Source organism: Galleria mellonella, unplaced genomic scaffold, assembly GCF_026898425.1.
Source record: "Galleria mellonella isolate WM207_F2 unplaced genomic scaffold, CSIRO_AGI_GalMel_v1 utg24764, whole genome shotgun sequence".
Classification (NCBI taxonomy): domain Eukaryota; kingdom Metazoa; phylum Arthropoda; class Insecta; order Lepidoptera; family Pyralidae; genus Galleria; species Galleria mellonella.
In genome coordinates, this window is record NW_026442051.1 from 1 (window position 1) to 67,616 (window position 67,616).

The window sequence follows — 67,616 nt, forward strand, 5'->3', positions numbered from 1 at the left end:
TTCCAAAATATCAAATAGTGATAAGTAAATCCTGCTGATATAAATTGACGATTTCAAAGTTTATATATTATTATCTGCAAATTATACACAATTTAAGAGCGCATCTTATCCTAACTAGACTAGTTATAATGTTACTCTGACTTATAGACCGCAAAGAACGTGAATTCGAATCTGGTCGATCGAGAACCTCTTTGTCAATTTTAAATTCCAATTAACTGATGATAGAAATAAAATAATATTATAATATATATATGATAGATTCTATTATATTCGGCGAAATATGGGCATGTCAACTTTCCCATCATTAGGGATTATTTACAGACATGAGCATATTTTTGGCATAATTTTTGTTCTACATAAAACGGTTTATATAAGGAACTATGAGTAAATTCAATTTCAATAAAAAATATAACACAAAAGATATAGAAGAACTAAAAATATTCTCTCTATAAGTCTCACAAAAACATCGTAAACATTTTAAAGTTAGGTATATATGTATAAGTATGTACTAAAACCTTTTTAAGTTGTTGGCAGATTAAGTGCACCACAAATATTTAATGCTGCATTCATGTAGATTTCTATTGAATATTATGTATATTATGAATATTAACACAAAGACCACTTACCATCAGGTGGGTCGTATGCTTGATTGCCACCTCAATGATATAAAAAATAGGAATCTGACAACAATCGATACTCCTCTAAACGCCCTAAAGCCCTTTTAATCAACTACCACCAATATATCAATACATAAAATAATGTATTTATCTTATTATAATCATCTAATCTTGACATTTTTTCTACATATAGTCTCAAATTCGATATTACTTAAATATATGTTGCACATCTACTATATATTCAGAATGTATACGTATAAATCAATTTATGTGTACCATTTTGTAATACAATGGAGTTCAATGTGTATGTACGGACTCGTACTTATGTAGCGAAATATCTGACTGTAACAGTCTATACCTGCTTTTATCAACAGGGCATTGTATCTGGCACCTCTGTCCAAAATTTTTACTGATGCCGAAAAAGGGTACATTATACTGCACAGTACACTAATGTACTGACTTTGTTATTTTTCACAATCAAAAGAAACAAGCATTATATACAAGGAAAATGGGTAAATGTTTGAAACATTATAGTCAGATATTACATAAAAATGATATAGACACGTAACCAGCGAAAGCAGTGCAGATCCGCCTCATCTATCATTAATATCCAAATGTTAAGCCCTGATCATTAATAAATACTCATTAGATTCGAGATTTCAAATATTTTTAAGCGACTTTCAAAAGGAAGAGATTATCAATTCGTCTTTATTTATTTGTGTGTGTGGATATAAATATTACGCAAAATCTAACGCAAATTCTGAATTGACTTTATTAATTATTTTTGCAATCAGTATTACTCCTACATCCCGTATTTTTTTTTTTCAATGAATCCACCATTTTTCTTTGCAGAGCAACTATTTTCCGTCTTCAAACTTGTATTATAATAATTAAGCTCTATCAACTAGTAATACTTATCAATGTAAGTAGGGCCTGCAATGAAAATGAATGTAGTACTAAATTTAGTTTAAAAGTATACAAATAAAAAGTTATTTATGGATATTTAATAAAAGTAATATTTTTTTAATATTTTATAGTAACTAACTGAATAATAGTTGTACAATATCAAATATAAGACCTGTAAATATACGGCTCGACCACCTTGCAAGGCGTTTCTGTAGACCATAATGTAATCAATCATAGAGAATTTTTGCTACATAAATCCTAACTCTCTACATATAACCCTACTGGCTGTAGGGAGAAATTGTTAGGCATAGCATTAGGTCGATTTCCACGCGATTCCCCTGAAAAATATCGTGGTTGATTTATTGTTGCGTTGTCGTTCGCGGCCAATTGGCCTGCTTCATCATCGTCATCATCCCTCATTAGTACCCCACCAGTGTATACCAAAAGCGCAGACGGGTTAGTCATTCTATTATCACCCATTAAAAAAAATCCTTACTGGCTGGCTGGTGGCTGACTTATTTGTCATAGTCGTGAACGTGTAGTATGCTGTATCTAGATTTTAGTCCGCTCATGTTCATTACATATGACTATAAATGTATCAAATTCCAAGTTCCTAGACCCATCAATTATTTCTATTATACTTTAATTATTCACTCAGGATATTCACTATCCAATCTAACTTGTCTACTATATTAATTAATTATATATATTACTATATTAAATAAACATATTTTTTTCCAAATATTATTTCTAATTAGAATCTACGATAAATTAATACCTGTAGGTATTATAGTAATTTTTCCGGTATACCTATCTATTGTCAATTCAACAATTTATGAAGCGAATCTGTTCATCGGAAAGTAAAAGTGCGTTTACCTTGTATGAGTCAATGTACCGGCTTGTAGCGCTGATCGATTCTACCATACGACAATTATTAGCGTAAACCTAATGCTAATATCGTCAATAAAATACTCACATGGTTATCGAGCGTAGCGACGTCCACAGAGTTTATTTCCCTGCCATTTGTCAATTTGAATGCAGCGACCACGTAAATTATAGTCACTATTCTCCATCTGCACATTGTCGTAGGGATCCGGGGTCGGGCGCGATGTTATTATTGCTCCGCACCACTATTTATTTGAGCGGCATTCTCGAACACGCCGCGTTCACTGGCGAATTCGGCGACGATTCAATGGCATTATTTCGCAAACGTATCGCCCAGAATCGGCGGGCGAGTGTTGCCGCGGCCGCGCGGAGTCCCGAGTGCCGAGTTGGGGTCTTCGGCCACCACCTCGCGTACTTTCTCTCCACACCAAAACTTCGCAGCAATCCAGCGCCCCACCCGTTAGGCGCTGCACCACCGACCACGACGAACTCGCTATTTGCTTCACCATCGTACTATTTTTAAACAAGAGCACGAGGTGTAGATAATTGGCGAAATAATCTAATTATTCCATTACATACACATACTTATTAAGAAGTGTCTATAATGGAATAACAACAACTATTGTAAACAATTTAATTGTAATATAACTATAGCAAATTTTTAACTTTCTTATGATAGTATAGAATAAGAGATGGTGAACGTATTCCTCCAGTTTTCTGTAGGGTAGACGGAAACTGATACTTGCACATGGCTACGGTTACCGAATGGTCCTATCAGAAGTAACAATGGGAAAAAGCAGTATACTCTAGAGCAATAAAAATATAATACGAAATAATACCGCATGGGGTGGTGCTGCAAAAACCCACATGCTCCGTCTTAAACGTGCTCAAAGATATGTTCTTAAGGTAATGCTTAGGAAAAAATTTCAATATCTCACACGTTCTTTATATTCTGAGGCCAAAATATTCACGGTTCGACAGTTATTTATTTTAAAAGCAATCACTTTATATTACATGACTCATCCATCATCCTTATTGCATTTCAGGAGGCTCAAACTAAACATTCCTACTATCATCTTCTTTTGCCCGCCATTTTGGTGCATTTGCATATCCATTAATGTATGTAAACAATGTATAAAAAAATATATATAAAATAAACAAAGTGTGTCCACTCTTAGGTCTTAGTTCACATATTATGAAACAAATAATTATCTTTTATCATTATGTTACGAGTCAACTGAAAACTGTTGTCTGGAAAATAACATAGAGTACAAATCTTTCACATACTTTACACAACACACATTCACACATACTCACGAACATACCCACATTCATTTGCACAACTTCGCTTCATTTAAGGGCATATAGGTATTATTAATGTTTTATAATTGCTTGTGTATTTATATTGTTCATTTTACTAGAGTTACAATTTTCCGTGATTGCCTGATCACCTATAATCACTATGTCAATTTCATATTGCTTTTTTTATATTAATACCCGCCCACTATGTACTTTTTACTATAACAGATTGTGATTTGTTAATCTTTGTCGGGTACCCACGATACAGCTTCGCCACACTAGTGGGGCCCATTGTATCTTGTGTTTGTAACTTTGTGTTTTTGTCAAATAATAAATTTCTATTCAATTTTTTTTTTAATAAGTGATAATGGAATGGTAACGCCACCCGCGCTATCGGTATACACCGGCGGGGCACCAGTGAAGGATGATAGGTGAGGATGAAACAGGTCAGTTAGCCCATCGTGACAAATTCAACAAGAATTATTCACGATGGTTTCCAGGGGGAGCCATGTGGAGGTCGACCTAATAGGGCATATTGCTAGCAATGGGGCTGTCAAACTCCAGTGCTAAAAATCACTTTCCCCCTTATTCTATTCTATTTCTACCCAAACCGCCTTGTTAGCGTGGTAGTATGTAACTAGCATCCTCGAATTTGGCAAAGCTTGTGCTAAGTATAATAGTAATAAGTTATTGGTAGCAAATTTAGTAGCTTTATAAATCCATATATGCTGAAAATTTCAAAACGTAAATCCATATGAAACTGCCGAATCTATTTTTTTTTAATGGATGAAAAAAATTTAATCCGCGCCAGCGCTATCGATATACACTGACAGGACACCAGTGGGACCAGTGGGAGTGGGAGAGATAGATGAGAATGAAAGCAGGTCAGGTAGTCCATCATGACAAATTCAAGAATCTACTACGATGGTTTCCAAAGCGAATTGCATAGAAGTCAATCTGACAGGGTGGGTATATTGCAATGGGGCTGCTAAACCCCACTCCTAAAAATCCCTCCCCCCCCCAAATCGAATCTTTCGCCGCATCAACAGTATCAATCTATTACAGGACAAATTTTAATAATAAATTGATTTCAAATATACGAACAATGTTGGGTAACGAAACTTGAGACTATAACAGAACAACAAACCCAAACTATTGAGTTTTTCATTATATTAAAATCAAAATTCAATGATTTTGGGTTTTTTTAATGGATGGTAATGATATGGTCACTCCGCCTGCGCAAAAGCTGGCAGGGCACTAGTAAGTAATGATAAATGAGGATGTAAAGGTAGGTCAGTTAACCCCTCGTAACGAATTCACTTAGAACTTAGCAGTAGTTTCCATGGGAAACCGTGAGATCGACCAGACAGGATATATTGCTAGCAATGGAGCTACTAATCCTCTTTACTTACAATCTCATCTCCCCCCAATGGTTTGCATTATCGTTTCCTAATTTCCTCTGTGCACTGGTTCAGTAAGATAATGACTTCAGACAACGTCATGATAAGGCTGACATCATGGCGGAAAACTTATTTTTAATATGAATTACTATTAAACCACTATTAAACAGAGACTCACTCTATTTCTCCATGATTATCACGCAAAATGGGGAATCATTCGGTCAATCATTATTGATTAAATGACTTTTCAAGTCGAGTTTTATTTATGAATCAAATAGCATCTGAGATCGATTTTTTAATTATTAACACAAATCTAATAACTGATAAACTTTTAACTTGGAATGAAAGATTAACATTGTTTTCACATTTATCTAGTAAATATACTTCCATAATTCACATAAATCCATAAATAAGTCCTGCTAAACAAGCAAAGTAAATGTATGTAGTTCTAAACACGACGTTTCATCAGTTCAATAGAAGACGTCACGATTACGTGCGAGGGCAAAGGCTGACGTCGTATCAAGCGTGCAGCATTCACGCGGAAACGGTGAGACCGTTGATTTCACTTTCATTTTATCTGCGGAAAATCCTACAACGTCCGCACTTGATGTTCCCACACTGCATGCCGTTAAATAAATATATAGACAATTTGAATATTATATAAATATTTTTAATCGAGTGTGAGTAACCTACTACCCCTCAAACAGAATTTGTTCTGTATACTTAGTACCCTTGATTATAAAGTATATAAATTGACAACGTCAAAAACAAGAAAACATAAATACATATTAGAGCAAGATAGACAAGTAACACAATCACTTATACAATATAAGCTCAAAGCTCATTTCGTCATAGTCGTAGAATAGTGACGGATCTTTATATGTAATCTTCGTCAGATCCGTCAGTATTCTACGACTATGACGATTTGGCGAGAGTATGAACAAAGCAACTACTATGGTTAGAACTGTGTTGTACTTGAATATAACATAAAAAAAAATCCCACTGCTAGCAATATACCCAACCAGGTCGACCTCCTCGTGGTCCTGGAACCTATCATGGTTAATTCTTGATGAATTTATCATGATGAGCTAACTGACCTGTGTTCATTCTCATCGATCACCCTTCACTGGTGCTCCGCCAGCGTATCCCATTAGCGCAGGCGAGGTTACCATACCATTTTCACCCGATTAAATATATATATATATATATATATATATATATATATATATATATATATATATATATATATATATATATATATATATATATCATGTAGTCTACGATGTTATGTCATAATATAAAGAAATAATAATATTTTATAATGAAATACTAAATTACAACAATGTAAATATACGTTTTAAAATCCTACCGCGACGCGCGAAATCAGCCGAGTAAGATCAATACACATTTTAGCACAAAAGATCTGTATGGATCGACGTGCATCGGCTTAGCTGACCTCATATCCGAAGATCAATACCACAAGCGAACAGAAATTACTTACGAAGAAGCGCCATTGAGTACACGGCATAGGTATCACGCGTCGTGCGGATCGCAAACCTTTATTCCATTGCTAGCAATATATAAACCCCTGTCAGGTCGTCCACGTGGTCCCCTTGAAAACCATCGTGCTGAATTCCAGGTATATCCTGATAAGCTAACTGACCTGCCAGGGGGAGAGGAATTGTTAGTAATGCGGATTACCAGTTCCATTGCTAGCAATATCCGTCAAGTCGGTCTCCACGTTATCCACCACGGAAACCACCGTGCTGAATTCTAGGTGTTTATCACGATGGACTAACTGACCAGCTCTTTCATTTTCATTTACCATTTTTGATAGATATTCCTTTTTCAATCCTGACAGCCATAAATACAGTAGCTAGTGTCAGATATTTCTATTACTTGTGTGAGGATATCACCCTCTGATGTCTTGGGTCTAATTCAAATTCGTCGAGGGGAAAGGGATTGTCAGCAATGGAGTTTGACAGCCCCATTGCTAGCAATATGCCCTATTAGGTCGACCTCCACATGGCTCCCCCTGGAAACCATCGAGTCTAATTCTTGTTGAATTCGTCACGATGGGGTGACCTGCTTCATCCTCACCTATTATCCTTCACTAGTGCCCCGCCGGTGTATACCGATAGCGCGAATGGGGTTACCATTCCATTATCATCAGGGGAAAATAAATTGTTAGTAATGAGTTCTAACAGCTCCATTGCTAGCAATATACTCTTATCAAGTCCATCTCCACGCGGTTCCCCTTGAAAACCATCGTGGTTAATTGTTGTCGAATTCTTCACAATGGACTGACCTGCTTTCAGATAGGGATCATTTTCAACCATTTAAAAAAAAAGCGATTTCGTCACACGAAGATCTGTGACGAATTACGGATATCGACTTTAGTATGTGCCCTTCGAAGCACAAAGCAAACAAAAATCAAACGTGACCTTAGAAATCTCGAGGTTTAGGCTAGATTTCAGTTTGAGGATCCCTAAACTGTATGTAGTCGAATGTTGTCCAACCAAGCTGTCATCGCTAACTTCTAGGTACTTGAAAATTACCTATATATATGTATGAGAGGTAGAATTATAAAAAAAAACGTAAATATTTAAAAATATTTATTTGTGAAATAAAATTCAAATAATACAATATACATTTCAATTTCAATCTTTGAACACAAGACTTACCTGTGGCTGAAACAACCTTGGCAGATTGAAAGGACCTCGGCGTCCCCGAAGTTCGCCATGTAAATAAAAGTTATAACATTAGAAAATAAAATTAAATTTTCTAGAATCTTCTCTGTATCGATTTACTTTGACTTGTGAATTGATTAAAAAATTTGCAATATGTAATCAAATATAAATGAAATAAAACCAACATGAGATTCACGCCTAATAAAACACAATAATTATGTATGACATAATTCTGTAGTATCTAGAAATAGTCTAAACAAATAATACAAGTCTTATTGCTTAGTTTTGTTTTCAATTATCAGGTTCTATAGGAAACCTATTTACCTGAAGTATACTGCCCATAAGTACCGCTTGAAAAGGGAGTTACTAATTATACCCTAGTAGATAATATATAAGACTAGGGACGTAAATACATACCTATGTACTATATAAGATTAAAAAGTACTGTAAATAAACTATTTTTTGCAACCAAACCAAACAAAAATTCAACTTTTTCGACGTGGAATCGTAAATTTTGTATATATAATGGTTTAAAAGTAAAGTGAATATACTTTTTAAATAGTCAGAAACTGCCTACACTACCCATTTATTGAGTTGTCCTATTTCAACATTATTTATAATTTATGCTGTAATTGTACCTTACTAATATAATGTTCGTGGGATGTTTTTAAAAAATTGAAGAGGGGTCTTAATAAGACCGAGTTGGTCAACAGAAGCAAAAACAAAATTTATAAATTTTGTCTATTCCAGCATCACGCAAAGTCTACGGCACTAAATGTAATGCGGTTTTCAAATTTGTGTATATTTCACCTTAATAAACCATCTATATAGAAGTGGACTAATTCATGTTCATACTTCTAAAATCCATGCATACGAAGTAGGGGTAAAAAACTAGTATAAAAAAAGTACTGCACCTACATAACATGAAACGATGGGTAATGAGAATATATATAATTTTGTATTAACCATATCTACCTATTTTGACGGATTTATTACTAAAAAGTTTTGTGACCCTACCTTAGGTAGAACCCAGTTAGTCATTATTTTTTATTTTACAAATTAATTTGGATTCAGACCGAAATTGACAAATTTCAAAAACGTCGTGTTTGTGTTGTTTCCATGCTATCGAGCTCAGTCGAGACATAATCATATGTTAAGTTAATCTAATAAATTTTAGTCTAGTAAAATTAAATTATACCTACTTATATCAGGAACAAATCACTACCTACCTGATACATTTCAGGAATCCGCTAGCTAGTGTTCTATTTACATGATAAAGTTTTTACCATAAATTAGGTAGCCGTCTTAAAAATACAATTTTATTAAAATATATATATTCAATAAAATAATGCATTATGTATTTACTACTCGGGTACTAAACATAGTATATTGACGAAAAAAAAACAGCTTTAATATCAAAATATTTTAGAAATGTTTGGTAGAAACTTAACCATAATCTTAAGATTCTGGTATATTCATCTCGTTTTAATAAATGAGCGACATCTATAAGCCTGATGGCGCATTTCGAAGAGAATAGAGATGGCGCTGACGGTACCGTTAACCTGTGTCCTCATTTTCTTACCAACATTATAACTGTTTACTTCCAAATACAGTTAATGCGTGTCAAGCATTTAATTAAAAATGACACGGTCGCAATTCTCCTAATTCGTGATTAGGAGAAGCCAAATAATAAAGGTCAAATAATAAAGACGTAAAATACCTATCTACTTTAATTTTAGTTTGTAATACATTATAAAAATACCACCTAATATAGAATATTTAGTACTAAATTAAGAAAAACATTTTTCACTAAATTTTAACAATAGAATGTCAGCATTCAGTTTCTTATTGAATATTACATTCAATAGACACATTTCTTATGTGCATTGCTGACAAAATGACAAAAAAGAAAATTAAACTAAAGGAATATTTACACAGATCTAAAGAAACAACCCTACTGATTTGTATTAAAATTTATTTTTACATTATATTTAATTTTAAACCTATAAGTCATAATTCTACACCTATATTCATTAACAGTTATTTGAGAACTTAATACTGAGTAATGTATAGAAATTTTTAAATGATTGAACAAGTCTATTCACACTGATCTTAAGAAACTGCTATTTAGTGGGATCTCTTACAGGGATTATCCTAAATTGTACTTAATTACTCGTAAAAACGAAACTAAATCTCATTAAAATACATAACTATTTCCTTAATAAGTATGTCACGGTAAGTACCTAAGTACTACAATAAATAGAAGATCAACTTACAAATCAGTACACATTAAAAATACTCTATTTAATTTTTTTTATAAAGTAAGAGTCAAGGACTCCAGCTATATGTCTAATGGTTTCCTGACGGCTTCTCCTAGGTGGTCTCGCGTGTGGACCATGAGGTGTGTATCTAGAGTGCTCCGGAGCGTACTGCCTACACTAGCACGGTTAACACTGCTTTACTAGTGTACTTAGCACGAAACCTAGAGATTGAAAAAACCTTTAATAAGTCATGTACAAATAAATGCACTAGCACAAGGGGGCTACCTGCATAGCATTAATCATCGAACTATCACTGGACAATATAGATCTACTATCTCTATCTCTTCCTAAGCTCAATTAATGCTATGTAGTGCTCAATACCTAAATAGTAAACATATCTCAGAAAAATAACTATATTTCCTATAGTCAGAAAAAATATACAATAGTCATGGAAATAGTATTAGTGTGAAATATGTGAAATTGTAATTGTAGTGAAGAGTTGTACTTACGTTGTTTAAAATCTGCCCCCTCGTCCCTGACCTCCTCCATAATTCCCACCGCCATAGTTGCCACTACCACCACCACCCCCACCCTGATTCATGTTGTAAGGGGCAGCCCTGTTATTGCTGTATTGCTGATTCCGAGTTGGTCCCCCACCATAACCTTGTTGGTTATAGCTTCCGAAGTCCTGATTACCCCAACCCCCACCTCCTCTAGTATTTCCACCCCCATAGCCACCACCCTGGTTGCCACCACCCCAGCCTCCCTGATTATTATCCCATGGATTGGAATTGTTCCAACCACCCTGATTGCCTCCATAGCCACCTGTAATAGTTAAGTTTGTTCAATTATATTCTTATTGGTTTGATAACATTTGTGAACAACAATGGAATAAAATATTTACCTGAATTACCCCAATTGTCATTTCGACCCTGTCTTCCGCCCCCTCCTCTTTGATCTGCGCCATCTTTAGGAAGGGCTTTCTTGACATCCAATTGTTTTCCACTGATTTTGTGTGGAGCATTCACTGGTAATAAGATTATAAATTTATAAATAAAATCCAACTAAAATTACTGGTTTGCAATTACTAAGTTATAGATACCAATTAACCAACACATAAATTTTTTTTTGTAATTTTGACATAGAATTATACATACTGCACATAATGCATATGCAGCATTTCATCATCTATAATTTTGTTTAACTTGTTTGTTACAAAACAATATTATTGTGGATATCATATTAAAATTAATTAGATACAATAAATAAAATTAAATGTACAATAACTTGCGTACCAAAACTCCCATTTTGAATAGTATGGTATAGCTAAAGTTATTAATTACTATCCACAGTCAGAGAAGCCAGATTTGGACACATACTTCCATTCTGGGGCAAAACTGTGGGAATAATTTATAAAATAAGTTATTAACAAATACTTACAGCAAACTTTGTCAACTGGATCATAATCATCAAACTCCACAAATGCAAAACCACGTTTCTTGCCAGTAGCCTTGTCGGTGACAATGCTGACATTTTGTACATTTCCATAGTTTGAGAAATATTCACGAAGTTGTTCCTCATCATGATCATCTTTGATACCACCAATAAACAGTTTCTTTACTGTTGCACCAGCCTCAGGATTTTTAATGTCTTGCCTAGCCACAGCACGTTTGGTTTCAACGACACTGTCCAAAAAAATAATATTATTAGATAAAAAACATCTCTAATAATGAGTGATAATAGACTCACATAATTATAATCATTGTTGACCCTGCAGAAAATGCCACGTTTACAGACAACGAGACATTCACCATAGCAATGTCATTTATTTTTTGCAGTATAAAACGATATGAAAATGACACAAACACTTTCATATAGCTGGACTGCAATATTTTGCGATCAATAATAACAGAGGTGAACTCACCGTCCATCGATACGATGCGGCCTATTGTTCTGCGCGTCATCCACCATATGCGCCTTAGAATATGTGATAAAACCAAAACCGCGAGATCTTTTGGTTTTTGGATCCTTCATCACTACAACATCCACAATTTCGCCCCATTTTTCAAAATGAGACTTGAGCGAGTCGTCTGTGGTACGATAATTTAATCCACCGATGAATATTTTGCGGTGAACTTCGGGTTCATCCTGTAAGTAGGACGCTACGTGAACAAAATGGCGGATGGCGTGGTCTTAAACTTATAAACACAGCAAGTACAAAAAAAGGTTTACAATTTACTTATATCGTTACTTAAAATTGAACATCTTAATATTTAAACAAGAAATTGTTAAAATAAATTATGAATTAATAATAAATAGAAAAATAACAGGTAAGGTGATTCATCTTTATACATAGTAAAACATACTTACAAATTCATCATCACCGTTCTGCTGGGGCCTCATTTTGATAGATATCACTCTTAAACAATTAAAAATAGAATAAACTAAACAACGCCCTAATTATAATTTTAATGAAAATGTATTATCCTTTTCAGCAATAAGACGACTTCGCGAAAGCACGACCGTTCCGAAGTGACGCCACGCCAAAAAGAAAGAAAATGAAGAACAACTAGGAGTGTTCCATATATATCGATATTAGTTTTCGATATATCGAATCATTACGATATTAACAAATACTAAATATCGATATATTTTATTCGCATCAAAAAAATCTATTCGAACACTGGCTCTGATTTGATTTTACTCTATGACAGATTTAAACTATGATTTAACATTATGATTTGGAGTAGTACAGCCACGTAGTTGTCTTTATGGTAGCTGCACGAATAAGGCCGGCTCCACCGAGGAAGTGCCCCCATCTTACAGAATATTGGCGAGAAATAACAGTACTTGTACTGTTGTGTTTCGTTCCGTAAACCAGAGTTCCGGAAGCCCAACCACTCCTCTCTTAAAATCCGGCAACACACCAGCGATTCCCCCGGTGTTGCAGATATCCATGGGCGGCGGTGATCACTTACCATCAGGTGACCTGCTTGCTCGTTTGCCGCCTCTAATAAAAAAAAGACCCACTCGTGACCTCATTTTTAAGAAACGTACGAAACTAGCGACTTGATGAACGTCACCTGTTTTAAATCTAAATAAATAATAATAATAATCTAAATACATTCATCAACTATACATTTACATATAAAATGAAAATAAATTAAATCACTATCTAAATGTTTATAGCTGTACAGTTAAATAAATAAACTTGCCCACATACTTTATTCAGGCTTGTATTTAAGATTAATTCATATTTACTATTAAACTATGATTTTAATTAAAAAAAAATAATTGATTGGTTATTTTATTAAAATCATAGTTTCTGATCTTATTTAAAAGTTAACTTGATTGTATATACAATGGTGTTCGATATTTATAGTTTATTTACACTTTTTTAACGTTTTTACACTTTTATTTGCAGTGTACAATTTGTATGTGAGTACTACTCACATTCATAACAATAACAATCACAGTTAAGAGGAATTATAAATTTACAATAATCACAACAGAAAAATTTATTGTAAACTAAACGGGTCAATATTTATTTATTTATTTAACTCTTTATTGCACCATAAATAAAAATATACAATGACAAGATAATAATTCAAGTGAAATACAGTAACATAAATATAGATTGAAATTTTATTCATGCAAAGGTTAAAAAATATTAGGATATTTAAATATATTTTTTGAGATGGTCGTATCTTCACTTATCTACTCTTAATTAACTTTTTATCTTTCTTTTTTTTTATTAATAATTATATTACATACTATATATATCAAAATATTGATATTTGATAATCTATACGAGAATCCAATATATCATATCGAAAAAAATATCGATATATTTTTCAGGTGATATCCCTAAGAGCAGAAAAAATAATGACATTATTGACAGCCAGCAGCAGAGTTGCCAGATACCATTTTCATTTTTAACCAAACGTTAAACAATTTTTTTCATAAATTTATCGACGAAAAAAAAATTTTTTTTTTTTCAGTTTCTATTTTCTTCTCTCCTTATCTTCTATAATGTATCTTCACTATACTATATTATATACAAACAAGCTGACAGCCCACTTGATGAAAAGTTGTAACCATCACTTGTAGACATACGCAGTACTATGGACATAACAGTGTATACTGTTTCGCCCATAATAATCCCCATACGTTGCCAATCCTGAGGACTCAGGTGTTATTCCTCTGTATCCTGTAAATTCATTGCCATATCCACCTTTCAAACCAAAACACAACCATGCAAACATAACTGCTTCACGGTAGAAACACAAATGGGACAGAGGTGCTCAAGCAAATGACTTTTATACAAAGTCTCCCCCCTCCCCCTCTTTAGAGAGACTTCTTTTAAATTTCATACTAAAAATTATTCGAGATGAACTTTTTTACAAAAATGTTGCGTTTTTTAAAGTAACAGTAGGAAAATTCTAAACAAACATTTGCACCAGAAAGCCACAGATGTGTTTTCCCCTTTACATAAAAAGAATTGTGTGGAATGCATAATTTTATTAAATATTTATAAAATATGTATAAATACAACGGATTATGCTTAGAGGAATTATTCAATATGATGCCTACGGCCACTTTCTATCATCGTACTGCTCGCCATCGACAGGGAGTTCATACTACAGCCTAAATAGTCGCGTACAACGCGGTTTCAGAGATGTTTTCTCCCACGAACACTAAGGTTATGGAATGAGCTCCCTGCCGAGGTTTTCCCAAGAGACTATAGTATGGGGTTCTTAAAAAGGGGGGTAAAGAGGTTTCTTTTAGGGTCGGCAACGCTCGCGTAATACCTCTGGTATTGCAGGCGTTTATAGGCTATGGTAACCGCTTACCATCAGGTGGGCCGTATGCTTGTTTGTCACCTCAGTGGTATAAAAAAATATGTCATTCCCGTAGATATATTTTTAGAAAAATAAAAAATTCCCACTATTCTGTAACTATTGGTTTACTTAATTTTTTGTTTTTTTTTTATATTGGGTAATCCTCCTTCCGCCCCTCCCCCCAGCCTGTCGCCAGAATCTGTTTGATCCATAACTTACGGGTATATTACAACCTGTATATTGCGACTGCATACATTTTGTATTACCCTTAGATTATAAAGTATATAGATTAGCAATGCACGAAATGAAAAATATAATAACCTGTATGTTGGAAGAAGAGGAAACATTAATTTTTTAATGTGTATATTAAACAATATTTTGCTACTTATGAGCCGATTTTGTTAAGTCTTTTATTAATCGAAAAAGGTATATTCTGGTTTTAATGATAGGGCATGACATTGAAATTTTTTTCATACAAGTTAACGACCCATCTAATGGAATGTGGTAACCATAACCTGTAGATATGAACAGTACTATGGACATAACAGAGTATACTATGTTGCTCGTGATACCCTTCATGCGTTGCCGTTCCTTAAGACTAAGCTGTTATGCTTGGAACCTGTAATTTCACTGCTGTATCCCACAAATTATTTTATATATTATACGACTGTTTTATTACAGAATTACGAATGGGCCGTAAGTTCCTAAGCAGACGACTTTTGTAAAAAATCCTCCCTCCTGGTAAAAATAAATATGAAAGTACAGTACTTCAGACTCTAATAATGGCAATGTATTCATACGTTGATCATGACTAGAGATGGGATTTTACCCGGAAAAAACCCTAATGTGGGAAAAAATAGGGAAAAAACCCGGGGAAAATTCCCGAATGGGAAAATATTCGGGTTTTTTCATATTTAGCATATGTAATATCTAGGTAATGTGTAGATACATGTATATATCAAATGATGCATACTATTTAAGTACTATTAGTACTAGTTAGAGCTAATCTAACTTTATTTACTTTCATAATTCAATAAATACTTTATATACATGTACTCCATGCTATCTAATTAAATTAAATTAAATTAAATAAAAAACCTTTCTGTTTGTGTGTAGCGACAAGTAACCCGAAACTACGTATGCGGGTAGGGGGGCGGGGTAGCAGGTAATAGCAGTGGCGTACGCGTATCTGTCTATCTCACACGTTGTTTTGGCTTCGTACTGTTCGCACTTGCTTTAATTTGTTGGTTTAATTGACGACTTGGATTTTGTTTTGTGGACTTTTGATTTCCTAGTGATTAAATACGTTTTTTACTTTGTATTGACAACTACTGCTACTCTTACGGACTTCGATACCTACTTCTTTTTATGAACGGTAATTTACCGGTAAGTTTAAGCTTTAATAATTGTTATATTAGACTATAAAAGTTTTAGGTACTATATTTGTGGATTCCTTGCAAACCTTGTACTTTTATTCATTGAAATTGATATATTTTCCAAGTTTATTTACTGTAGGAAATAAATATTTTACAAAAGTAGAAATGAGTCATGTATAGAAATGGCCAAACGCTCGGGCGTTTTAGGCAAATTGGGCAAAATATAAATTCCTTCTTTTGGCCATTTATATTTATTTCATATTAGTTCCGAATGTTCACCTACTCTGTAAATATACAATACTTTAGAACAACTCTATGCATTTCTACTGTTTTTACATTTTTTTTTCCTTAGATCACATCATGCCCAGAAAGAAAAATACTGATGTATGGGAAAACTATTTTCATTCGGCAACCAGTAAAACAGTAAAATGCAAACACTGTGATAAAGTTTACCAATTCGGCAATGTTAGCAAGATGACCAGCCATCTGTTGAAATGTTATAAATGTCCAACTGTTATCAAAAACAAACTACAGAAAATACCTGTTACTAGCACAACTGCCACAAATCTGCCCTTGCAAGAGGAATCACATCATGAATTGTCACAGGATAAAAGTTTGACGGATACAATTTCTATTATTACGACTTCATCAGAAATTTCAACAGAAAGAAAACTTTATCTAGATCAGCTCTTATCGAAGGCAATATTTGTTAGCGGTTCTCCTTTATCCATCGTTGAACATCCGCTGTGGGTACGATTTTTTGACGATTTGCAACCACTTTATAAGTTACCATCTAGAAAAGCTATCTCCACAACACATTTGGAAACTATTTATAATGAAATGGTCAATGAAATTACAGACGAACTGAAGTCTATAAATGATTTGCATTTGCAATGTGATGGCTGGAGTAATCAGCGCAATGAAGGCATCATCAACTTCATTATTGCAAAACCCGAGCCTGTTTTTATTAAAAGCCTTAATACTCTTACAAACCGACATACAAGCCAATATGTATCTCAAGAAATAATCAAAGTTATAAAAGTGTATGGAGGCCACAAATTTGTAACTCTTATCGGAGATAACGCAAATAATATTCAAAGAGCATTTCAGATAGTTAAAAATTCATATGCACATATAATACCGCTGAGATGTGTAGCGCATACATTGAATTTGCTTTGCGAAGATTGCTTAAAACTAGAGCCTATTAATGCGTTCATATCGATTGCCACAGATACGATAAAAGCAATAAAAAGAAACCAAAGTATGAGCGCTTTATTAGCTCAGATTGTAAAAGAAAAAGGTTCAGGTGAAACATTAAAATTGCCAGGGAAAACCCGCTGGGGCAGTTACTGCACTGCGTTAAAAAGTTTAAAAAAATCCAAAGTTGCATTACAGACTTTAGCTGTTCACGAAGATGCCACTATTTTAGACGAAATAAAATCAAATTTATTGGATTTAAATTTTTGGACCATGGTAGAAAATTGTATAAAGCTACTGGAACCTATAACAGACAAAATTTTCAAACTGGAAGGCAATGAAATACTTATAAATGAAGTTTACATGGCTTTCAAAGATATTAAGTCTACATTAAATTTTGCATTTCCAGATATATCTGTTCTAAATGAGCATCATAAACAACATATTACAAATGCTGTAATTAGGCGAGCAGATAACTGTTTGAAACCCATTCATTATGCTGCATATTTATTAGATCCAAGATCGCAAGGCATTGAATTAGAAGAAGAACACGAGGTGGATGCAATGGAATTTATACACGACGTGAGCCAATCGCTCAATATTGACGTTGGTGTAGATTTAGCCAATTATAGAGCTAAACAGGGTTTATGGAGCAGACCATTTATATGGAAGAATGTCGCTGAAATTGACCCGGTAGTTTGGTGGAGAGGACTCTGCAAGTCCAAATTGCTTAATAGGGTTGCAGTACGTATTCTTACTGCTCCCTGTACTTCAGCAGCCACTGAACGATCTTTTAGCACGCATGCGCATATACATAGTCATAAACGAAATATATTGACTACAGACAGGGCAGCAAAAATAGCTTTTATATCGTATAATTGGAACCTGTTACACAAACATAAAAATGATGACAATGACGATGATGACGAGACGTTATCTACGCCCAGGCAATTATCAAGTCCGTTGGGTAGCCCAATAAATGAAGAACAACCTTCAACATCTCGTGGATATACACAAGAAATAGAATTTTGTAATATTAATAATATATTTAATGACAATGACAGTAGCGACAGTGACTAAAAATTTTCAATTGTAAAAAACTTTACAAAAGTGTTGTAACTTTTATAAAGTGTAATAAATAATTGTTAGTAAGTATCTCTCTTTGTTTTATTTTTTTTTTTTTGGTCAAATATTCTTAAAAGCTTTAATAGAGATTCTTTCTGCAATTAAGTAACATTCCATCACAATGCGCAAAAAAATCTTATGATAAAACAAGAAGACGTCTTTTTGTTGTTATAAAAAACTGCTGGTTTTATTCTAGTTTCTGAATCAGGCTACACATTTTGACGTTTCGAACAACAGTCAATAGCTAGTGCCTTATATACGCTGGCACAAAATATGTACGCATCACAATCTACCTATTTTTCGCTGCATTTGTTTTAAACATAAAAAAATATATAATTTTTTTTAAGATCGTGATAATTACTGTAAATAATGAAAATACCCGTCTATTGGGTTTTTTCCCATATAAATACCCGGTTTTTTCCCAAATGGGAAAAAACCTGGGTATATTCCCGTTGGGTTTTTTCCCACTGCCCATCTCTAATCATGACAAAAGCTTATTTTGATTTTTTGTAAGAACCGAATTATGGAAGCGATTATAATAAAATTTCTATTGGACTATATGACTATACCAGATAAAAAATGATAATTCCCAATTGGTTTATTAACACTAGTCCAAGACGTTTGCCAAAGTCGACAAGGTGGTCACAAGATAATGTGTCTGCGTGTGCAAACATCCTAGTAGCCAGGTCCTCCATGTGGTCATCCAGGGTAGGGATCATGAGGTCTCTTCAAGGGTCGTGCTCCACACGTTCCTGTGTGCGTCGATAATGGTACGCAGCGTGAGATGTTGTTGCACTGGAAATTTATTTCTGTTAGTTTGACTAGTATTGGCGTATCACGCCGACGCATATATACGTGAGGCATGGCCCAATGTAAGTCTTGTGGAGTATCAGCTTAATCTTGAGAGGGAGTTTTCTTGTTAGCATGGGCCGTAGGAGGTGCCTGACTACCCTGGTCTTGCTGCACGTTTTCTTCGCGTGAGTACTAAATACGAGCTTTCGGTCGATCTCCACTCCTAAATATAATAGGTGACGTTGCTGAATCAGTCGATTGGGAAGTTGCCCAGACATAATTTTGGTGGAAGGTTTTTGTAGCCGAAGAGGGTCGCCTGCGTTTTGCGCATGTTCACCGACAGTGGCCATGTCTTTAGCCAATATCAGGTAAGATATCAAGTTGTCTTGATACCCTACCTGATATAACGAAGGCTATGTAGACTGCGTCGTCTGCATGCAGCGCTAAGATCGTCTGGGGGGACGTTGGAATGTCATCGATGATCTACACGTAAAGCGTAGGCGATGATGATATACTGATGTATCGATGTATATTCCTGCCTATTTATAACGTCTGAGAATACTGGACCAAAATTAATAAATTACATGTCGTTCCCACTCTTTGACTTAGGTCAAAATAACTTTACTTAAGTAGGTTTTGTACTAAGTTGTATAAGTTACTATAGCTTTTTAACTATCCCACGGGAACTCTTTATATTTCCTTTATTAAAAGTATCTAAAATGTAAACAAAGATAAATATCGATAAATTCACTTCATCGACACCATCAATCATAACTCTAGCCTAATACGAATTAAAATAATAATAATTATATCTGTGGTCCTTTTTTTGTTAATTATATGTACGTATGAATGAACGAGGTAACAATATGATTTACTGTTTTTACGTTGTCAATACTTGTATTTTATTTTTTGTTCTAGACTTAGGCATTTGGGGGGAAAAATTTTAGAGTTAGGAACACTGCTTTGATTTGCTCTGCTCTATCCAAAATCTGTGGCTCTGTTTGTGCTCTATTCTCTGTGCTCTGGGAGTGACTCCATATGTGTTTTCCTTTTTGATAAAGGAGCTTATTTTTGTTTGAAATTTGCAAATATATACAGAATTTACCCATTAGTCTTGTTACACCAGTTTTAACATAGTATTTGTTTAAACGTACATAAAATCTAATTAAAATAAACTAAAAGTTACTTTGCATTATTTAATTTATCAATATTTTGAAGGGATAAGTCGTCAGCTATAAAAAAATGAAACCAAGCGGTGGCGGTGACGAATATGTAAGTAAATGTATTAATTTTAACCTTTCTTTCTATTTATCTCACACACAGATGCGTTTATTAATTGTCTTATGATAATTGGTTAATCAAATTATACTTGCATATTTAGAAACTGCTGAGTAAATTGTTTTTGATATTCACTTGTGTTTTGTCTTTACGATTGAATAAAATAATCGGTATATGTGTTAATTAAAATTAATAAAGTCTTATAGTATGATGGAATTAATATGCTCAATGTTATGAACGTAACTTCCTAATACATAAAAGAGAAAAAAATATTTTATAGTCTATTTTGCAGTCATGAATTACTAACATGTTTCACAGGAGGAACCAGAGCATATGCGTAAATTGTTTATAGGAGGCCTAGATTACCGTACTAATGACGCCTCACTGAAAGAATTTTATGAACAATGGGGTGAAATTGTAGATGTGGTCGTAATGAAAGACCCACAAACTAAGAGATCGAGAGGTTTTGGTTTTATTACTTATTCTAGAGCTCATATGGTTGATGATGCTCAGAATAGCAGACCTCATAAAATCGATGGAAGGTGAGTTTATAACTTTTTTTTTTAATAATTAATCCCAGTTACAACTCAGTAATTTAAATTATCTCTATCCATCATCAGTGTTCATAGTTAATATGAGGATTTCTAGAAATCATGTTTATGTATGTGATGTTTAACATTAGTTTTAAATAATTTGATTCGAATGAGACTGCAAACATATGAGGTTGTATTATCTATATCTATATATATAAATAAAATTGGAGTGTCTGTTTGTAATATTGAAATAACCATTTTTTTTACTACATGTGTATGAATATATATATGGTACATACATCAAAATAACATTTTTTACAAATTTGGTCTGTCTGTCTGTTTGTTCCGGCTAATCTTTGAAATGCCTGGACTGATTTTGACGGGACTTTTATTGGCAGGTAGCTGATGTAATAAGGAGTAACTTAGGCTATGTTTATTTTAGAAAAATAAAGTAGTATTGCAATGTCCAAGTACTGTCCAGTACTGCACGTAGTTAGGCAGAACAAAGTTCGCCTGGTCAGCTAATTTATAATAAAACATCTATATACATATATAACAAGAAGTTCGTTAATTTCCCATTATATATGCATATATAGTTGTATTGTATACATATCTATACTATTGAAAAAGTGTAAAACTGTTGTTTATTATAAGTATATTATATGTCATTAAGTTACATTGATAAAGTATATATAATATATATATATATATATATATATATATATATATATATATATATATATATGTATATATATTAAGTACCTATTATGTAAAATTTTACTATCACTGAGTAAATATTATTAATTATTTTGGCATGAGTATATTTGTCACTAATTCATACACAAGACAACATTACTAATAGTTAACACTTTAATGTGACAAAGTTACAACATTTTGTTTTTGCAGAGTTGTTGAACCAAAGAGGGCAGTGCCAAGAGAAGAAATAAATAGACCAGATGCCAGTGCCACAGTTAAAAAATTATTTGTTGGAGGCCTTAAACAAGATATAGAGGAAGAAGACATAAGAGACTACTTTAGTTCTTATGGAAATATTCTATCCGTTACCTTGGTTACTGAAAAAGATACAGGAAAGAAAAGAGGTTTTGCATTTGTGGAGTTTGATGATTATGATCCAGTTGACAGAATATGTTGTAAGTATTAGTTATAATCACATTAAATTTTTGAAAGAAAATAATTTTAGAGATAATCTTGTTACATAATAATTAACTCATTAAAATATAATTGCTAAAAGCTCAGATGTTTGGCAAAGTTTGTAAGTATTTGTACATTTTTGGCCTGTTATATGAGGTTACATTAAGTTAGTTATATTAGTTTTAATGCTTTTTGAGTCAATGTTGTGTGATGGCTTTTTTTAATAAAGCCTTTGAAACTCCTTAGGGGATGTAAAAATACAAATTGCATTAACTTTTTACCACACATTAAAAGCACAAAAAATAGTATTAGCTTTGTTCAATTTTAGACTATGATCCAGATAATAAATTACAAGTAAAATGAATAATGTCCAAAAAATGATATCTTAAAAGAAGTTATTTTCTTATTTAGACTGTAATTGGTTATTCTCTCCTATTAACAATATTATTTATCTCCTAAAGTGCAACAAAATCACAAGGTTAAGGGCAACCGGCTTGATGTGAAGAAAGCCTTGTCTAAATCCGAGATGTCGGGAGGCGGTGGCGGCGGGGGTGGTGGTGGCGGCGGACGGCGTGGAGGTAGAGGCGGTGGTGGTGGCGGTGGCTGGGGTAACCGGCAGAACCAGGACTGGGGTGGTTCAGGTATGTCAAAGTTGAAATTAGTTACCACTATCTGCTATTTCACACATTCCCTCTTGACGATATTTGCTGAGATATGTAATAACTCATCCACCTTTCACATGAGATTTACCTGTAGGATTGAAATTTAAGGCTGGCTTTAGTCTACTTATTGCCCCTGGGCACATTTTTGATGGTAACCTTCTGGTGTTAAAAAAGGTCTTTAGTAATCCACTGTTCGTTTTCAAGAACTAGAACCTTTACTGCCATCATCATATGGTGTTCTTTTTAAACATTGGTGCCTTTGGGTGCTTGTAGACTGAGACTCCCACTTAAGTCAGTACTTTATATATGCAATACACATTATAAGAATTTATAGATTTGTATTTTTCCTATCCTATTACATAACATCTATTATATATAGATGATGGTGGATATAATTCAGGATATGGACAAGGAGGATGGGGCAACCATAATCCATGGGAGTCCAACAATTCCGGAGGCAACTGGGGTAATCAAGGCTACGGCGATCAGGGTGGCTGGGGTCAGTCCTCTAACAATTTTGGTGGTGGCTACCAACAAGGTTTTAGCGGTGGTCCAATGAGGGGTAACTACAACACTTCAAGGTCCCAGCCTTATAATACAGGTATGTAATTCAATTATTATTATGTTTTAAACATACAATTTTAGTAATTTATCTGTATCTTGAGGACTGTTATTGACTTTAAAACTAATAATAATCATCAGCCGTGTTGGCATATAATGTCTCTTTCCTCTCTCGTGGGTATCGTAAGAGGCGACTAAGGGAACTTATGGTTGAGGGATAGGCAGTAGCATCCTTAAAATATCTCCAAGATTCTAACTGCGGTTGCCAATCCGCCTGCCAAACGTGGCAATTACTGGCAAAACCCCCTAATCCTAAGCAAGGAAAAGGCCCCCGGTCCCCGGCGGCTCCAGGAATAATCATCATCATCATCTCATCCATTATTAACATACAATAATCTATAAATAACTAAATATTGGTATTATGTATTATTATTATTATATATTATAACGTACATAATTCAAATCATAATTACATAAATTATTCACGATTCTTTCCTGCTTTTAAGATACAAACCTATGTCGATTATATGTGGATATGGAACCACACACAATTTATTGGTCATACATTTTGTAGATTGTTAGCTTCACTATTTCCAATCTGATTTCTTTTTTTTTTTTTTATTCTGTGCGTATTTAGTAAAGCCAATATTGTTTATATTGGCTTTTTTTTTTCGAAATTGGCATTTTATAAAGGGGACAGATAAAAAATAATAATAGACATCTAAAAGAAAATTCTCAGTTGTACTGAGCCTTTTTTGCGACAATGTTACGCCATTACGTCAATAACTCTGAACAGATTTCCATAAATATTTTTACAATTGACAGGGTTTACTTCCGTGTTGGTCCCGTATTAATTTTGTGAGCTGAATTTTTGTATGAAAAGATTGACTGTTGCGAAGCCAAATTTAGAAGGTAAAGTATCTACAAAACATGTCATTGCATGTATGGTGCCAAGCAAACATCTCGCCGTTTACCAGTGAGTTCATAAATAAAGTCGCCTTTTTTCACTTAATTTACTTGTTATTTACCTATTTTATTTACGATTATGTTTATATATTTTGATTACAGGCACAGCAAGATTATTTACTAAATGTTAAATAAAAAAAACTGGTATACAGTTCTATTTAAATTATTTACCGCGTTGCGTAGCTAGTTAGATAATTATAATACAAATTATAAATTTAGGCGGCGGAGGTAGCGGATATACGACGGGTGGTGGTGGCGGCGGCGGCTCAGGCTACAACACTATGGGCAACTCGTCCTCTGGTGGAAATCAGCGCAGGTTCTAAAGCATCACTAAGCCTCTTGTAAGTACTCACACTTGTAAACTTAGTAGATCAACACTTTACACCAATTGTTACTTAGGTCATATAACAAAAACATCTATATTAAATTTAATATTCGGTTGAATTCATTAAAAAAAATTTCAGGACAAGTATTTGTGCTATAAATTTATAAAGATATTTTTCAATGTGTAGGTCTCAAGTTACGCTTAGTTGAAGCTAGGCAGGCAGGCAGGCGGTAGTATAGTGACGTAGCAGGCGGAAGGTAGGCCACGCAACAGCTAGCTAGTGAGGGCCAAGCGGACTTAGTGAAGCGACCACATTTAATTAGTCATTTAACATTTTATTTCTCCTTCAAGTAAGGTTTGTTCACAATAAGGTACTGTGTAGGCACCACATCAATTTTTCTTAAGTTTTTGCAAATTAGCACATCACAGTTTTTACATTTGAAACAAGTAAGTGTTGAAGCACACCTGTGTCTTTTATTAAATGTAACACAAAGGAATAATTTTTGTCTTGAATCCATTTGTACTGTAAAAACTGTGGCTTCAAAGCAATATTTTCATTTCTAGTCTATAAGAATTATATTTTATATAGATTATGTTATAAATGTTGGTCACTTTATTTTTTTTTTTTTATGACGCTCAGCTACGTTTAGTTACGACATTCCAAAATAATTTGAAAAGACCTAAACAAGATAAAATGACTTATTTTGTTGAGAATGTTTTAGCTGATATCGTTTATACGGACTTCAGTGTAATTATTTATATCAGTTAACTATACTATATGTAGAGATATATTACTTAAATAAGTGGTTTAATTATTATATTTAAAAATTACTCAAAGGTACATTACTATAACTAATTTAATTAACGTAAAGATATTATTTTTACTTGTTAATTGATTTAAAATGTGAAAGTTGTTATACTTATAGTATACTGTTCTAATGTGTTCCTGTTATATTCTTGCGAAACATTTAATTTCGTTGTATTCTAAATGTGTGGAGTAAAATATTTTAGTTATTATTATTTTGTGTGCATCAAATTAAATATATGGTGTTTTCCATGGACTCTTCTACACGGACGAGAGACTCGAGTGGAAAAGGCCATGGTAAGTGGACTTTGCCCAAATAAAAATATAAAAAAAATCACAATATACTTTTATTTCAATTTTATTCCTTACGTAGCTGTAATATTTACATGATATATCAATAGTAATAATTCAGTAAAACTATTTACAATAGTGTTTATTATGTTAGTATTCATGATTATCCTTGCAATTCTTCTCGTCAGTTGATTGGTCTGAATTAAGAGTGTACTGCTGTACGAGTTAAGGCGTTCCCCCATACGCAAGACATGTATATGACGAAAGAATAGAATGGTGGTATAGAAGGTAATTTTTTTTTCCAAAATCAATTCAAACGTCTTTGTTTGAAAATTTCTTTATCGATGGATAATTATCGCAGAACGTACGTGTTATTGTGTCCATTAGTTTATTTTTTATGATTTCTCTGGATTTTTTTTTATCAAACTTGACGTTACTAAAGTACTCCTGCTTGTAGCCTAATATTCCCATAAGCTCGTCAACAGCCTAGGAAGGGGGAAAGGGATTGTTAGTAAGTAGTTTAATGTGGATTTCACAGTCCCAATGCTAACTTACGCTGTCAGGTCAACCTTCACGGTTCCTCTGAAATCATCTTGGTTTATTCGACACTATAACACATTTTCATAAAAAAATTAACAGTAAGGTACATTACCTGAATAACTTATTACATACATTGACATGTCGTCATAGTGACATTTTGACATTTTTTGATACTAATAGTTTTATTAGTGATTTTTATTTGACAAAAGATACAATGTATCTTTCTAAATCATCTAAAAATAAAATAGCCACTTTAGTGGCTTATAATATTGACTACATGAACAGTTTACATGGTAAACTTAAACATAAAAATGCTGACATAACAGATAATTCTATTAATATTTGTGACATAAGGACTATGACTGCAGATTTAAACTGCTCACAAAGACAAAGGGAAAGCAATCAGAATTAATAATTGTTCATCAGAACATACAAAGTTTTCCCGGCAGCGAGTTAATTATACAATTATTTTTAGAAAAGTATAATATTGATATTGTCTGTTTCACAGAACATTGGCTTAAAGAAAGCAATATGATGTTCAATTTAAATAATTATAACGTTGTCAGCTGCTTCAATCGAAAGTCAGTTAACAGAGGCGGGTCTATGATAATTGCAAGAAATAATATTAATGTAAAGGAACGTGCTGACATTGTTAGACTTTCTATTGAGTGTTGTATAGAATTATCTTGTATAGAACTAGAAAATTATATCCTTATATGTGTGTACAGGCCTCCTAATAGTGATTACAATGTTTTTGAAGGGGTGATGGAGGATATTTTAAAAAAAGTATTTAATAGTATTAAAAAAATTATTGTATGTGGAGATTTTAACGTTGATATTCTTTGTAACACACCCACATGTACAAAATTTATTAGTTTATTTCAGTCGTTTGATTTATGTCATGTCTTTCATGAACCCACTCGTGTAACTGCCACGTCTGCTACTTGTCTTGACAATGTTTTTTGTAACTGCGAGTATACAGAAAAATTCATAATAAATAAACTTCCTTCAGATCACTGTGGTCAAGTTGTTAAGTTTAGCAGTCAAATCAATAAAGTCAACAATAATAAAAAATCAAAAAGACAAATAAATGTTTACAATATTAATAAATACAAAAGCGCGATTAAAAATAAATTGGATTTGCTGTTACAATCTAGTAATAATCCTGATTATCTTTACACCAAGCTAATTAATATTTTATCCGGAGAATATGAACAATTTTTCAAGAAAAAAGAAGTTCATGTTAAATCTAAATTCACGGAATGGGCAACAGTAGGAATACTTAAAAGTAGAAATATTTTGTTTGATTTATACGATCAAAAAAAATATCGATTTGATGACAAATTCACCACTTATGTAAAAAATTATTCTAAAATTTTTAAAAAAGTTTGTATTATGGCTAAGTCTAATTATTTTAATAAACAAATTAAGCAGTCTTCTGACAAAATTAAAACCATCTGGAGCATTATAAATAAAGAAACTGGAAGATCTAAAATAGCCTGTAATCAATTTACATTAAATTATGATAATAAATTAATATCAACAACAAAAGATGTAGTTAATATTTTTGAAGATTTTTTTGCTAATATTCCGATTGATATTACATCTTCTCTGGACTCATCTCAATCTCGAGCAAAAAAATTACTAGAGACTAATATCGGTTGTTGTTCTTTAAGATTTAAATTTTCACATGTTAGCCCCTTTCATATCATAAAAATATTCAAACAGCTAAATTTAAAAAATACGGAAGACCTTTGGGGCATGTCTGTAAAAGTAGTTAGTTCTTTCATAGATATTGTTGCTCCATATCTAGCCACTATTTTTAATAAATGTATTGATAATGGCGTTTTTCCACATTTAATGAAATTTAGCAAATTAATCCCACTATTTAAATCAGGAGATAAATTTGAGCCAGGGAACTATAGACCTATATCTATTTTGCCAGTTCTAAGTAAGGTGTTTGAAAAGATAATGTTAAATCAAATGTTACATCACTTCAGGGTTAACGGACTGCTTCACAGTCAGCAATATGGTTTCACCGCCGGCAAGTCTACCACTGACGCAGGTGTTGCGCTAGTGACACATATTTTCGAATCTTGGGAGAGGTCACAGGATGCACTCGGAGTTTTTTGTGACCTATCAAAGGCATTTGATTGTGTGGATCATAAAACGCTTTTGTACAAGCTCGAACATTATGGTATAAGAGATAATGATCTAAAATTAATGAGAACTTATTTAGAGGATAGGGTTCAAACTGTAGATATTGACGGTGTAAAATCTAAGGGAGCTAATATTAAGATGGGCGTTCCACAAGGGTCAATCTTAGGCCCCTTTCTCTTTTTAATCTACATAAATGACCTTCCCTTTATGGTAGAGAAAATTGCAGATATAGTGCTGTTTGCGGATGATACTTCGTTAGTGTTTAAAATTGGACGTCAAAGTAATCAATTAGACGATGTAAATTGTGCTATGTCTGCAATATTAAATTGGTTTACATGTAATAACCTATTATTAAATTCCAGCAAAACAAAGTGTATAAAATTTACACTTCCTAATGTAAGACTAATAAATACACAGTTATTGCTTAATGATGAAATAGTAAATTTTGTTAATGATACAGTTTTTTTAGGTATAACAGTGGACTCGAAATTACAATGGGGGCCCCATATTTCAAAATTGGCCAGTAGACTCAGTTCTGCTGCATATGCAATTAGAAGAATTAGACAATTAACAGACGTGGCAACGGCTAAACTTGTATATTTTAGTTATTTCCATAGCATAATGTCTTATGGCATACTGCTGTGGGGTAAAGCAGCCGATATAAATACTATATTTGTTTTACAAAAGAGAGCCATACGTTCTATTTATGGTATGGGTTCGAGAGAGTCATTACGTCAGTGCTTTAAAGACTCAAATATCCTCACAGTTACTTCACAATACATTTATGAAAATATTATGTATACACGGAAGAACTTAGAGAGTTTTAAAAAACTCAAAGACTGTACAAGTAGAAACTTACGCAATATAAATAAGCTTATTTTACCTAAATGCCGTCTGCACAAAATCAGTAATTCATTCTATGGTAATTGCATAAGATTTTATAATAAACTGCCGGAATCTGCATTAAATCTGACAGAGAGGCAATTCAAATCTTATATTAAACAATTTTTATGTAAGAAAGCCTATTACAGGATAGACGAATTCATAGATGACAACATATCAAGTAAATAATTAGTTTATTAGCATACAACGTTATAATTTTATTTTCTCATTGCTTTCTTGATTTAATTGATTAATTTTAGAAATATGAAAGCGTAGCGGTTTTTTGTATTAATTGCCGCATGCATTCTTATGTAAAATGTGAATACTATAACTATCAGATGGCAATTATGAGTAGCTTTGACGTGGTCTAGTGTTTTGAGTAGTCATGCTCACTAAAATGTCCAGACTTGTGGCGGCGTGGTGGGCCGGGTCATTGGGCTCCCTAAAATATGGTCGAGCGCAGTGATGGCTGGCTCATCCGTCATACTCGTGAACGGGTGCTGCTTGTAGGGACTGGTCTGCTCTAATCACTATGACTGATTTCCTCTTATTAATTGTTTAACCAGTTGGTTATGTATTCAATATTTTTTTTTTCTTTTTGAATATTTAATTGAATTAGTGCTAATTGGTGGTTTGTATTCACACAATTAAACTTGAAAATGTAAAGTAATAATAAAATTATTTAAAAGAGCAACACGCAAGTTTCTTGCTCGTTCTTCTTGTGATGAGACAGCTTTCCGAACGAGCGGTAGATTAAAAAAAAAATGTAATGACTTTTCAAAAGTGCTTCAATGTAAGTTTATTTGAATAAATGATTTCTATTCTATTCTATTCTATTCTAACTGACCTGTTTCATCCTCACCGATGCCTTTCACTGGTGCTCCGCTAGTATAAGCAAACATGAGATTTGTTTGCGAATTTTAAATATTCATTACACACACAGATATGATCTCAAAAGGACACGTCACAAATTTCATAGCTTAGATTTAAGTACATTATGTTTCATAGATCAGATAATATTTTATAAGTAGGTACGGACCTAATGTCTTCATAGAATCAATCTAACCCGTTTTGATATTATTAATGATAGTTTGAAATAGATCAAGACCCACCGAAACTTAAGTTTTTCAAGTGTAGATCGTATCTTACCAGGATATTTGGCGTAATGTACAATCAAAATGACTTGATGGAGTTTAATAAATTAGATGTTATGAAACTCATTGTATTTATAGTAAAAGATAGTACATTAATATAGAATAAATATGACAAATAAACTAAAATAATGAGTACAATAAAAATTCCTTTATTTTTCAATGCCTTTTTTTTAATTGGTATAATGTGATCAATTACTACAGCTTTCAATTTCAATAAATTGGCAAATAATAACAAAATCTGTTGAATATGTTAGGAAGAAATAATAAATGTGTTTGAAGGTCAAAGGCTGAACAGAGAACAACCCAGTTGTGTCTGCTTACCCCGGTTCTATAATAAACCTTATGTGTATATATAAATAGGTGCCTACATATCAGAAGGACTTGACTGTTTGTCGTGCTTTTGCTTGTTTGTTACCTTCGTGTAATGTAAATCTAATTATTTAATTAACAATTCAATAAATAGGTAATTTATCAATAGCGGTAATTATTTAACAAGTGTTATGACGTGCTAATGCAAGTATTGGTGATATTTTTAGGTAATTAATTTCACTGCAAGTATTTTGAATAAAAAAAATATCGAAAATAAATAACAGCATGTTATAATACCGGTATCGTTTTGGTTCAGAAGTTCTGCATTCATTGAATTAATAGTGTCCGGTTATAAATGATAGATATACCTATTTGAACCCGTGCTGAACATTTATAATGAAATGATAACGGTATCGACAAATTGAACAAAAGTAACATCTATTCTTAGAAACTTAGGTATTATTTTTCTTATTTAAAATTTTTATTACGATCATAAGGCGACTAGAAAACAATAGAACTATTTGAAATAATTAATACCACCTTTAATTTTCATTTCATTATTTAAGTAGGTAGAATATCAAGGGGCCGGCCTATCTACAACTAGTCTAAAAATTATCTTATTATACATTATATTATTTGTCCAACGGTGGCGGCGGCAAGCAAGGACACGGCGGTGGACAGTACGGAGCGCCTAATACTGATGGAAATAATCCTGACGCCGCAGCTAAATGTCTGTAATGTATAAATTGCTTGATCAGTATATATTAGAGAAGATTGAAAGAAAGTTAATCTTTCTAGACATTCATTGTATTTGGTACATGTAAACACGCATTCCGTCTCTATATTTAAATGTTCTGAATGATACGTACGTATAAAACATCAGTGTGTGTTAATACACCGATTAAAAAGGTGTTTCATGTTGTGTGTGTTATATTTTATAAAGCATTAAGGATAAGTTCTACCTGTATTGTTGATCAAGATGAGCCTTTTCTATTCTTTTGTCTTTCGCTCTTCGATTTTGAAACCAAATTTTAACTTGCGTTTCACTCAATGATAATGCTGATGCCAGTTCACATCTGCAACAATTATTCAACATTAATGTGAGCCCAATATTAGAGTAAATCCTGTCGAATTCAAAAATAATTAGAGAATATATCGCGGAACATATACAATAAAACAGGTGAAATGAGAATTTTGAGTCGTTTGAAAATGTGCAGACTATCTACTACTAACAACTAGTTAGTGTAGAATGTGTATTGGTTTTTGACCCAACATGTTCGTTGTTTTTTTTATGTAACAAGGTATTCCAGTTCGTACACAGCGGGCACATCGTTGTCTGATGTCTTGAAGCTATACGTTTATACGGAAAAAGATTGTAAGTAATGGTGATTAACTACCCCATTGCGAGAGCAAGTCCACTTTAACGCTGTCTTTTTATGTTTTTCTATAAACTAATGTGTTATTTACTTGGTACTTTCGTATTTATATAAACTCAGTTTTACAATAACTTTATTTTACAATGATAAGTGTAATTTCTCGTGAATTTGCGGTTTAGTTAGAAACCTCATATATGAAAATAGTTCTTTAAAAACTCTAGATCCAAAAATTCACAGTTCACCTTCTTGCTCTAGCCACGTATTCGCCTCTGGCATACTCTAGTTCCAGCCTGAGAGTTTGGTGTGCCGAGAATGTTGTTCGCTGTCGCCTCGGCCGACTTTCTTTTCGCCTCCGACGTGCCACTATAATACAAAAATGTACATTGCATTTAAATATTCAAATACATTGAATATTTTAATACTCCAGATAAAAAAAATATGTCGATTTATATAGACGAAATCGTCTTTGAACTATGGACCACTCTGGAAATTTGCGAATTTTGGCAAAGTAGTAGTTGGTAATGTTTTTTAGTAATAATGGTATGTTATCCCCTCAGCGCTATCTGTTCACGCTGGAGTGCCGGTATTTTCAATGAGGGATGATAAGTAAGGATAAAATCAGGTCATTTATCCCATTGTGATGAATTCACCAGGGTATAACCATAATTGTTTTTACAGGGGGATCACGTGGAAGTCGACCTGATAGAGTATATTGCTAGCAATGGGGACTAACCTCCCAATTGATAACAATCCCTTTCCCCCCTTATTTTTATTATTATTATCACATATTTCACGTTCCGATCGACAATAAACAATTTCCATTCGATTGCCTATATATGTAAGGTTTCATTGTGGTTCCTGTAGGCATCATTATGTGATTTGAGTCCTGAGAAAATCAGGCTTGTAAGAGCTCGGATTGCACGCCATATTGCTCCGGAAGTTGCTCCCGGGTGAAACCCTAATCGCGCCGGACGGGTTCAATACCACGATATGCTAATTACAATATCCATTTATTGTAAAAAATTCAAGTAGACTAGTCTATTTAAATGATCTGTGAGTAGTGATGGATTAAGGAAATTGTTTTGTTTATGAGATCTCAGGTTCGATTTTCGGTCGAATCAATGTAAGAAGCTATTTTTTTCTACATATATATATATATATATATATATATATATATATATATATATATATATATATATATATCGTTTGTTAGTCTGATTTGTTTTTTTTGTTTTGTTGTAATACCTACAGAGGTTAAAAAGAAAAAAATATCAAGAATTAAAGTTCAGTTAAAAATCAAAAAATTAAAAAGGGGTAATTTTATGTTGGAATCGTTACTTCGGATTACTTTGAATAGATGACGTTACAGGTGGTACGAATTTCACCTGGTCATCTAGTAAGTAAAATGTAACTGAACACTGGGAATTTTGTGAAATTCTAAATTGGTCTCCGGTCTGGTTGTTGTGGACTATACCCTCAAATATCCGTTGCCTTATTTGAGGAACAGGCAATTGTTACTATGTATATTTATTTAGATATTATTTTTATTATCTACAAGCTTTTGTCCGTGATTTCGCGTGACCGCTATATGTTTATTGATAAAAAGTACTCTATATCCTTCTCTGTCTCATATACTAGGTATATATCAAATTTCAAAGTGATTAGTGAAGCCATTAAGGCGCTAAGGAGTAACAGAAAAACTCACATTTTTTTTTAATATTTTTTTTTATACAACTTAGAATGGCAAAGGAGCTGACGGCCCACCTGATGGAAAGTGGTAACCGTCGCCTATAGACATGAGCAGTACCATGGACATAACAGAGTATACTGTTTCGCCCATGATTTCGCCAATGGCAACCCCCATGCGTTGCCATTCCTGAGAACTCAGGTGTTATTTCTCTGTACCCAGTAAATTTACGCCATATCCCACCCTTCAAACCGAAACACAGTCATGCAAACACAACTGCTTCACGGTTGAAACACGAATTTATAATATTAGTAAAGATTATAATAAGTATAACATATATAAAAGAAGGAAAACTGAAAACTCCAATAAGGCTTGGCAAGCTTTATCAACCATTATCTCACGTTGACCCGTGTCATAATAGTGACGTCTCCGTAAAGAGTGATTAGTCCCTAGCAATAGGGACGTCAATGAGGTTAGAAAAAAATTATGAGTACCTAAGTTTTTTTTTATAAACGAAGATGGAATGATGCACCCATCTACGCTAATGGTATGCAATGATGGGCCACCAGTAAAGTCTGAAACGATAAGGATGAAATCAGGTTAGTTGGCCCAACGTTGGAATTAACCACAATAGTTTCCAGGTTTAATCTTTTAAAGGGATTCTATTTATTCTGATTTATGAAAATTACATTCTGCAAACAATACAGAACGGCTTAGTTAAACATAAAATTCATATAAATGAGTATTTATTACAGGAGAATAGACCTTTTTTGGGGTAAATATATAATCATGCTCGATAAATTTAAATTATGAATATAACAGAAATGAAGCGAATCATACGTACATAGTTATATCCGTGCTAATATCAGTCACCGATGTGATTGAAGCTCTATAGTGTATAAGTAATACAAGTGACCATATGGCGTATCAATGGTGTGGTTACATTACATGACCGGTCAATTACCGATTGATTTATGATTCGACGCACACCACTATTGAGATATGGTTACTTAAGGACGCCTGCGACAGCAGGGGTGCCACATAATCTCGTGTCTCTACAATTTTAAAACGTATAGATTTATTACATGCAGGTGTTTATCACAGCCTAGTTAGGGCTGTAATAATTTAGTTTTTAAGTAATAACGATATAATAATTACAAGTAGATATCTCTGTCTAGTTCCGCCCCAGCTAAGACCTTTTTTTTTTAATGGACAACAATGGCATGGTAACTTTGCCTAAACTATCGATATACGCTGGCGGAGTGCTATTAAGAGATAATAAATGATGATGACAGCAGATCAATTGGCCTTTAATGACGAATTCATCAAGAATTTGACTATGATGATTCCAAGAAATGACCGTGCAGACAGCAACATGACAGGGTAATGGGACCACTAGTCCCCATTACTAAGAACCGCTCCCAATTTCCCTTAACAAGAGCTTGTACCACGGGTACTAAACAGCTAATATACATACTTGGTCATACTCACAAATACAAATTGTATTTTGCCGGTTTGAATCTATGATCATTGAAAGGTGAGACAGTGTGTTAAACCGCTACACTACAGGGGTAAATAAATACAATGAAAATAAAATCACCAACAAACAATTTCTTTTCCCATCAATGCTCTGAAAAGATTTTATTTTGTAAGAGAAACACTAATAGAGATGTTGTTTATTGTTCACGTGATCGTTAGTGAAGGCGGTGCGTGCGAGGTTGCTCTCATTTTGTTTGTTCTCGGCATCGGAACTATTTATATATGTTTATTGTACTAGTATGAGCAATAGTCTGCTTAATGATTCAAATAAATGATGAAATATGACGGAGATAGTATCTAAACAGCAAGATTTTAGGGTTCTTTAGGTAGATTTTTTTTTTTTTATACAACTTAGAATGGCAAACAAACTGACGGCCCACCTGATGGAAAGTGGTAACCGTCGCCCATGAGCAATACCATGGACATAACAGAGTATACTGTTTCGCCCATGATACCCCCCATGCGTTGCCATTCCTGAGGACTAAGGTGTTACCTCTGTACCCTGTAATTTTATTATTTTATCTCACCCTTCAGACAAAAACAACTGCTTTACGGCAGAAACACCTTTGGTATTCCCAAAGGTACCACCACGGTACCCAAGCAAACGAGTTTTGTACAAAGTTTCCGTCTGGTCACCTGCATGATTTATTATATATACCACACACTACTTTTTAAGTAACATTACTAAAGCCTAACTGCAGTCACCAACACGCATGCCAAGCGTGGCAACTACTGGCAAAAGTACCCTTATGGAGGGGGGAGGGACTATGTTCAGCGGTGGGCAATCAACGGCTAATATGATAATGATGATAACTCTTAGAAAGATCCCTTACATTATTTGTAATTAATTTCTATGTACAGACATCGGTCAATTACGATTTTATTATATTATTAGTGTGAATTACAATGATGCACCCATAATAATTGTGAAATCAAGTGTGGACAATCTGCTAGAGATAATGTTATTGGCTTTAACAATATAAACTTAAAAAGGGTGGCTCGCGGTGAGATTCGTCAGCTGTGGATACCCTTATATCTACATTATGGCTCCTCTATGGGGTCCGACTGCTGTCACATATCGTCACGCGCTCAATCGAGCTGAAAGTGATATTCGTACTTAATATTTAATAGGGTTTTAAATGGATTAAATTTTTCATGTTAATAAACCGTTCATTTATTGTATGATCGTATATGTTATTAATTTGACATGTTTAAATAATTATGTAATAAATTTAAAGCACCTTTAATTGCAAAACTCAATTAGTTGCAAAAGATAAGGTTATTTTATAATCTCTGTGCCGTACATTAGTAAATGGGTAGGAAACGAACTTATAATTTTGAAATATTTGTTATCAATCATCATTGCAACCATTACATTGAAAAAAACTACATGATTAAGAATTTTATTAAATATAAATCATTCAAATTAATCGGCGAAAATATCAGTTGATGTGGGTAATATTAAAAAAATATCTAATTGAAAACCTCCTCTTACTTAAAACCGTTTAAAAACTATCTTCTCCCTGTTGAAATCTAATAATCCCCACTAATATTTTTTTTCTCAAACCTACTGATTAATCTATAATCTTACAATACCATAAACGAAGCGGACATGGGGGTCGGGACCCTTTAATATTCATTAACAAAGATCCCCTAATTACTTACCTATTCGACCATGACCGACCGAGATTGGAGGGGGTGCCGCACCTGACTTGTTTACTTTTTGTTTTCAATAGGTACAATTCATAGATATTGATATTGCAAAACGCATGCTCCGATACATTTCAATTGAAGTCAATAGCTCAATGAATCTTGGGAGATGGAAATATCTTCAAGAAATTGTTCATCTTTTACATGCCAATAAATTGCTGCGATATTTATCTATAGTTTTTAAATATTTAACCGAACGTAGATAAGTACTTAACATCGAAACTAATACTTTGTTTTTAATAGTTTTAATGATATTTAAATGTAATTCTATTAGAATAAGAGTGACATTAGCATATTACCATACTGGCTCGATGACTTAGTATTTATAGTATTTAGACTATAATATTTACATTACGGCGAAACAAAAGGAGGCTATAAATTTGGTATTTTTCTTGCACTGATGTATATGTCGTTATGTCTATATGTATGTTTGTTGTGGTATTACGCAAAGACTCCTGCACCAAATTGAATGTCGTTTTCACAGTTATATTCCTGAGGGCCTGACTTCAAATCTGGTGTATGTCTTGTCTTGACACTTGGCTTTTCTACTTTTGAAATCTGAAATCAATGAAAGTAGTAGGCAAAATGCTAATCTTATACATGAAAAGAAAATACGACGCTTGTGTTCTTATTCTGTCACAATATAAAGTGCGAATACCGCACATACCATAAAGACCGAATGATAACGATTACGAAGGAGACTATGGTTGTCAAGATTTTAGTAGGTAGGGCCTAGGTATTTTATATTTAAGTACATTTTTGTGGCACTGTACAAAAGTCATTACATATCTATGATCATTATCCAATGCATGCGAATCACTTTATCAAAATGCTATGTAATTTATTTGTAGCAAAAATGTTGATTTTAGCTCTGTACAATTTGTAATTCTTTATAAAAATACACATTTATTTATAACCTACATGAAAATAACGGGAGTTAGTAACCGGCTTTTTAACCCAATTCAATCCGACACAGATGTTATCAACCAAATGTGATGTGAAACGAGGACGATACAAATTGCGGATCGCGGCTAATGTAAATCGAAATGTTATGTTTCCAGGCAAATGCGTACGATGCAATGAATCCGATGCACACAGATGTTATTTCCCACGCGTCGCTGTATAATAACTAATACCTACGCCTACAGATATAATGACTAGGGTGTTATTAACTAATATATGCAAAAGGGATTTTTTAATGGAAGAAAATGAAGTGATAAACTCACTTGCGTTATCGGTATACGCTGGCGGAACACCAGTAAAGGATGACAGGTGAGGATGAAAGCAGATCAGTTAGCCCATCATGACGAATTTACAAGATTTAACCAAGACGGTTTCAAAGGAGAACCGCGAGGAGTTCGACCAGACAGGGTATATTGCTAGCTGTTACATCCCTATTACTAACTATCCTTTCCCCAGGGAAGGGATGCTTAGATGATTAGTAACGGAAAGTAACAGTTAGCTCTCTTTGATTAACTTTCACTTGGTTTCCCCTTAGAAAATATCATAGTAAATTTCTGGTGAAATACGATGAGCTAACTGACTTAATAACTTTAATCGAGGGGAGAGATTGTTAGTAATGCGGACTACTGGTCCCATTTCTAGCAATATACCCTGTTAGGTCAATCTCTATGTGGTTCCCCCTGGAAACCATCGTTCTGAATTCCAGGTGCACTTATTACGATGGACCCCGCCAGTGTATACTGGTAGCGCAGACGGGGTCACCATTCCATTATCATCCATTATAAAAATATATTTAATCTTCAGATATGTTATTGATATCTACCATGTGCATGAGATGTCTTGTTCTTTCTCATCCGAGCGGTAACGAAAACATGTACAGACAGTTATTCTACCTCTCATTTAGAGGGACTGTAGTGTTGTTTATATGTAAAGAAACCATTTTCCACTTGTTTACAATGGCATGATGTAGATACATACAGATTAAAACTTCGATCAACTCTAAAGAAAGAACTCCTCACTCAATTTAAGTCAACCAAAATTAAGTATATCATCTTAAGCAAAACATTTTCATAATTTATTTGAATTCTATAAATAATTTTCGGCGGTGCAAATAATACCTATTCAGTTAAATGTTTCATGGATTGTTGTTTCGTAATAGTTATTTGAGTTGAACAATGGGCAGATTTTCTAGCGAAGTAGCCGAACAGTGCCGACAATTTTCACATGAGAACGAGTTTGAATGAGCTCCGGTTCGTCGCTATTGCCGACCACTGAATCGTGGCGTCATAATCGCATCATGCATAGCGGTAGGCGAGCGAACAGCCCACGTCACGCCACCGCCACCACACCGCGCCAAGCCGCCCGCCTTCCTTGTCAAACGGTTTTTCACCGACGCGACAAACCATTATGATTCTATTTTCATGGCAATAAGAATCCCCACACAGAGAAACGATTTTCACGATAATAAGCTTAAATTTAAATTGTCGAGATTTTGCCGGTTTGTGGAAATATTCCATTGTGCGTACGTACCTATCTACTAATTTTAATTTTGTATTAATATTATCTCATATTATTCAAAGGATTTGTAATTAAACGTACGATTCAAAACAATTTCGTGTGAGGATGATTTCTTTGTTACTAAGGTCTCTATTTTTTTGCATTCAATAAATATTCATCATGTTAGCCGTTAACTGCCCACTAGTCAAAGCCTCTCATTATTGGAGGCTTTGCCTGTTGTTGCCACGCTTGGCAGGCGGATTGGCAATCGCAATTGGGATTTGGTAATGTTTTAAAAGGGACGCTGCTGTCCATACCGCGACCTAAAGTTCTCTTGTCACCTCTTACGATAATGGAAAAGGAAAGGGTTCCATTCTATACTGGGACCACACGGGATAGAATTCAATAAAGATTGATGCCTATTTATAATATATTTGTATACGATATTGAACAGCAAAGAATAAACACGAACAACTGTTATCAATAAGGAACTTAACTACTCGTCATACTAGTGTTATCACTATGGACTAAGATCTTTTTGCCTCTTTATACAATAAGTTTGTTTCATCCTAAACCCTTAAAAGCCTGATTTTTTAAATCAAATTTAAAAATATATAAATATACCCTTTACTGTGTTTACTAATGGGGAAAAATAGTATAAAAATTAAAACGATATTTTTATATATTTATTTTGAAAAAAAAAATTTGGTAACATGTTAACAGCCAAATATTAAAATAAAATCGATTGTAGGCGCCCAATGCAATTTATAACCCCGGTATCAAATTGGAAACTTGGTATTTAAGGGTTAAATCAAAATAAAGATATACGAGTACAAGCCACAATTAGTTGAAACTAAAGTCAGTATACACTTTGCGTAAATACAAATATGATTATGGGAACAAAACACAATACGAAAATCAAAGAAATTTTAAACAATGGATTAAGCCCTAGAGACCAATGGCAAGTATGGAAATATATTGATAGACGTTTGTTTTATGTGAAGCGAATCATCCTGAGCAGTGTCATGACAATAGATTAATTGTTATGAAAGGAGAGTTCATTTTAACATGGTGATTGGCATATATTGATTGCTCTGTTCGGTGAGAAAAATAATATTTCTTAGTAGAGATGGGCAATCCACCTGGGTGGGTTTAAAGTCTGGTGGGTAAAAACCGGGTGTTTTGGGTTTATTGGGTTTAAACCCCATAAACACCCAAATTTTTGGGTGTTTATGATTTTGTACTTCATCATCGTCATCTCAGCCGCAAGACGTCCACTATACTGGACATAGACAATATTATTATGCAGCCTACAGAATAAAAAACTTTTAATTGGATTTTGAGTTTATTAAGAAAGAGATGAAAGTAAAATGTAAAACTACAGTCAATCACTGTCAGATTCAGAGTTATTACAAGCGATGAATTGTATAGGTTCGATAGGCTCTATTTCGTCTAAACTGTTATGTTCATTTACTTGCTCAATGAAAGCTTCTAAGGTATTTTCTTCATTAAACTGAATGTCCTCGCATTCAGCTTTATGTTTAAGATTCCAGTTATAACAAATGAATGAAATTTTTTCAGTTCTTTCAGTTGTAAGTCGATTTCTTTTGTTATTATGTATGTAGCCTTGGATACTAAAGGAACGCTCAGTGGCTGCCGAAGTACAGGGAGCTGATAGAATACGAATCGCTACTTTGCTTAACTCAGTGGAACCACAAATACCTTTCCACCATATTAGGGGCTCAATGCTATCTAATGAGCTCCATACAAATCCTCTGGCCCAAAAGTTTTCTTTAGCTTTATAACACGCCAAATCTGCCATTACATTTGACAAACTTAAGTGTTGGCTTAAATTGTAGATAAACTCCATACCCTTAAGTTCTTCCTCTTGAGTAAGTTCGACTCCTAGAGTCCTGGGGTCTAGAATATATGCTGCAAAATGTATTGGCCTCATTGCCATATTGCATCTTGAAGATACTGATGTTAGAATCTGCTGTTTGCTTTCTTCGCTCAATGTCGAAATCTCATTTAATGCAAAACGTATCTTAGCTTGTACATCTCTAAATGTAATGTATGTGCGATGCAAACGATTCTGGTCGCTCTCTAAGTAAAATATGCTTTCAGTGACTGGTTCCAAAATACTTATACATTCCCCTGTCTTCGTCCAGAAATCATCACTTAGAATTAAATCTTTAATATCTCTTGAAATTACCACATCTTCTCTAACTGTTAATATTTGCAAAGCTATCTTATTTGCTTTCAAACTTTTTAACGAAGTAACATGACTTCCCCATCTTGTAGCACAAGGCAATTTTAGTGTTTGTGTAGAATCTTCACCCTGCCTTGATTTTATCAACAAGGAACTTAATCGTTGACTCCTTTTAACAGTTTTTATTATATTTATGGCTTGCATAATAAACACAGTTACTTCTTGTATCTTTACAATATCTTGGCACAACAAGTTAAGGATATGTGCACAGCAACCGAGAGGAACAACATGTGGATATTTGAGTTTTGTTAATTCGAATGCCTTTTGTATATTTCTAGCGTTATCGCCAATAAGTACAAGAAACTTATTTGCTCCATACACTTTCATTACTTTTTCAACTTCTTGGCTAAGGTATTCACTAGTGTGAGGATTACTTTCTGTATTCAAACTTTTAACGTATGCAGGTTGAGGTTTTGATATAAGAAAGTTTATTATTCCTTCATTTCTTAAATTAGACCAGCCATCGCACTGAAGGTGTAAGTAACTACAAGCATTTAGTTCCTCATTTAACTCAAAACACATTTCTCTATATATTTTATCTAAGTATTTTGTCGCTAAAGCTTTACGTGAAGGTATTTTAAATTTTGGTTGCAATTTTTCGAAAAATTGTATCCATAAAGGATGTTGCACCATCGATAATGGCGTCCCTGTTACAAATATAGCTCTCGCTAATTCTGTTTTTATATGATCATCGGTGTCTTGAAACTCAGCATTTATTGTAGTGTTAGCAGATGACGAGGGGCTTATAAAAGAATCATTTGTCTCTATCTCTGACAGTCCAGACATTTTGGTTTTGGACGAGCTATCTTTTATAAGTTTCATAGAGTCTTTTAATGTTTCTGGAGATTTTGGACAAGTGATAAGATGTTGAAGCATTTTGGCAGCATTACTGAATTTGTAGACCTTATTACAAAGCTTGCAAGAAACAGACTTGTTTGGTAAAGTACGGTAGTGCTCCCATATGCGTAAATCTTTAGGTCTCCCCATTGAACCTAAAAAATGAACGATGATTAGTTGGTCTGACGAAAATTCAACAATAGAGTGCCTATTTTTTTACAATGATTATTTCTTGTTATTTACAATAAATTTATTAAAAAAATAATAAAATAAATACAAAAAACCTTTGTAAAATTACATCTCCTCGGAGGATTAAACGCAGACGCTAGTTTATTATCGTATTGTTCTGTATTTTTCTCAGCAAGTTCTTTAATTCGATTAGGTACTTACGCATATTATGTTAAAAATAAATATCTAGTACACATCTTAGGCTATCCACCATTATTATCCAATGACGACTCTCAGCTAACTATGCACTATCATCCAAAATAAACGTGTATGGAAAATTTTATCCCAGTCGGTTGAGGATTGAGGATAATTGCATCAACATACGAACATACCTACATACTTTTATTTACATAACGCAAGCTAAATAAAAGCTTGTAATAATACATCTAATTTTAAGTTAAAATTGTTAAGTGATCATGATATAATTGTATCATTCAAAAATCCACTTACCTTTAATTATTTCTTGTTAAGTATAAATATTATTTCAAATCTGCTCCCTTAATATGCACTTTTTTACTGCTTTTCCTACCTAACACGTTACCAGGAAGTCACGTTACCAGAGTCAGAGTAATAGTGAACACGTTTGACAGTGATTGTCGTCGCCTCATATTCAGCGTCGACGAATAGGGGAATCCCCAGTCATAATGTATTGCATGCGTGGCGGTCTTACTTCAAATCCATAAACAAAGAGATAATTACAGAACTCGATACTAGATGGCGCTGTTTTTGTTTGAAGAAAGTTTGCGGGCTAAAATACATAGAATTTCATCAATGACTTCCACAAAGAACAACATTTCTGTTTTTTCTAAGTCCGTATCTCTTCCGTATATTTCATAAGATATAAGCTTGGGCTACATTGTTATGCAACGTGATTTTGTCGCTGTCTTGCTAGCAGGGTTGACAGATATACGATTTAAATCGTACTCATACTATTATTTGTCTATTTTTTAATGTACGATCGTAAAGATTATGATCGTAATTCGCACAAAAACATACGACTTTTTGGTTACCTGGCAACATTTTTATTATGAAACGAACATGCTCACATCATCAGTCACATGCAACAATTTATTGGGGATTTCCCCTTCACATCTGGCAGTCCTGCTTGCTAGAATATAGGTAAGTCAGCCACAGTTACTGACGATCGATATTTAAAGGGTATTGTTTTTGTGCTAAATATTTCATAAAAACGTTATTTAATACTTTGTGGATTATTAATTTAGTTGATAATCACTGGAAGTAAAATGGATGCTAATTTGAGAGATCAAGATCTTCGTATAAAACAGTTAATAAAAGAAAATCTACGTAAGTACTCTTTTTATACCTAGGTAGGTAAGGTATAATAAACACAAAAGGTACTTAGATCGCGTGTGTTCGAAGCATTTATTCTAATAAATTTAATTTAAAATTGTAGAAAGAAAAAAATGTCTGCCAAGCCGTAGCCGAAGCCGATCTCCAAATATATTTGGCGATAGTGAGACCCAGTGTCCAGATGATTTACCCAGCGTCGTCGCAACAAAGAAAAAAACGAGGATAAAGTAAAAGAAAATTTACTGAAAGAAGAAACAAACTGTTCTAAATGCTTAATTTATGGAGAAGAGGATAAAAGAAATGAGTATTTCGGACTGTTAGTGGCTCAAGAATTTAAATATATACGGCCATGTGTGCGAACGAGGTGTTATGAAGAAATTTTAAAGTATCTACGGGAAGCAAAAGGCCAACATGTTGATCAACTGCAACATGAAAACACTGAAAATTAATTACTTTCATTTTATTATATATAGATTTTTAAAATTTCCTGAAATATTATTAGTTAACGTTTTATTTAATATTGTAGAATTGATCAATACAATTTATAAAAATAATTTATTGGTATTACTTACATATTTTCAAAAAAATACGTAAAAACCTATTTTTTTGGGTGATTATGGGAGTTTATGGGTGTTTATTGGGTTTTTACCAAAGCACCGGGTTTAAACCCGGTGCTTTGCCCATCTGTATTTCTTAGTGATTATCGACGTTTTTATAAAAACGAAATCGTTCGCCTATAGTAGTAATATTTATATATCCCTATAATAATATAAACATGTTTTCTATTAAGTAGGTACCTGTACAATAAACCTCCCAGTATCTACAGAGTTGGTCGAAGGGATTAAGTAGGTGTTCCTTGCGACTGAGCTTATCTACGTGGACAAACTCCATTATATTCAAATATTTTTGTTGTGATATTTTATTTTTATAACCAAGTAGAACGGACCGTATCTGCAAATATATCTTTGATCTCTGTTTCCATAGTGAAATAAGGATCTGAAAAGTATTTCTAAAGACTTTATTTTTATTGAATAATCTTGCTCACTTATTTTATGGTTTTGAAGCTTTCAAGATAAAATACACTAGAGAATGGATTTTTAGGGTTCCGTGTTTAATGATAAAAGAAGAACCCGAATTTGATTTGCATAACGGAGTAAAAAGCTTATACCCATATGTCGTTGCTTACCATATTTGTGAGATAGAACGACTATCTATCTAATAACAACACGTTTGGCCGTATGAGGTAGTAATTCGAAAACCATTGTCTTTATTAATTATTGGTTCCTATGAGTAAATATTAGATAAAAAGATTTTTTGATTGATGTTATTTTGCCAAGGTCTATACCACTAGTTACTTGGTTAATATTAATTTGTTTAATTCTCATGCTTACGTCTGATAGAGAAGGTCATAGAACTTATCTTCTTTATTAGACTTAGGCAGGTAGTACTTTTTTTATTTCGAACAATAGTATAATAATAATATTTGCTAGCAATGGAAACATACATTTCTTTAACAATGGAACTAGTGCCATATCGTTACCACATTTGATTAAATGTTGTAACGGACAGCACTACTTTGATGAGCTTGGCCGTCAATTTATTTGTCATGTATAGTGTTATATAAACTAAGTACTACTAATATTATAAATGTGAAAGTTTGTAAAGATGTTTGGATGTTAAGATGTTTGTTACTCATCATTATCATCATCATCTCAGACATTATTTGTCCACTTTTGAGCAGTCGTGAGCCACCAGCATCCACTGATTTTCTGTAATGCGTTTACGATCGTCACTCCATCTAGTGGAGAGGGGGTTGCCCTACACCGCTTTTGCTCGTACGTATTTGCCATTCGACAATCTTTCTTCCCCATCGGTTATCGGTTCTTCGAGCTATACAACCCATCCAATGCCACTTTAGCTTGCTTATTCGTCGGACTATGTTGGTTACTTAAGTTCTTTTACGAATATCCTCATTTCGAATTGTGTCACGCAAAGAAACTCAGCACAGCCCTTTCCATAGTCAGCTGAATAATTTGAAGCTTTTGCATACAGGCAACTGTGTAGGACCGTGTTTGAGTTCCATAAGTCGTCACTGGCAACACGCACTGGTTAAATACCTTTAAATTTTAGGGTATTTTGGATGAAAAGATGCGGCATGGTTTTTGGTCATGTCTCGACCTCTGTTATGTCTCTGTTAAAAACGACATTAAAAGCCTAAGTGCGGCTGCTAACCCGCTTGCAAGCGTAGCAATTACTAACAACCCCTCCCCCCCCTTCCTTATTGATGAATTGTTCAGCAGTGGACAGTTAACGGCTGACATGATGATGACGACGATAATGCTTTATATGCCGATTTACCAGAGTAAAGCCGTGGATAACAGCTAGTCTATTGAATTTACTTATATCACGAAAACAATGCTACGATCATTTATAGAGTTTTTTCACTCAATACGTTTTGCTATCTGTTGACTATCCGGGCTTGCAAAAATTCTTAAATCTATATAATTTATTTATTTATTTGTACTTTATTGTACGCTAGCGTATAATACATAACAAATATTACAGATATAAGCAAATGAAAATGGCGAGCGTAGCTCTAAAGAGTTCTCTTCCAGCAAACCCAAAGTGGAAAGGAGCGTCAATGTCAGCGTGTAGAGCGATGTACAATATTGTGACAATTTTCAAACAAGAGGAAACAGATAAACTTAAGTTCATATATAACTAATCATATTTAATCGTATATATACACACACAAAAATATTTAAGGACTGACTCACAGACAGACATCGAAAGGGAATTCTTATATAAATAGAGAAAATGTATTCACCCACTTCGAATCTTCTGCTTTTTTATAGATGATCATTAATGAAATGGTAATCCCGCCTACGCTTTCGGTATACGCTGGCGGTAAACCAGTAAGGGGAGGGGGTGGGGAAGGGATTGTTAGTAGTGAGATTTAATTGCCTCATTGCTAGCAATACACCCCATCAGGTCGACTTCCACGCGGTTCCCCCTGGAAACTATAGTGGTTAATTCTTGTTCAATTGGTCACTATGGGCCAACTGATCTACTTTCATACTCACCCGTCACCCTTCACTGGTGCCCTGCCAGCGTATACCTATAGCACAGGCGGGGTTACTATTCCATTTTCACCCACTAAAAAAAGTAAGGGATGGGGTGGGGATCAAAACAGTCCAGTTAGCCCATCATGATGTATACCACAAGAATTAACCAAGATGGTTTCCAGGGAGAACAGCGTAAAGTTCGACCGGATAGGGTACATTACTAGAAATGAATCTATTAGTTTTGCATTACTAACATTTCCTTTTCCCTTCGAATTTTCTGTTATCTGAACTTAAACCAGAAATTTTTGAACATCTCTGTAAATTATTGATGCCTATTATTCTTCTCTTTCCGCGTCTAGGGAAGGTAGATAAAGTTTTGTTTGAGAAATCAGTTCAGGGTACAATAGGACTGATATACCTGAAGAAGGTAAAAGCCCTTAAACTAATATTAAAAAAAAATGGGTATGTAGGACTTCTTCTTGGAATCGAGACTATTCAATAAAATTCCCAAGTTAACACCTCGCAGTATAGGGGAGATGAAGCATCAGTTATCCTTACTTTCTATTCTTACTTGCTGTTAAATTTTCTGCGTACTGGCGTAGTTGGTGACCTATTATATATTATCTTAAACGAAAAGAATGAAAAAAGTCCTTGAAAGAAACCTGCTTATAAAAACATATATTCTCTCTACCACCAACTAATAATACCAACTTTACAATCGCCAGCGACAGATAATTCCAACGTAAAATTTCCGCTTACGCTGCTTCTGTGCTGATCACAGGTCGGTCGTGGTCGATGAAACAATTAGTAAGATTATAAAAAGCCTAAAGAGTAATAATTTAAATATTAACTATAATAAAACTACATATATTCAATCTATTAATAAAATCGGGACAAAACAACTACTAAATGTATCTTTTGCAGGCAATAAATTTAAAGAATCTTCATAAACAACTTTTTTAGGTATCTCATTGGATGATAAATGTTCCTGGCCTGACCACATTGACAAATTATGCAAAAAAATAAGTTAATATATGTATGCTCTGTAGTAATTAAGAAGGATTAACCATAAAGAAAGTGCTTCACAGGCATACCATAATTATTTCAATTCTATTATTTAGAGTAACTCATATTATCTATGCAAAACTGTACCTTTATTTTACAGAAGCAATGCAACAGTACGATTTGTAACGTTAGCCCACCTTTTTGATCATTTTTCAAGGAACTAAATGTTTTGACTCTCCCATGTAGAAATATATATGGAATGTGTATATTCATCTCAACACATTTGCATTTATTTCAATAGAAAAGTAATTTCCGTATTTTTACCGTAAGAAATCCTCACAATGTAGTAATTACCTTACAGAAGAACTTACTATATGACAATGAATATTTATAATAAACTATGAATAAATAGAAGAAACATGAAGGACGAAAACACTACCATGTTTTACTTAACTATAAATTTTTTACAGTTTAAAAACTAAAAAGATAGCTAATAGAAATATATTTTTACTCAATTAATGAATATTTTTATTATTTTAAATCTTGAATATAATGTAACCCAATTTTTTGACTAAGTATATTATTTTTAATTTGTATAAAATATAATTTATTAATTAGTAAATATATTGGTACTGTAAAATATTCTAAGTGACGTTCAGTTTTTGTTTGTGTTAATAGCATAATTGAATTTTGTACGCCAGATACTGGTGAAGAGTGTAAACAGTATTTAAATATTATGTACCGTCCTTTTTACCACTTTGTGCAAAATAAAGTTACGTATTTGTATTTGTTGGACAGTGTTTTGGGTTTTATAATTTATCGGTGTATTTATAAAAGATGGTTATCTGAACCTCCATTCTCTCTATTTTTGCACACACGGGGATAACTTGATTCCCTGCTTTCGTCTTAACTCGTTGCTAGTGTTATATTAGTAGACCAAAGCTTTCATATCTAACATTTAGATTCGTTTAAAACGTATAAGTACGCTGTCGCAATTTTAACCGTAACAGTCTGCTATTTAATATTGCAAGCATTTGTTTTGGGTGATCAGTGAGTCTAACCAGGCACCAGTGAGTAGAGTATACCAACTCGGCAAACAAGTGGTGACTACCTCTATTTAACATAGGTACCTAAGTTTGGCATAAGGAGGCAAAGTGTCATTCGTGGCCTAGGAGTCAGTATAAAAAGTTCTGTCAGCTATCGAGGACAATACTAAAGTAATGTATTATCGATTCGACATCGATGAATGAACCTCAAACCAATAAAGAAAAAAACATCGAACTGAACTGTTTAGTAACATGTTTAAAAATATCCTTCCAAAAAATTCTTGTAAACATTGTCCTATCAACACTAATCGGGAAAACAGTTTTCAGTAATGAGGACTGTAGCCCCATAGCAGTATATCGTATTAGGTAGATTTTCATAATAAAATTTATTATTTAGAAACTATTATGTTTATTTCTGGTGGATACGTTACAATGAGCCATCCGACCAGAATTCATTTTCACCTATCACCTCTCAGTGGTATCCCGCTAGCGTACCTAAACCAATAGCGCAGGCGGGGCCTCTCATCGGGCTATCATTTAATTTTTGTCTATTACAAAGATAATTCTTGTCATCAAAATTAATTTTCATTAGTTTTTACCCTAGAGCAGACTTCGTTTGCGTCTCCGGAATATGTTTATTAATCGGGATTAAAAGCCAGTTTCATGACAATTAGTTGAGTCGTAACAAACAAATACGTTCACGTCTTATATTAGTAGGGATATTAAGGTTGGACTACATTGGATGGTTACTATGGAGTACAGCAAATAGTCTATTTAATAATCACTACATAGTATAAAACAAATTCGCTGTCGCTGTCTGTCCGTTACTATGTATGCTTATATTTTTAAAACTACGCCACGGATTTTGATGCGGTCTTTTTTAATAGATAGACTGGTTTAAGAGGAAGGTTTATATGTATAATACATGCATAATATAGTAGAGAAAAACTGTTAATTTTAGAGGTTTCAAATGTGATGTGATATAATGTGCACCCGTGCGAAGCCGGGGCGGGTCGCTAGTAATTGATAGTTTATTTAAAGTAAAACTCTTTAAATAAAATACGCCTTTTTATTATTATTTTTTTAATTTATTTTGCATTTATTTATATTATTATATTAAGAATTAGGGAAATCCGAATAGCCAACAAAATTATAGACCACATTCATAAATTAACACAAAAAATAAAAAGTCTTCAAAATATTAAATTTAATACGAGACTTGCATGGTAAGAATAGAAGTATGGAATAAGTATTGTTATTTCTTCTCATTTTTTACGTATATCGATTTTATCATGGTCGCAGTAGGTAGATTCCAAACAATTATTTTCGTTTTGCAATTTTAGAAGTTTTAATCAAATTTAAAAATAAAAACAGATTAAAGAAAAATGTACCACATATAATTTCGTGTATGAATTTTAAATATCTGTTTCCCGGCTTTGGCTTTTTTTTACTAAATTTATTCAATTTACAATTCAAATAAATCAATTTCAAACACACGGATTGTAGTTTAAGGATCGAGTTTTAATATTTTTTATTTTCATATTTTTACTGTTGCCTTAATCTGGGAATAATGTTTTAAAAATCACATTTTAAGGGATGTAGCGTCTTAAAATATCACCAGGTTTTGGTGCTGTTGCCAACCCGCCTGCCAAGTGTTGCGGTTACTGGCAAAACTCCCCTAATAGGGGGCACCTATGTTCAGCAGTGGACAGTTACGAGCTGATATGATGATGGGTTAAGGAAGTTTTATACAAAAAAAGATTTAGAATAAATATTTAAACTTCGTAACTAATATAATTACTCACAGAAAGCTGCAAGACCAGCTCCGAAAGCCAGTTGTTGATGTGGTAGTAGCATTGGACGAGGACAAATCGGCAAGGGAGGCGGCGGCACCCATAGTGGTGGACTCCGCACTTCTGCACCCATGCCTTCATTTTCTCCAATCTCCACGTCGGAAGACGACTCGCTTTCAAATTGTAATCTCTCCGTCGCTTCATTTGTTTGTTTTGTGACTCCAGACTCTTCAAGATGACCGTATATACGAGCAAAAAACTTTCGAGGTGACGATGGCCGCGGAATTTGAATAGTTGTCTGCGGATCTAATACATTACTGTCGGTCTTATTATCGCTACTCATCGTTTTATTAATGAATTCGTTTTTGTATCGTATATTTTAATAAAATTTTAAGTACATGTGTTGTCTAAACGCAGGGATCACGTGTATTGAAGTTGCGTCAGGTGCGTTTCCCGACATCCTTTGAGGACATAACTCCGCCCCTATTATTATAGCGCTTCGGCCCTGTCTCATCTCCGAGTGGAAAGGGGTTGGTGGCGAATATATCGGACCAATCCGGGAGTTTATTGTGCGCAAAGCCTGCCCTATAGGCGTATTTCTAAAGTTTTCTGTACGTCATTGTTAAATTATATCATATGGAAAGTTTCCCAAAAATGGCATAGTATATTTTACAAATGTCAACTACTATCTTTCGGCTTGGCCAAAATATCCTATGTGTAAAACTAGATTAGATATATGAGTACAATTAAATTAAAAATATTAAAGCAAAAAATACGTCATTTAAAAAACGGGAACTGTATGGTGTAGGCAAGCATTAAAAAGTTTTTTAAATATTCCATTAAAGATCTGAATTGAAAACTATATGCAGTTAGTAGGCACTTGGTAGAGACCAAGTCTGTTACTTTTTTAAGATAGCTTTACGGCTTTGGATGTTTCCTTTTAGCCCGTCTTTAATATTTATTACTCTTATTATAGTGAATATTCTTCATAAAAGTTTTATTCATTCATTCATTCATAAACTTTACTATCCACTGCTGAACATAAGCCGGGGAAACTTGGGAGGTTTTGTCAGTAACTGCTATGCTTAGCAGGTGGATTGGCAACCGCAGTTAGGCTTTGGAGATGTTTTAAGAAGGATCCTGTTGCCCATCCTTAGTCGCCTCTTACGACGCCCACGGGAAAGGAAGGAGTGATGCCTATTTGATGCCTGACTATTCTATGCCGGGACCACAAGGAACTTTTATATATTTATTAAATTAAGGATATGATTCGTATTACAAAAGAAGCTATAATATAAAATTCAATTTGTATGTATTAGATTATTTTTTTGTAAAATATACAAAAATAGAAGTTAAAATATGATTATGTAAAATTTTGTCCTGCGAAAAAGAACTATTGTGATGTAGAGATTACAGTCGTAATAAAATGTGTGGGTCTGACGTGAGAAAAGAGTCATTAATTTTGATAATTATTTTTGTTATGGATCAAATCAAAGATTACTAGTGTCTACTTACTCTTATTTAACATTTTCTTTTTACGTATTTACGTTTGACAGCTTGCTTGTCATCCAATAATATTAATCCGTTGAATTATATTCTTATTTCTTCCTATTTAGTTAAATGTAATAGTGAATACAATGCAGAAAAACACAGCTGTATTAACAGTTGTTTGTATTTTGTTATGTCTAGCTTTCAACTACACATTCTCTCTTCGCAGAGATACTAATAAAAAATGGTCATTTATTCGATCAAATAGAAACCGTAAGTATAAAATGATTTATGTAATATATGTAGGTTCTCGGGGGAATGTTGGCAATGGGAATTAGTAATAGAGTTGCTAGCAATATAGATATCTATTCTGTTATGTTAACCTCTCGGGTTATTTAGTTAATCATGATGGTAAATTCATGGTGAATTTTTAGGCTAAGAGACCTGACTTTATCTTCACTTATTATCATTCACTGGTATCCCATCAGAATAAACCAACAGCGCAACGTTCAAAAAAATTACGTTCTTGCGTCATCCGAAGATAAATTTATTTGATGAATTCTTAAAAGATATGCTATTTACAGGTACCCGGTTATGCAATGCCCTTCACCATACAGATATTGCAGAAAGAACTAAAAAAATGGTTAATAACATGGAAAATGCAATGAAAAAAATTAAAGATTCCGCTCATGATATTTATATAAATGGAATAAAAAAATCTCAAAATAAAATTAAGTTTAGTGATGATGATTTCCGTTCATTTGAACTGTCAGTTATTATGAAAAAATATCCTTATTTAGATTTAAAGGAAATTGAACAGAAATTTAGCCCTTCGTCAAATAAAAATACAAGACAAAGTTATCTGGCTTTACCGGATGAAGCTAAATTTAGGCATGATCCTAGTCTTTGTGAATCAGGAGACGATATTATTAATGTGGAAATATCGAATCGAGGCCTCTCAGGTTTCTCTATACCGCCAAAACTTATTAAAAGTGAGAGCATGTTTGAAAATAAACTGAAAGTGAACAATTTAAAAAATCCAGTTAACATGTCTGAAAATCTCATTGATGTATCAAAAGTGCCCGACCGTGATGTTTTAAATAGTTTAAAAGCCGATATAATATCATATGAAGAAACGAAAATTCATAAAGATATTTTGATCAAATGATTTTAATCTAAGTAGATTATTAATGAATAGCTGTTCCTTATGTCTTTGCTCGCGTGCATTAATGTACTTATAAATTATGTGTTAAGTTACAATATAACCTATCTTGTACCAAATATATATATTAAATATTTAGTATATATATACACACGTTTAAGTAACAAACATACATGCTCATAAACTTTCGCACTTATTACTTTACTACTTAATCCCCCATATTATAAAGCCTTAAACATCTAATAAATCTATTTTAGCTATTATTGCAGTGTTGTCTCTTTTTATGTATACAATGAAAGAAATCGTCAGTCAACACCCTATGGAGTGTTCTACTGGTCAAACTAAACATTTTCACCAGCAAATAGTGGATCGAAAAAGACATCACGCTTTTTTTAATACAGTCAGGGGATGAATTTTAGGATATACTAAAATTAAGTTTCATTAATTTTGTATAAGAGATATAAGTATGATTAATTTCAAGTAAAACAATCCCTTTCTCCCCGATCCTAAGGTATCTATTATCTAATAGGTACATATAATAGTATACCAAATTCATATGTAAAAAAATATTCTTTGCACAATTAGGTACTTACCCCCAAAAGTTCTTTGTTTACTTTTAGGTAGTCTTGCAGAATTGAAATAATGACAGACTTGATTTTTATAAAAATAAACCATTGAAAATTTCATAGGAGGTATCAATCGACTATAAAATTGCTGACGTGCAGGGGTAGCCATAGGAGCTACACATCAATAAAGGGTCGCATCTAATTCGATCTTGGTACTTTTGATTTTATAACTGAACATCTAATACTGTACTGCCAAGAGAAATAAGGCTAACAAGTGAAACCTAGTGATCTATGACGCTGTTTGTTACGCCGCCTTATAAAGCAAAAAGGAAAATAGTTTGAATGTAGCTAATACTGAAACTCTGTCAATTTACATAATTCTCTTGTGATAGTAATTTTTTGTGATGATAGTTTCTCTTGTGATAGTGAATTTGTGATAATAATTCTGAAAGCAATTACCAGCGAAGACTAGCCTTTGTTAAAATCATGTCAATAATATTCAAAAATTTTATCAGAACTTTATAGATAGTAAATCTTTAGGGTTCAAAATCCCTTGTTGTGTACAATTGCGTTATACTGTTCTGCTTGTTCAGTAGTCAGCAATAGTCAGTTTAATAATATTTTTTTTTTTAATAAGGTTTATTCCATAAGGAACAGGCGAAAGTATAAGACCATGCTGTCTAATCTTCAGTTTTGGTTTAAATATTGCTGTTGTAGCTTAATCATTCAATATCAAATTCAATCAATTTTACTAGTGGGAGACTTTGCACAAAAGTTGTTTGCTTGGGCACCTCTGTCCCATTCGTGTTTCTATCATGAAGCAGTCGTGTTTACATGTGTTTTATTTTGAATTTACAGGGTACGGAGGAATAACACCTGACTCAACGCATGGGGGTATCATGGACGAAACAGTATATTTTATTATGTCCATGGTATTGCTCATGTCTATAAGCGACGGATACCACTCCATAAGGTGAGCTGTCGGCTTTGCCATTCTAAGTTGCATAAAAAAGAAACAGTGAATAAAATGTTTTCTTTTTTAAATATTTTTTTACCGTTTGGAAATTTTCTTACTAGTAAATATATATCCAGGATTCTGTATTTTGTTTAAAAAATAGACTAGGTTATTTAGTAAAAAGAATAAAACAGTAAAAATTAGAAAATTGTGTTAAATAATATATATAATTAAATTTAGAAAAATATAATTCTTTTATAAGTTTGATGTAAGCAGAATACCTAGTACCGAGTTAGTAACACTGACAACTGAATATGTCAATCAGTCATTCAGCGGGCTGATTTTCAGGTTCAACTGTCAGGTTAAGTCATCACTTCAATAGCTATTTAATTACACCTTTATCCACTCTATCTTATCGAAATTTTGTTTCTATTTTCTCAATTAAAAACTAAAGTTAAAAAGTAAGTAGATTAGATAGTTATAGACATAGCTTATATATTTTTTTCTTTTTAATTTGCTTTCAACAGTAAGTTGCGGTGAAAAACCGGTGATTTTGTTACACTTATTACAAGTGTATATTATTTAATTACTATAAATACTTATTAACAATTTATATTACACTGTTTCTTTAAATTCATTCGTAGTATTTTCTTATACCATATTAATTATGCTTAATAGTAATGCATAATGCAATAGCAGTTTAAAAAGATAAAATTATTTATATTATAACATGTAATGGTTTTGAAGTCAGTAACAATGAGGCCCTTGCTTATGGTGGTTCCTGGTCCAAGAGCTAGTAAGCACAGGAAGAATCTAATTATTTACTTAAATTTACATAAATTAGTGAAAAAATATTTATTTATTTTGAAAATTAAAGTATTAACTCTAGTACATACACAAATTATACGAATAAACTATCAAGATGAAAAATATCTATACAACTTGGCTATTCTCTCTATGGAAAATTCTTTGAATTTTTTAAAATTATGTAATGGACGAGTTCTATCTGAAAATTGGCCATGGAGCCTAGATGATAAACCACTGTTTAAAGTTGTAAATTAAAATAACCTTAGTTGCTTTTACTTTTGTTCTAGGTGACATGGAACTGCAATGCAAAGTTCAAAACTATGAGTGGGGCAAACGGGGTCTCAATAGTACTGTTGCGAAATTAATAGCCAGTGCAGATGCCAACTCTGTAATTGAATCTAACAAACCTTATGCAGAATTGTGGATGGGTACACACCCTAATGGGCCCTCACTTATTATTGAACGTGATGTCTTGCTTTCGGAATATATTAAAGACAATCAAGATGCAATAGGACCTGTTGTGAAAAAGAAGTTTGGTATACAAGTGCCCTTTTTGCTGAAAGTCTTGTCAATAGAAAAAGCATTATCGATACAAGCACATCCAAACAAAGTAAGTTTATTTAATAATTATCATCTTTAACAATATTAGAACGGTACTTTCTATAATGTAATTATTTATAAAAAATATAGTTCTGTTCATTTTTAGTAGAATTTTCTTTTAGTAGAGTTAGTATTTTGTGTGTCAAATGTCGTATTAAGTATCCAGCGATAAAACTGGTCACAAGATCATGACAATTATTTTGCTGTTTCTCAGATCAATACCAATTACCTATTGCCATATCATAGTAAATGGTGTATGGTTCATAATTAGAATATGTTAAAATTTCAAAAATTTCTCACAAAGTTTAAATTAAACACACATAATGCAACATATATTTTTGTAAAAATTATAAAACTAAGCTTTATATAAGATTCGCATTGAGAGTACTATTTGTATATAATCCTAGTGAGATTTTATAGTTATCATTACTGAAATATTACAATTACAATGTGAAAATACTTACTATTAAATGTATCAAAGATGATATTTAATATAGAGATACTTTGCTTCTAATGTTACAGGAACATGCTGAACAACTTCATCAGAGTTTTCCAGAGCGGTACACTGATCCCAACCACAAACCTGAGCTCTCAATAGCACTAACACCTTTTGAAGCCCTTTGTGGATTCAGACTGTTACCACAAATTCAAACATTTTTATCTAGTAAGTACTTTACTATAAAATTACATATTTAATTGCTGTTGCTGATGCTCGTGATAATCATATTTATTAAAAATATGAATGGCTCATAAGTGTATATTTATATATATTTAATTATTTCATTGTTTTATATAGCAACATCTTAATAACATATAAATTATTTTAAGACCTATCATCATCATATCAGCCTTTAACTATCCATTGCTGAACATAAGTACCCCCCCCCCCCTCCACCCTCAGAGGTTTTGCCAGTAGTTCCCACCCTTAAGAGGCGGATTGGCAACCACAGTTAGGCTTTAGAGATGTTTTAAGAGTGATGCTGCTGTCCATCCCTTGCACCTTCCTTAGTCGCCTTTTATGAAACTTACAGGAAAGGAAGACATAGCCTATTCCATGCCGGGACCACAAGGCCAATTCTAAGATCTATACTTAGTATTATTCAATAATTTTAGATGTACAAAATATTGTATATGTTTGTTTTAATTTATAGAACTACCAGAACTAACTCAAATATTGCCTCAAGATGCTGTAGATGCTATTTTAGCACATGAAGAACAAGGAAACAGTGATAAAGTTCTGAAACAAGTTATCAAGGCCCTAATGTTATGTGACAAGACTGCTATAGCTAATAGCTTAAAGAATTTGCTAGCAAGATTAGAAAATGAAGGTAATTAGTAATGTTTTCTTTTTATTTTTTTTTATGCAACTTAGAATGGCTAACTAGCTGTTGGCTCACCTGACGGAAAGTGGTGACAGTCGCCTATAGACATGAGCAGTACCATGGACATGACAGTGTATACTCTTTCGCCCATGATACCCCATGCGTTGCCATTCCTGAGGACTCAGGTATTATTCCTTTGTACCCTGTAAATTCACTGCCATATCCCACAGCTGCTTCACAGTAAAAACACGAATGGGACAGAGGTACTCAAGCAACCGACTTTTGTACAAAGTCTTTCTCTGGTAATGAATGATTATGTAATGAAAGTATACTTAATAAATTATTAGGTATATAATAATCAATTAAGGTGGTTGGTCACTAAACAAAATTGTACAAGAAATACTACGTAGATGGCGCTTAAAGATAATTTGAAGGAAAATTTCTAAATTATTTGCATATATTGTTATGTATGAATGAGAAGTGGCAGATAATACGTGATCTGTTCCAAATGAATATATTATTATTATAACCTACACAATCTCAATGTTGTCTGTAATATTTATTATTACAAAATTGTACAAGAGAATAAAAATGATGATAAATTATTACTATATAAGTAAAATGTAAATAAAAACATTTTCTAATTTGGAAATTTTACTTCAAATTAACTATAATTACAAAATAATTAACAGAAACCACAAGTCTCGATTCCATAGCCATTTAGTACTTAAAAATAATTTATTAAACTATAAAGAAATTGTAACTCCTAATCTGAAAATTTATTTATTTCTTGTTGTAATAGTGGTTTTCACATTCACAACTAATTAATTTTATTTTTTGCTTCATTTAATTAAATAGAAAAAAATTTTTTGTATCTTGAGAGAATTCCTTTCACTATATGTCTTGGTATATATGGTATAATTATTACTATGCTGCAATATTTGTATACTAGCCGTATAGTATTCATTTGAGTAATTTTACTTAGTACTATTAGACTAATGATATTTATTATTCTAGGAACATAAATTTTTTCCACTGTTGAAATTTTTTTTTTTATTTATTGTAGATCTCGAAACACAGTCAGCCTTGCTGTATCCTTTGGTACGACGTCTGCATCAAGACTACCCTGGTGACGTGGGCTGCTGGGCTCCTTATTTTATGAACTATATGCAGCTAAGGCCGGGCCAAGCCATTTTTCTTAAATCAAACTTGCCCCATGCTTATATTAGTGGAGGTAACTAATACTACATTACATAAATACATTACATTATTTTTGATGTTGATCTTGTCTAAAACATTGTCATGTTTTTATTTTATTTATTCCTCACTACCCAGTAAATTGATGAACAGACTAGTTAGTATAGAGAATGTAAGTAACATATTTCTTCAAACATAGTCTATATGAAGGAGAGTAATGTAAATAAATATTTTTCCTTGCTTGAAAAGTAAACAATAAATAGAATAAGTTATCTAAAAAAATTATTCATTATGAGTTTCAGACTGCGTAGAATGTATGGCTTGTTCAGACAACGTAGTACGCGCCGGCCTTACACCCAAGCCGATTGACATAGAAACTCTCATAGAGATGTTAGACTATAGCAGCTATGCGCAAGAGCAGTTGCTATTCAATCCACATATGGAGGACGCAAACAGCTGCATTTGGAGACCACCAGTGGCTGATTTTGCTGTAGTCAAAATTAGAGTAAGACTATTTAAAGTATCTAAAATAAAAAAATGTAAAGATCAGTTGTTGTTAAAGTATTTTTTCACTGATTTCTTAGACAAGGAGACTCTCAGTTTGCCTATACCTTTCTTGTACAAACAGCGTAACATACACGTGTTACACGATACCTTGCCAATTCCGAGTTAATTTTGAATATTCTTTTTTGTATTCGATGGAATTTAATTCCCTGTTAAATCTTTTGTTATAGTGGAAGTTGTTATTTTTTGTAAAACAAATTCTTAAATTATTATTTTGCGATATATTAGCATAGTTGCTTTATATCATAAATATGGGCGAAACAAGGGCACATAAGTAGACTTTAACCGGTATTTTTATTTATTTAGAGACAATAATAAGATTCGATAATGTTACAATATTCATAATGTAGTATTAATTCAATATTTTTTCGTCACTATACAGGTGGAGAGTGATGGTGAACCATACAATACCATAATCAGACCAAGCCCAAGTCTTATAATCATTACATCAGGCTCTGGAGAGGTGTGCGATACTTTACCTATCACGGCTAAGCCAGGAGTGGTCGTATTCTTAAAAGCCAGTCGCCAATTAACATTAACACCTGCCAACAGAGATCACATTGAAGCCTACCAAGCCATATGCAATGTATAAACAATTTTAATTGCATATTTTAAATACACAATCGGGACTTAGCACGATGTAAAAGTTTTTACAGGTAAGTAGTCTTACCTGCTTCTTTATTGCCGACGTTTCCACGTGGTTTGCACTATGTCGTAGTCACGACAAGACTGAAGTGACCGTCGTCTTTATTTTGCAGCTCGCGCAGTCTACTCAGGTACCTCACATTGTCACCATTATTATCTGGAGTAACCCTACAGACCGCACTCACGGTATCCACATTACGTTTACATCGCGTTAAGTCCCAATTGTGTATTTAAAATATGTGTAAACAACGCGAAAGTTTAAAATAAACTAATTCTAATTGCATTGCAAAATCCAAAGGCTTTTAGCAGAGCGTCAAGTTAACAACCGCTAGTATAGCGCTAGCCATTGCGATAAAAAATTCTATATTTAGATCACACTGCCATCAGATAGAGTGAATTTATTTCGTATATTATTGAAAAGTATGTAATTTATTTTGTCTTCACAAAAACCAGTTAACAGTGTTAAAATTATGTAAGTATAATTCGCGAGAGACTGGTGATTATTTTAGCTTAAATAAAACATATAACATTAGTAACCAGTATTATAAATTGAAACTAGCGCAGCTAATATACTAAGTGCTAGTCACAGACTACAGATATATAGTACGTCATCGTCATTTGCTTGTCATCTGATACACCAAATGAAAAAATAAAATAGGTAAAAGACCTATTTCTCTCATGATGCAAGGGATATGCATTAGGTCTAAAAATAAAAACGATTCGGGAAAGCACAACACATTCGTCGATCACTGCCAGTCAGAATTTTTATTGTTAATTTAAAAATTAGCGACTATGAGACAATTTTATGTAAATGTAGAGGTAAATATGTAGACGTCTGGCACACTTCTCACTGTCTATCTTGTAACGGACTTAGCATAAAGATAAAAAGTAATGTTGAAGAGGGTGAATAAATCTAACATTCTGCAATATCCATTTAAAGTAAATATAATATAAAATATAATATATAAATAAATATTGTAAACCATTTTATTTCTTTCGACATAAATTTTCAAATTATTGTTGAAAGAAATAAAATTAATTACAATTTCAAATTTAAACATTGAACACGTGTAAATTAAAATATAATAATGATACTAGAACATACATATTTTTGTCACATCCTGCAAACTGTTAAAATTCTTGACAAGCATCTCCATAAAAGTTAATGATATTGTTCAAAATAGTGATCGTTTACATGCTACGTGTCGATGCACGGTATGTACGTTTGCGCAGATTCACATAAACCTGTTTACGTGCAGTAAGCAGGTTTATATAAAACCGCTATTATTTCAGTAGAAATTTCGTCGGCGGTAGTAATAGTAACAAATTATCACAATTCTTGACAAACATACATGAAAACTATATCATTTAATAAAGAATACTGAAAAATCTTATATAGCGATTCTTAAATACAAAAACAGTTATTCTTTGGCCCAACTATCCCATGTTACTATTCGGTAAAATTACTATGAACTTCTCTATGGTATCAACAAATATAGAAATGCCAGTGTCGAATATGGTTTAATTTAGAATGGTATTTTAAGCATTTATAAATAGTGGTTCCTCTATATTATAAGTTATATTCAATTAATACACAAAGTGTTCAATAAGTGAGATTTGTCTCTTAAGGGATTTGGCATGAAGACATGTAGTTCGTAATTACTACATATTTAATAAAAAAAAAAATATATTTTTCGAGATTTTATAAGTTGTAATATTATGTTGTATGCTAATAATTACATTTATGTAATACTTTAATTCTCATTTCTAATGGGTTTTCTCTTAAACCTGTAATTTAAAAATTGACATTCTATCATAAATTGTAATTTTTTTCTTATTTTAAATGCAATTATATTACTTTTGTAATGTGACGAAATTGAATTTAGAGCCACAGAAGTGACCGCATCAACTATCTTAGGACATACTCCCTTTTTTGTGCTGTATTTCTTCCAAACATCAAATTAATAAATTAAACCCTCTATATCTTTTTTGCATTAAGTTGGTCTTCTTTTCAAATGAAATGTTTTTGATGAGATTGATACAAATTACGGATTCAAAGATTACAGAGGTAAACATAATGTGTGTATACAAATTATCACAATTGTTTAAATTTTAATAACTACTGTTATGAAAAAAATCCAATATATTTTATACACTTTTGTTTGTTTATTTTAATTATTAAAATAAATACCCAATATGATTTATAGAATAATACATATGAATATTTACAAGCATTTATACTTTTAATATTTCAATAAAGGCAACTAGGTAATAAATGTTAATTTTATTTTGCATTTATAAAACAGCTTTTATTAATCATGTTTCTATTGAGAATTATATATATTTTAATTGTTTTACATAGAACATTATATAAAGTTCATTTTATTATCGACTATACGATTATTATAATATATACAATTGTTTATGCAAATTTGACATATTTTTGATATATATTTCTTATTGTTACAGAATAAAAGCATGGTTCCTACTAAACGCTTTTTATATACTTCCTTTTTAGACTACACGCAATATTTATACACAAATGCCTGCAGAAAAAAGAAACAATTCTTGTAATTTTTGACTGTCAAAAAGTTACATGTATCATTATGTAGTCGTTGTTACCTGTTGGTATAGATAAGGCTATTTATTCTTTTTTCCAGAATTTTAATGATTTTTTCAACTTTAGTTGATATTAAATCTTTTTATAGGAAAAAAAATATATTAATAAATATTAACACTAGTTTTAAAAAATGGGTTGCTATATTTAGCATACTGTATACGGATATTTTGTTGGAGAATGTATAGGTGTATAAAGAAATAAATAGTTCGGAACGTCTCGCCGCCAGTCTGTTACGCGGTCGAAACTAATCGTGTAATCACATAGCTCCTAGACTATTTGCTTAGCGTTTCTTATACAATTGTGTTTCGATACACGATTCTTAGCTTTTTATTGCTTGACCTGAACTAACGAATCCATAGAACGGATTTGTTGTTCGTCTGATTACTTCTATTTATTGGCAAATAGATTTACTTTGTCAAAGAAAACACTGATTGCTATAGTAATATTGTCAAATAAAAAATTTCATTATAGAATCAAATTGAGCAAGTGGAAAATGCAAATTCGTTATCTAATCATAATAGACTGCGCAGACGAATGATAGTTATTTATTTATTTACACTTTACTGCACTTGTTATAAAGATTACACTAAATAATACAAAATGTGGTCTTATCGCTAAGCAATCTCTCCCTGACAACCATTTTGACTAATATTATAAATGTGAAAGTGAGTTTGTTTCATTACCTTATAGCGCTTTAACGGCTTAACCGATTACTATTAAATTTGATATACATGTTAGGGGATGGAGAAGGATATAGGTTACTTTTTGTCCCGGACTTGCAGACGAAATCGCGGGTAAAAGCTAGTAAAGAAGAAAGGATATGTATAATATACAAATATATCCATATATAGAAAATATTATACATAAACTTATACATAGGTACTTAAAAGTCATTTTAATTGATCGCACACAAAATTTCCCTTTATGTTAGCTTCGTCCGCCAAGGCTTTCGACGAGAGACTATATCCTCGTTTTAAATAGTCTGGTTGTAAAAGTGCATGCTACAACGCGCTCGTGTTGTACAAGTAGGAAGTACCTATATGGCTTACACAAAGAAGTTTTGATTGTAGAAAGAAATAACCATCGTCTGCATAAGTCTTAATATTTATAAATAGAACTTGTTTCAAATCATTATGTTGGTAAGACTAATGGGAAAATAAACCTTGCCAATTGTAAAATGAATCATCTAAATTAGAACAGAATTACCATAGAATAACAAACAACAGTAAAAATACAATGATCAAATTAAGTAGGTTGAAATCTATGTAACGCGACATAATATTTAGATGAAATTCTTTATAATTTGATATAGCTTGTTTTTCTTATAGCTATGTAAGTAACGTATTTAGGGGGCAAAGGATTGTTAGTAATGCGAACTACTAATCCCATTGCTAACAATATACCCTGTCTCTATGTATCCCCCCTAGAAACCATCGTGCTTTATCCCAGATGTATTCATCACTATGTGCTAACTGACTGCCTTTTCTTCTCACCTGTCATCCCTCACTAGTGCCCCACCAGCATATACCATTAGTGCTACCATTCTATTATCATCCATTTAAAAAACTAATGAAGGTATTTATTCTCGTTCAACTGTTTATGTACTGAACCGCTGACGGATACCGCGACATTTACCGGACCTTACCAATGCTCTATAAATATTAAAGAACATGATCTAAGTCTAAATACGATAGTTGGGTAAGATATTTATTTCTAGGTGCCTATCTATAACTTTATGAGGCGTAAAAAGTCACATTAGAATTCAATTTGTTTTTTCTGCAATTACTAATTACCAGGTAATTTCAAATAAGTATACCAATTAAGTATGTCAAAATCATAATGCAAGTTACGATAAACGGTTAGGTACGATTAATTCCGCTTGCTATAATTTTATCATGCCTATTTGAGTAGCATTCTAATGTAGGTAGGTACGTCAGTTTTGTATTTTTTATTGAATTTATGTATAAAACAATAGACAGCAAAGAACATGTTACACATTGATGGGGTTCCGTAGCTACATTTTGTTTTTAACTTTCTGCATATGTCTACAAATTCTTAATATAGTATATTGAGTTAAGAATTTACAGTTAGTGCTGTATCCTGCTCGCTTGCTTCAGTCAGGCATTGAAGTGTGAATGAATAAGAAACAATCAAATCTTTACAACTTTTAAAATTTATAAACATGAAATAGGAAACCTGCCCTCTTATGATGAGAAACCCGTGTTTACCAGCGAGATGTTGACAGATAGTTGAAACTAAGGTGAGTTTAAGATACGTAATAATCTTGCGTTAAGACTATTGAACGATATTTTGAGCCAGTATTTACAATTAGACATGTTTGCTGTCAACTTCCTGAAGTTTTGTCGGATAGTCGTAGAATTTACGTACAGTTAATAAAATATAGATTATTATTATTTCTACAATTATATTATCACGTTGCTGTGTACTGCTTCATATTCATTTGTCATATATGTATTTTTTATCTTTGTTACTGTATTTATTGTTATATTGATACTTTCTAAGTATTATATACATTTTAAAAAACAAGCTGCCCTAGTCGATGAAATAAATAAATATTTCTATGATGTGCATAGTAAAGGTTTAATATTTCGATGACTTATCTCAAGAGGCACTAGAAAAAAAATTATAATAATTCGATCTTAATAAAGAAAATTGAATGATAGATCCCACCTGCGCTATTAATTTATACATTTGGGTTATCGCTGGATCGCGTAAAGATCGATCTGTCAAGGTATATTGTTAGTAATGAGGTCACTTATGATCGTTACTATAATTACTCTCTATCTCCTCTATTTTAAATTTACAGTCAAAATTAATTAAAAATAGAAACTATATATTATTATTGAATGGCAAAAAAATTAAAAGTAGGTTGGTACTGTGGGATAAATAATTGAGGATATTATTTTTTATCACAGTGCTCAGGTAAGTGGTGGTGAGTACCAATTTATCGCTATCTGCGCGTGAAATTTGCATTAGATTTGAGCAAGTAGGGCAAGCGCGGAGCCACCAAAATAAATAGGAGGGTTTTGTAAACAGTTTCCTCATTTTAATTCGCACAGATTGTTTCGTTTGGAAACAACGTAACACTAAACTTGCGATTGCGTACATTTTATCTTGATCGTTGACCGTTGCTAAACCAAAGGTTGATTTAGGTATTGTTCATTAAACTGTAGATACCCACGTCTCTCGATTCTTTAGTGGTATGAAAATTAAAATTCATAATTTTATAGAAACAATACTTATGTTTACAATATAGACAAGCACTTATGTGAAATTTTTTTATGCAACTTAGAATAGCAAAGAAACTAATGACTCACTTTTAAAGCGCACACCAGCAACGCCTCTGACGTTGCGCGTGATTTTGGGCAACAGTAGTTAGCATCAGGTGTGCCGCATGTTTGTTTGCTTCCTGTGTTATAAAAAACTCACTTCATGGAAAATAATAACCGTTGCCTATAAACACAAAAAGTACCATGAACATCATAGGATACTTTGTGACAGTCAGCGATGATACTGTGGTATATGAGTACGGTATTATAATCTATGGCGGAGACAGCATTGGACACAGAATGACTGAAATGATGATGATGATGATGCTATTAATTATACTCTAATTTTAGTTTTACATTATATATTTTTGTCAAAAAATAAAATATAGCAATATTAGTGTGAATTTCTTCGCGTCAAGATATTATAGTCTGTCAAACTCTGTCAACTTTCCTGAATTCTACCTATCGTCATACTACTTTCATATAAAATAAAATTTATCAACACTATCTCGATAATTGTTAGTTAAGAACTTACACAACAACTCATTCGTATTGATGATGTTGTTAATATAAATACTTAATAGTGTAGGCAACACTAATCTCAAATATCTCTTGTACCATATATCTGGATAGGTACTATATAAGTCTATATATAAGACATTTACCTAATTATAAATATGTAATTTTTTTTCTAAATTTATTCTACTTTTGCATAAAAAAATGTAGAAAAAGCCTCACTTTGTGCAAGTACCCTATGTAAAGATTGCCTAAACTAAATTAGATATACTTTTGTAATATAATAGCATCAACTAAAAAAATATAACGATTAATTCGCTCTTTATTGAAACTTGTACGAGTGTGATATCAGATAAATCTCAGACCGCATATACCATATGAATAAGCACACTATTATGTTGATGCAATGCTCGACGTGCTATCAACTGCCGTTTATCGTAAATCTATGATGGCTCATGAGACTTTCATCTAAGCGTATCACACAATCATCATTCATACGATTAACATAATCTCTAAAAACGAAATAAATATTCTTCTTCCAACGGCCGGGG

The 67,616-nt window shown here is 32.9% G+C and overlaps 6 protein-coding genes across 12 annotated transcripts; 4 read left to right on the plus strand and 2 right to left on the minus strand.

Annotated features, from left to right (window-relative positions):
- Positions 1–9,754: 9,754 nt before the first annotated feature.
- Positions 9,755–12,620, minus strand: LOC113518796 (heterogeneous nuclear ribonucleoprotein 87F-like). Its single transcript, XM_026903790.3, has 6 exons — positions 12,429–12,620; positions 11,983–12,206; positions 11,499–11,743; positions 10,963–11,085; positions 10,568–10,883; positions 9,755–10,279 (listed from the first exon to the last, which is right to left on the minus strand). The coding sequence occupies exons 1-5, from the start codon at positions 12,459–12,461 to the stop codon at positions 10,573–10,575; spliced, it is 936 nt and encodes a 311-aa protein (XP_026759591.2). The 5' UTR covers positions 12,462–12,620; the 3' UTR covers positions 9,755–10,279; positions 10,568–10,572.
- Positions 12,621–15,941: 3,321 nt separating this feature from the next.
- LOC128200693 (uncharacterized) lies at positions 15,942–18,627 on the plus strand. Its single transcript, XM_052894918.1, has 2 exons — positions 15,942–16,285; positions 16,628–18,627. Exon 2 carries the CDS (start codon positions 16,636–16,638, stop codon positions 18,550–18,552), a length of 1,917 nt encoding a protein of 638 aa, XP_052750878.1. The 5' UTR covers positions 15,942–16,285; positions 16,628–16,635; the 3' UTR covers positions 18,553–18,627.
- Positions 18,628–20,365: 1,738 nt separating this feature from the next.
- Positions 20,366–26,011, plus strand: LOC128200691 (heterogeneous nuclear ribonucleoprotein A1, A2/B1 homolog). Of its 2 annotated transcripts, none has more exons than XM_052894915.1 (7): positions 20,366–20,661; positions 20,986–21,209; positions 22,107–22,351; positions 22,814–22,993; positions 23,394–23,615; positions 24,761–24,882; positions 25,054–26,011. In XM_052894915.1, exons 1-6 carry the CDS (start codon positions 20,632–20,634, stop codon positions 24,862–24,864), a joined length of 1,005 nt encoding a protein of 334 aa, XP_052750875.1. In that variant the 5' UTR covers positions 20,366–20,631; the 3' UTR covers positions 24,865–24,882; positions 25,054–26,011. The 2 variants fall into 2 exon arrangements, with proteins under 2 accessions (XP_052750875.1, XP_052750876.1); XM_052894916.1 differs by having other exon boundaries at positions 23,415–23,615.
- A 5,531-nt stretch (positions 26,012–31,542) lies between these two features.
- On the minus strand, positions 31,543–32,774 carry LOC113519058 (homeobox protein rough; the record flags this gene model as incomplete). The annotated part of the gene is made up of 3 exons (XM_026904104.2): positions 31,543–31,739; positions 31,970–32,083; positions 32,626–32,774. Coding segments are annotated over 3 exons (363 nt in total), but the record flags the coding sequence as incomplete, so codon positions are not given.
- A 20,155-nt stretch (positions 32,775–52,929) lies between these two features.
- LOC128200692 (uncharacterized) lies at positions 52,930–53,989 on the plus strand. Its single transcript, XM_052894917.1, has 2 exons — positions 52,930–53,094; positions 53,406–53,989. Exons 1-2 carry the CDS (start codon positions 52,971–52,973, stop codon positions 53,987–53,989), a joined length of 708 nt encoding a protein of 235 aa, XP_052750877.1. The 5' UTR covers positions 52,930–52,970.
- Positions 53,990–55,506: 1,517 nt separating this feature from the next.
- LOC113518867 (mannose-6-phosphate isomerase) lies at positions 55,507–63,014 on the plus strand. 6 transcript variants are annotated; one of them, XR_008252845.1, is made up of 8 exons: positions 56,147–56,300; positions 56,599–56,921; positions 57,434–57,575; positions 58,063–58,239; positions 59,300–59,467; positions 59,727–59,935; positions 60,377–60,650; positions 60,753–63,014. XR_008252845.1 is itself a non-coding variant. In XM_052894914.1 (7 exons), exons 2-7 carry the CDS (start codon positions 56,604–56,606, stop codon positions 60,584–60,586), a joined length of 1,224 nt encoding a protein of 407 aa, XP_052750874.1. In that variant the 5' UTR covers positions 55,507–55,522; positions 56,599–56,603; the 3' UTR covers positions 60,587–63,012. The 6 variants fall into 6 exon arrangements, 5 of the variants coding, with proteins under 5 accessions (XP_052750874.1, XP_052750872.1, XP_052750873.1 ...); XM_052894914.1 differs by lacking the exon at positions 56,147–56,300 and adding an exon at positions 55,507–55,522 and having other exon boundaries at positions 60,377–63,012; XM_052894912.1 differs by lacking the exon at positions 56,147–56,300 and adding an exon at positions 55,856–55,965 and having other exon boundaries at positions 60,377–63,011.
- Positions 63,015–67,616: the final 4,602 nt, after the last annotated feature.

Coding starts and splice junctions, on each gene's coding strand:
- LOC128200693 (XM_052894918.1), top strand. CDS start 16,636: ATGCCCAGAAAGAAAAATACTGATGTATGGGAAAACTATTTTCATTCG.
- LOC128200691 (XM_052894915.1), top strand. CDS start 20,632: ATGAAACCAAGCGGTGGCGGTGACGAATAT. Junction 21,210..22,106: donor CCTCATAAAATCGATGGAAG/GTGAGTTTATAA, acceptor TTGTTTTTGCAG/AGTTGTTGAACCAAAGAGGG. Junction 22,994..23,393: donor CCAGGACTGGGGTGGTTCAG/GTATGTCAAAGT, acceptor TATTATATATAG/ATGATGGTGGATATAATTCA.
- LOC113518867 (XM_052894911.1), top strand. CDS start 56,240: ATGGTTTTGAAGTCAGTAACAATGAGGCCCTTGCTTATGGTGGTTCCT. Junction 58,240..59,299: donor AGCAAGATTAGAAAATGAAG/GTAATTAGTAAT, acceptor TATTTATTGTAG/ATCTCGAAACACAGTCAGCC. Junction 59,468..59,726: donor CCATGCTTATATTAGTGGAG/GTAACTAATACT, acceptor ATTCATTATGAG/TTTCAGACTGCGTAGAATGT.
- LOC113518796 (XM_026903790.3), bottom strand. CDS start 12,461: ATGAGGCCCCAGCAGAACGGTGATGATGAATTT. Junction 11,086..11,498: donor TCCAGTTGACAAAGTTTGCT/GTAAGTATTTGT, acceptor TCTTATTACCAG/TGAATGCTCCACACAAAATC. Junction 10,884..10,962: donor TGACAATTGGGGTAATTCAG/GTAAATATTTTA, acceptor TAACTATTACAG/GTGGCTATGGAGGCAATCAG.
- LOC128200692 (XM_052894917.1), top strand. CDS start 52,971: ATGCAGAAAAACACAGCTGTATTAACAGTTGTTTGTATTTTGTTATGT. Junction 53,095..53,405: donor TATTCGATCAAATAGAAACC/GTAAGTATAAAA, acceptor TGCTATTTACAG/GTACCCGGTTATGCAATGCC.